The sequence below is a fragment of the Physeter macrocephalus genome, chromosome 14, assembly GCF_002837175.3.
Source record: "Physeter macrocephalus isolate SW-GA chromosome 14, ASM283717v5, whole genome shotgun sequence".
NCBI lineage: Eukaryota > Metazoa > Chordata > Mammalia > Artiodactyla > Physeteridae > Physeter > Physeter macrocephalus.
In genome coordinates this window covers 1114840-1173914 of record NC_041227.1, presented here as the reverse complement: position 1 = coordinate 1173914, position 59075 = coordinate 1114840, and the positions used below count along the sequence as shown (strand labels likewise).

Below are 59075 nucleotides of genomic sequence, written 5' to 3'. Positions count from 1 at the left end.
CAATGGCCGGGCGGGCCGGGGGGGGGGGGGGGGGGGCGGCGGTCGCGAGAGGGACAAGGATGTGAGAACCGAGGCCGGTGCCCAGGCTGGAAGGACATCCACGCCCCACCCCCCGCCCCACCGCCCACTAACACTTACACACGTGTTGCTCTATTTTTAAAATCCTCCTTGGAATGCTGTGCATTCTGACATGTGCCGTCCCATGCCGTGGGTGGGAAATCAACAGCTAAACTCTACAAATTACACATATTACATATCCTTAGTGTCTCTAAATAAACGTACACTACTCTCCACCCACCTGTAGCCTCATAGGAAATCTAGCAATGATATTAATAACAATAAAATGTTTGTATTGCCACTAAGTCACTGAGTCTGGGCTCCTTTGTTATGCAGCAGGAGGTAAACAGATAACTGATACAGGTATTGCTGTGAACTTATTTTTTTTTAATTTAGGAAGAAGCCTTCTTGTTAACAAGAGTTGCCCAGCGGTGGAGTGGGGACCAGAGGAAAGAGAGGGACAGTGCCTCAAGGACACACTTCTGAGGGGGAGGGGCCCCTTGACACTGGGACTCCAAGGACTAAATTCTTGTAGCCAGGAAAGCAAAGCCCTCATCTCGCTGTCCACTGTCTCATCCCTTACACTAGTTCAGCAAAAGCCCATTGAGCACCCACTGTATACAGTAGCCTCACAGGGGCTTGGGAGAAGTTAGCAAACCAAACAAGCCAGGACCCCCGCCACGGCAGCGGCCATCCAGGCATCTTTCCTCCGGTGTCCCAGACTTGATCTTCGCTCCAGGGCCCAGGTGATCACCCAGCTCAGCAGCCAGGACCCCACCCTGCCTACATCATGGCGGGAACCCAGGAATCTGGAGCCACTCAGGTGCCTGCTGCCCCCTCAGGCGACACGCCTACTTCTCCAAGAAGCACAGACCCCTCATTTACGGATCTTAGCCCTTGCCGGCACGGCCAGGCCAGCTCCTCTTCGACACGCAGCGTTTGGAGTGGCGGGGGTAGGGCAGCAGGGCCCCAGGCTCCCCCACGCAGGGCTCAGGGGGTCAAGGGTGTGATCCGGTCACTGAAGGACACAGCAGACTAGCCCCGCCCTCCCCAAGCACCCCACCGAAGATTTCTCTAAAGGGTCTCAGCTGTTCAAGAAGCCCTCGTGCCTGGGGAAACCACGGGAGAAAGGGAAAACAGCTTGGAGTAGAAGGTTCGGGCTGCCGGGCCGTCCGGGCTCCCCGGTTCACAGAAGAAGGATTCAAAGTGGCCGGGGACCCCAGACAAGGGCCTGCCACCCACACGGTACAGCAAAGCCTTCCAGGTGACATTTCCTGTGTGGTTTCAAGCAAATGCCTTGTCATAATATTTGTGCTACGTTGCCTTTTATGATTTTTTAAGCTCCTAGGCTGGCTGGAAAAGAAATCTTTGAAAAGAAGGTCAGCTTAGCGGAAAGGTCAGGGGTGTGAAAACCAAACAGTGAGCTTAAGCGGCCCAGCCAGAGCGCGTTTCTACTGGGGGCGTCCTGAGCGGCGACAGCTACTGCCTGGCAAAGGGACAGGTCCCAGTGGCCACGGGCTGCTGCCTTCCCCTTGGGGGGCTCCCGAGAGAGGCAACGGATGGCACCACCCATGGTGAGACCCTGGCGTTCCCCTGGGTGCGGGGATGGGCCTCCACGGGCCCAACACAGTCTGGCACGTCTCACTCCCGTGACAAGGACACTCAGCTCCCAATCCCAGGACCTGCTCGCTGAACCGGTGGCCTGTCTTCCAGAGAGCAAACCCGGGCTAATTTGGTGGCTCGAAAGCAACTTTTGTTGCCCTGGGCACGTCACTCTCACCCTCTGAAGTCTCCACACGATCCGCACGAGAGCATTCACTCCACAGGTGTCCACTGAGTGCCTGCTGTTTGCAGGGCTGACGGCATCCAGAACAGCTGGGCCCCCAGGAGCACCCATTCACCTGTATGCCCATTTCACAGACGACTAAATCGAGGCACAGAGAAGCTAAAACACTTGCCCAAATATTGAGTAGCAGGTTGAAACCACTTCTGCCGCCTCAGAACTCACTGTGCTGGCCTCCAGCAAAGGGACGTTTGTGTTTCCTGTGAAGGCTACATTTTTAAGCACGAATTTTATGTGCTAAGACTCCATGGTGAGAACATCAGGGTTCAGTGGAGCAGGCAAGCCCAGAGTCAGTTGGGAAGAGAAAAGTAAGTACTGAGCCTGAACTTCTCCCTTGGCTGTGCCTGGGGTCTGGGCAGGGCTCCTTGGCCTCGCCCCCTTTCCTCAGCACCTCTCTCCCCTCCACCCACTGCAGCTTCTGATTCCCAGCCCACCAGGTGCAGCCAGCCAGGTCCACGGCTGGGCCCTGAGCGTGGCATCTGATGACCACGTCTAGGTGGTGATGACAGCCCTGGTCCGTACCACCTGCACCCACAGTGGCACAAGGCCACCCACAGGGTGCCAGGCGCAGGAACCCAGCCTGCTCGGGGGCCAGTGCTGCTTTGTTCTCTGCTTTCTGCCCCCCTCACTCGGCTCCCCCCGCCACTTAGCTGTGCCTGAGCTCCCCTGGGCACCCAGCTTCTGGCACCCCGTGGGCACCCCAGGAAGGAGGGGCAGCCCAGCCATCCCAGCAGGCAGCCTCCTCCTTGGGACCCCCACCCCCTCACCTCCTCTCCCCCACCGAGCGAGCTGGAGGCGACCGGGCGGGGTGGGTGGGGGTGCAGTTCCCTTGGGGAGGCGGGGCATAAGAAGCTGGGAAGACCTGGGGCAGGAGGGCGAGCTGCCCGAGGAGGGTGCCTGGAGAGAGCCAATCCTCGCTGCGAACCCCGCTGGAATCCCAGTTCCCCGGAGCGCTCCCCGCAGCCCGGATGGCCCCTGCGAGGGCGCGGGGGCGACCAGCCAGCCCTGCCCCCTTGCGGGGCGGAGACAGTGGCTGGGGCCGCCTCCTCTCCCCTCCAGCGCCCCCCACGGCTGGGCGCGCCAGTCGCCGGCGGCTCAGGGGAGGCGCGGACCCCGGCAGGGTGCCGGCGCGGCTGGAGGTGCGCGGAGCGGGTGCGCGGAGAGCGCGAGCGAGGAGAGAGCGCTCCGGACAGCCGGGCGTGCGCTCCGCTCGGCGCCACAGGCTCGCCCCGCGCAGCCCGAGCCCCAGCCAGCCAGGCGCTCTCCGCTGGAGCCGGCGCTGCCGCCCCGGGGCCCGAGGAACCGCGGGGTCTCGTATTCGGAGGAAGCCGGGAAAGCGCGCAGCCGCCGGTGAGTGCAAGCCCCGAGCGCTCTGGGCTGGCACGGACCGGGTCGGCTTCCCGGCTGGACGGCGCGCCCCTCTGCCTTTCACGCCCACCCCTCGGGCCCCCTCTGCTCTGTCCCTGCCTGAGACGCGCCCACTCTCGCCCCGGCTTCCAGCCGCGGACCCCGGGGAGCGCGGCACCCCGCCCCGCGCGCGGGACATGCTCCTCAACAGCTCGGCGCCCGGCCCCCGGGTCTCCCAGGCTGGCGACCCCTCCTTGCTACCGCCGTCGGGGCTGGAGGCGGCGCTCCCGGCCCCGGACTTCGGCAACGGCTCGGGCAACGTGTCCGAGCCCGTCCCGGCGGTGCCCGGCAGCGAGCTGGACGTGAACACGGACATTTACTCCAAGGTGCTGGTGACCATCGTGTACCTGGCGCTCTTTGTGGTGGGCACGGTGGGCAACTCTGTGACGGCGTTCACGCTGGCGCGCAAGAAGTCCCTGCAGAGCCTGCAGAGCACCGTGCACTACCACCTGGGCAGCCTGGCGCTGTCCGACCTGCTCATCCTCCTGCTGGCCATGCCCGTGGAGCTGTACAACTTCATCTGGGTGCACCACCCCTGGGCCTTCGGTGACGCCGTGTGCCGCGGCTACTACTTCCTGCGCGACGCCTGCACCTATGCCACGGCCCTCAACGTGGCCAGCCTGAGTGTGGAACGCTACCTGGCCATCTGCCACCCCTTCAGGGCCAAGACCCTCATGTCCCGCAGCCGCACCAAGAAGTTCATCGGCGCCATCTGGCTGGCCTCTGGCCTGCTGGCCGCGCCTATGCTCTTCACCATGGGCCAGCAGAACCGCAGCGCCGACGGCCGGCACCCCGGTGGCCTGGTGTGCACGCCCGTCGTGGGCACCGCCAAGGTCAAGGTCGTCATCCAGGTGAGCAGCCTCTTCAGGGGAGCGGGAGTCGGAGGGCACCAGGCCAGGGTCTCCCCTGGGGGCAAGGGTCCAAGGCACACCCTCAGGGAAGCCTCAGTGCGTCTCTTTCCCTCCCCCCAACAGTAATTTCTGGTCCGTGTACCCTCTGGGTACAGGAAGTTGGAGAAATGTCCCAAAGGAAGTTGAGTCCTGGGAAGCTGGGAAGGGGGGGCAGGAGGTGGGGGGGGCTTGAGAGCAGCCTGACCCCCACTTCTTCCCACCTTTCGCTCCAGGGCTGCCAGGTCTCAGCCCCCCTTATCTCATCCCCTCCTTCCATCAGAGGGGGCTGGAACCCTAGATCAGTGACCTCTCTAGGGGAGGGGCGTCCGTGGATGGGCCTCAGCCGTCTCCAGATTCCCTGAGATGTAAGGTGAACTTGTGTGTGCCGGTGCCGGCCTCTTTCGGGAGAGAGTCCCTCCGTCAGCTTCTCAAAAGGGCCTGTGGTCCGTCTCCTCTGTGGCAGAACCGCCCCCGCCCGGACTGCTCCCCCTGGGCCTCCTGGCCTGATGCTGTCTTGGGCCAGTTCCTTAATTTAGCCTCAGTTTTCCCGTCTGTGAAATGGGGCCGTCACAGCCCCCACCTCCGAAGGTGGAGGTGAGAAGGGAGAAGGCGTGGGAAGTGCTTGTTTGGCTCCTGGCACCTAGAAGCTCTCGGAAGCACTCTTACTGGTGGTGGTGGTGTCGACGCCGTTTCTACTGGAAAATCCTAAGGTACTAGGCGTGGTGGCAGGCGGGGGGGCCCCACGTAAGGTGGATAACACTGGAGCCGGGTGACCAATGGTCCTCTGAGGGTCTGGGCGAAGGGTGTCCCTGCGTGGAGTGGCCCCGGCAGCCGCGTGTGGCGGGGAGATGAGTCAGAGGCGCCTGCCTCTCTACTGATGCCTCTCTTGTGCCAGAAACAGTGGCAAGCAGGGCGTATGCGGTGAACCTGGGCAGAGTGGGAACGACCTTCCGGCTTCCTTTGAGGTCTCGATGGGCTGTGCCCAGGGTTGGGGGGTTGGGGGACAGCAGCCATGACACCTGCCTATGAAGGTTGGACGTGTCGGGCTCCAGGGGTCAGCAGCTCGCGGGTCTGCGGTGCCCACTGCCCTCCAAGGGGTTGCTCCCCTCAGACCCCTGCCCGCTCTGGCCCCTGTGGCTCAGCCAGGAGCAGCCGGGGTTTGGGTCATCCAGAAAAGACGACAACAGCAGAGAGAGCACGGCCTCCCCCTTACAGCGTCCTCTCTCTCTCTCTCTCTCTCTCTCTCTCTCTCTCTCTCTCTCTCTCTGTCTCTCTCCCGGTCATGGAACCAGACACCCCAGTGACATGGCATCGCCTCCCAAAGGGCCACTCCCGGGAATCCGTTTGGTCAGAGGCTGTGATGCTGATGTGGCCCGGGGTGCTCTCTCTCTCTCTCTCTCTCTCTCTCTCTCTCTCTCTCTCTCTCTCCCGGTCATGGAACCAGACACCTCAGTGACATGGCATCGCCTCCCAAAGGGCCACTCCCGGGAATCCGTTTGGTCAGAGGCTGTGATGCTGATGTGGCCCGGGGTGTGTCCGGCTCATTCGTCCGCTAGGCAGGTGTCTGTGGAGCGCGCGCTGCGGAAAGACCCGCTCTCGCGCCCTCAGCTGTAGCGCTGCCGAGAGTTTACTCAATACTTGCTGGCTTCCGGGCGCGCTCGGAGATCAGAGTTTCCATGTTTTTTTAAAGGCCTTGGCCGTGTGCTTGGGAGAGACTGACGGGCCGCTTGTAAAAGGTGCCCTTCCCTCTCATGCTCACTGCTCCCGCGAGGCTCCTTGGGCTCCTGCACGCGGGCTGCCTCCTGTGCCTGAAAGAACATTCCTCACGGGGGAGCTCAGCCCTGGCCTCGCTCCCCACCGCGTCTCTTCTGCAGCGCCATGCGCCGTCCCAGGAGAGGTTTCCCCGGGGGATTTTACGTTCCCCACACGGGCTCCTGGGCCACCTGGCAGATCTGGGCCAACATGCACAGTTTTTAAACCGTGACATCTGTCCAAAGGGGGGCTGGGTGCCTGCGTCCGCGCGTCTGCCTCTCACGGACCACGTTTGGACGTGTGGCGCTGTTGGCCAATCATATGACCCTTCTTTCCAAAACGGGGGCCCCTCCCGGCCCAGGTGTCTCCCACAAGGCCTGTCAGCCCTCCACACCTGTGAGATTCCGTCCTGGACACTTGCAGACGGCCTGTGAGATTCCGTCCTGGACACGTGCAGACGGAAGTCGTGTTTAGAAACGAGGTGGTTCAGCGATTCGATTTCTGAGCCACTTGCAGTTGTCATCTCTGGCCACAGCTGGGCATTTTCTGGGCGTGTAGCTGGGCGCTGGGGGTGGACGGGGGCGAGAGGAGCTTACAGTGAGGGCGGGGCCTTGCAGGCCAGCAGAGGCCCCAGACCCTGGGCCCCAGGTCAAAGGGGGAGTCTGGGAGGAGGAGGCCGCAGGGCCTGCCACGTTGCCCTCGGACGGTCCGGCCCCTCCCTGGAGCCCAGAGGGAACTGGGTTCGATCCTCCTAAACAGACTGCCGGTCCCAGGGCGGACTTCTGCAGGGGAAGGCAGCACGTGCCAGGGGCTGGGGGTCTCCCCGCCGGGAAGCACTGCCTCGGCTCATTCACTCACTCGGGCGTCTCCCAGTGCAGGCCGTGGCCCCCGCGCAGGTGGCCTGACCCTGGTCGTGTCGGGCCCACTGCGTTTCAGGCCTGGCCTCGTGCTCTGACCTCAGCGTGATGAGGTCCTGCCGTCACAGGCTCTGTGTCGCGGCTGCGGGTCCGGTGGGGCCCGTGTCCATCCGTCCTGTGAGCGTGTCCCGGGCGCCGACCGGGCAGCTGGCCGGGAGGGCAGCGAGCCGGGGAGGCCTTGGTGGCAGAGGCCTGGGGGCTGAGCGTGTGCTTGACGGTGGCCGCTTATGCCCCCCGGTCCCCGTCACTGGCTGTCTCCGGAGCTCGGTTACTAGAAGGGGGTCCTTTCCCTGCAAAGTACAGAGTCATCTGTGCCTCTGGGGGGGCAGGATCTGGGGGGCCCCACCTGCAGTGGGTGGGCAAGTGAGCTCAGAGTCCAGACCTCGGGCTACAGCCAGAGGCGCCCCAGGAAGAGGATCACCTCCAGCCCTCGATGCTGACGGGGGCCTGCAGGCACAGTGTCCGGCGCCCTGGTCCAGGACTTAGGCTTAATACCGCCCAGTGGCGGTGAGTGCCCCGTGGCGGCCTGTGCAGCCACCAGCAAGTGTCCTGGGGGCAGCGTTATCCCCCCCGCCGCGTAAATCCAGTCCTCGTGATGCTCAGCCGGGGGGAGATGTCCTCCTCCTGGGAGCACACGATGCTGTGCCGGGGCGGGCCGACAGAGGGCCTCTCGGAGGCTCCCAGGTCAGAGCAGCCCCTTTGCACGTGGCCGTGCCCCGGGAAGGGTGAATTAGCGACCAGAGGGCGTCTGCGCCCTTGTTAGAGAGGCCCCCAGCCCCGGCCAGCGAGGCCGCCCTAAGGCAGCCTGTCCCGGCCTCACAGGAGGAGCCCGTCAGGCCTGCGTCGGCACGGCTGCGAGCTCTCGGTCGTCACTCGTTATTGCCGTGTTCCAGCCTCCGCGGCCCTGGCAGCGGCTGCACAGCTGGGGGCCGCCCCGGGAGCGCCCGGCCTCCCCACCTGCCTTCACATTCAGTGCCGCCAGCGACAGCACTCCTCGCGCGGGGCTTGGGCCCGGCTGCAGAAGGGGGGCTGGCCCTGGCGGGGCTCGTGCAGGGGGAGCTCGTGTCCGTGCGCACATCGCCCCCGGCGGTGTCCCGAGTACCAAGGCCGTTAAAGCCTGACGTGGTTCCGCGGAGGCAGAGGCAGCCGAGACCCGTCTCCACAAAGTGGAAGAAAGTTGGTTCCAGTAAAATCAGGGCATTGCTCAGTTTCTCTGTTTCTGTCCTGTGCCACCAGCTGCGCCCGGTGACCCCCTCCCCCATCCATCCACCTGTTCGCGCCCCACTCATTGACCCTCCGTTGCTTCCCCTGTAGCCGACTCGGCCTCAGTGATGCTGAGGCTGAAGTTTGGCGAGTCACAGGGCCCCCCGAGAGTAACGTTACACTGGGGAGACGGGCAGACGCCAGAGTGAGCGCCCCCAAGACTGGGGCCGTCGTGGGTCTCCTGCTGTATGTGCACCGAGGACACGGCAGCCCTGCCCAGAAAGCGGACCCTCCACGCATCCCTCTGTCCCCAGAATTGAGGGATGTTCTAAAAGCAGCTGCCCTGTGCTCACAATGTGCCGGGTCATGAGAATCCAAGACAGGCCGGGGGGCTGTGCTGCATTACAGGGGATTGAAGACACAGCCCCTGAGCGCGTGGCTTCCCATCAGACCCTGGCCCAGAAGGGGCGTTGTTGAGACAGTGGCTGAACGAGGTCCCTGGTTCGCTCGTGATGTTGTACCGGCGTGCGGCGAGACTTCTCGATTTGGCACTCCTGCTGTGCTTCTGCACGAGGACGGAGTCTGTCCTGAGGCTCCGCGGGCAGTGAGTAGGGCAGGGACCCCCGTGAGAGCCGTCCCGGGGGACGCCCTCACGCTTAGGGCGGGCAGCCCGTCCTCCGCGTCTGCAGTCTCAGCTGCAGGAGGACCGGGGCTCTGGCCGTGAGCTTTGGTGCCAGCAGCACAGGATGCTCTCCTACAGGCACCAGCCAGACAGTGAGGCCGGGCCGGGCGGCGCTGGAGGCCTCCGTTCCCTCCAGCAGAGGAGAGCCAAACTTCCCGTCTGGGTATCCAGTGTCTGTGTTTTGAGGGGAGAGGAATCGCAAGCCTCTTGTTCTTTTTTTTCTGTTACAGTGAAATATACCTAACATAAAGTTTTACCACCCATCTGCAGAAGTCTCCCATTGTTCCCCAGGGAGACTGTGTCCCCACTGGACCCCAGCTGCCCCTCCCCTCCCAGCCCTGACTGTCCGTCTAGGGTTTGGCTGCTCCAGGCCCTTGTCAGACAGGATTTCAAGCCTTTCTTTGGTCTCCAAGACGCAGTGGTCAGGAGTGCATGCACCGTGCCGGGGGACGGAAGCCAGCCCCAGAAGGCCCCCGACTGTACGCCTCCAGTCTGGTGACCTGGGCACAGGCGGGGTGGGTGGGGTCGGCAGTGGGTGGTGAGTGTTCTGCGTCTCGCCCGTGCTGCCGGCGCGTGTATCAAAACTCATGGAACTTAGATAAAGGAGTGATTTTGGTGAATGTACACCGCGTCTCCACGAGTCAGTCCGAGATGAAAGATCAGAGTCCAAGGCCTCGTCCTGCGAAGGCTGTTTGGGTGCCGGGTCCTCCCTCGGGGGTGGGCTGCCTTTGGGCAGGAAAGAACCAAAGGGTCCTAGGGACGTACCTGGGGAGCTCGAAGGCCCCGGGCAGCCGCTCGCCCTGCACCCGCTCCATCACCGCCGGGAACCGGGCAGGTGCTCGGCACCTGGGGGTGGGGGGAGCGGTGGTGCCGAGCTGTGGCGGCTGCCTGGTCCCCAAGAGCCCCGCTCCAACCCGGCAACGCCCTGGCGTCAGACCTGGCCCCTGCCGTCCCCGGTGAAAGCCTGGCCCCGAGAGGAAGGGGAAACTGAGGCCCAGAGAGGGTGGCGGTATCCAAGCCAGGCCCAGCACCGGCCCCGTCCTGCTGCTCCCGCAAGGGACCCAGGAGGAGCCACCCACCTGCTGCGATCCCTGCCCCCTTTGGGGACTTCACACACGTGCACCTGTGGGGGCAGCTTCATCCCCCGGGGCTGGTGCAGGAGGGGGAGGGGGGCCAGGGAGCTGGATGGAGCCAGGCCAGTGCGCCCAAGCAGCTGGGAAAGGGGCCCTTTGGGGTTTCTCGCCTATGGCAGCCCGAGACCCGAGGTCAAATCCCAGCTTTTCCACGGGCCAGCTGCAGGGCCTGGGCAAGCGATGTGACCTTCTGTGGCTCAGCTTCCTTAACCTGCCAGCTGGTCCAGGAGCCGAGGAAGGGCTCAGGGGCCCACACACAACAAAACGCGGCATCAGGAGAGACGGGCCCTCTGATTTGTCGTTTTAGGGTAGCAAGAGCCGTCTCCTCCCTAGAAAGCTCTGCCTGCCGGAGCTGGGAGCTGATCCTGTGGTCCACGTTCAGCCCCGCTCTGGGGGTCTGCGTGCATGCGTCAGGTCCCGCAGGAAACCCCTGGGTCTGGCGTTGTTCCCATACCTGTAGGGGCAGGGGCCACCCTCAGCATCCGTCCAGCTCCTCTGACAAGCACTCGCTGCCTGAGGGCCTGAGCCAGGTCTCTGCAGCACCACCGTATGCATGAAGAATCCCCTTCTGTCACCTGTGATGACACCGCCTCCCTCACCCCCTTCCATTCCTACTCAGTGAGCGTCGTGTGTGAGGCACCATGGGTCCCACAGGGAACAAAACTGGCAAAGATTTCCGCCCCATGAAGTACACATCCCGGCGGAGAAGACAGACAATTAGCAAAATGAATAAGTACAACCTACAAATGGTAGATAGTAAGGAGGGCAGCAGAGAAAAGGTGGACAGGAGGGGCCTCACAGAGGCGGGTAAGGGCAGGTGTGACAGCATCGGGGGAAGAAGGTTCCAGGAGAGACTGCAGCAGGTACAAGGACTGTGGCCTCCGGCACCTGCTGCGGCGACGTGGCCAAGCAGGTGAGCCCAGGGCAGGACAAGACGTAACAGGTGATGATGTAGAGCACGCAGTGTCCCTTATCCGGGAAAAATGGGCCCCACGGGAGACTCTGAGCAAGGAGCCATGTGACATACATTTCAGGGGACCATTCTGTCTGCCTTGTTGAGAGCTCAGCGGGGGTCAGGGAGGACGGTTAGGAAGCTGCTGTGGAGTTCTGGGTGCGTGATCACCCAGACCCGGCTGGTTACGGAGAAGGTGGAAAAATGATAAGGTACCAGATCCAGGTTTTTCTGTTTTCTTAGGTTTAAGTTTACATCCAGTAACAATCATTTTCCTTTTGTTTACATCTATGCGTTTTGACAAATACATAGAGCCCTGTAACCACCACCTGCAAAGATAGAGCCCGGTCCTGTCGCCCATGGAGTCTCTGCACACCCCCATCCCCTCACCCACCCCGCCCCACCCCTCTGACGGCCTTGGGCCTGACTCCGACGCCAGGTACGTGGAACCTCTGAGTCTGGCTTCCTTTGATTACGTAATGCTTTAAGATTCATTCAAGTTGTCACCTGTGTCAATAGCCTGTTCCTTTTGTGCGTGGAGTAGGATTCCATCCTACAGATGTTCCACCGTTTGTTCACCCATTCACTGGTCGAAGGACATTTGGGTCGTTTCCAGTTTTGAGCAATTATGAGTAAAGCTGCTGCAAATATTAATGTACAGGACAGTGTGTGAACACGTGCTTTCATTTCTCTCGAGTTAACACTTAGGAGTCAGATTTCTGGGTCATACAGGAAGTGTATCTAACTTTACAGGAAATTGCCAGACCTTTCCAAAAGTGGATTTGCCATTTCGAATGTCCACCAGCAACGTGGAAAGACAGTTCTCTACATCCCAGCCAGCACCTGGTATCGTCAGTGTCTGGTTTGGTTTTTTTGTTTTTATTTATCCATTCCACTAGGAGTGTAGTGGTATCTTGTTGAGGTTTTAATTTGCATTTCCTTAACGACTCATGACATTAAGCATCTTTTCAGGTGCTTCCTTGAAATCCGTATGTCTTCTTTGGCAAAGTGTCTGTTCCCGTAGTTTGCCTATTTTAAAAATTGGGTTGTTTTCTTATTGTTGACTTTTGAGAGTTTTTAAAATATATTCTGCATCTAAGTCCTTTGCCAGATATGTGACTTGCAAATATTTTCTCCCCTTCTGTGGCTTATCTTTGTATTTGCTAACATTGCATGTCACAGAGCAAAAAGTAGGAATTTTGACAAAACCCAACTTATCAAAAAATTTAATGGATCCTGCTTTTGGTATTGTACCTCATCCAAGGTCACTAAGTTGTTTTCTCTCTTCTCTTCTGGAATCTTTATAGTTTTATGTTTTATACTTAAGCTTATGATCCATTCTGAGTTAATTTTTCTATAGGGTGTGAGATGTAGGTACTTTATTTGCATATACATATCCATGACCAATACCGCTTGTGAAAAGATGATCTTTTCTCCTTTGGAGTTTTTTTGCACCTTAATTAAAAAATCACCTGACCTCATGTGTGGGGTTCTATCCAGACCGTCATCTGTTCCTTTAATCTATGTGTCTGTACTCTCCCCAGCCCCACAGTCTTGACCACTGTAGCTTTATGGGAAGTCTTTCAAGTAGCACGAGTCCTCCAACTTTGTTCTTTTCCAAAATTGTTTTGCTACTGTAGTTCCTTTGCTCTCTACATAAATTTTAGAATCAGATTTTCAGTATCTACAAAAAAGCCTGCAGGGATTTTGATTGGGATTGTGTTAATCTATAGATCAATGTGGGGAGACTTGGCATCCTAACATTGACCCTTCCAATGCATGATTACACTACATCTCTCCATTTATTTAGGTCTTCTTTGATTTTTTTCAACAGTAGTAGTTTTCAGCACACAGATCCTACACATATTTTGTTACATTTATATCGAAATATTCATGTTTGGGGAATTATTATATGTGTACTTAAAATTTTTTTCTATTTCCAATTTTTCATGGCCAGTGTATATAAATGTGAATGTTTTTTAGTTATTGACGTTGTATCTTACAACCGTGATAGATACACTTATTAATTCTAGAAATTCCTTTGTAGGTTCCCTGGGATTTTCTATGTAGACAGTGATGTTGTCTGTGAATAGAGAAAGTTTTATTTCATCCCTTCCAAATCTTTAATTTCCTTTTCTTGCCTTACTGGCCTAGCTACAACTTCTAGTACGATATTTAATAGGGATGGAAGAGAAAACTTCCTTGCCTTGTCCCTGATCTTAGAGAGAAAGTCTTTAGTCTTTACAATTAAGTATGAGGTTTTTAGTTGAAGTTTTTAGTAGATTTTTTTGTCAGGTGAAGAAAGTTCCCTTCTGTGCCTTGTTTGCTAAGAGTTTTTATCATGAATGGATGCTGAATTTTGTCCAATGCTTTTTCTGCATCTATTGGTATGATCATGTGGTTTTTCTTCATTAGTCAGCTAATATGGTGAATGATATTAATTTTTTATTGTAGTAAAATATACATAACATAAAATTTACCATTTTACCATTTTCAAATGCACAGTTCAGTGACATTAAGTACATTTACATTGCTGTGCAATCATCACCCTTATCCATCTCCAGAATTTTCTTCATCTTCCCAAACAGAAACCCTTTAAACAACTGCTCCCCGTTCACCCATCCTCCAGCCCCTGGAAACTACCACTTTACTTTCCATCTCGGTGAATTTGAGTATACTAGGTACCTCATTTCGGTGGAAAACATTGACTAATTTAATGTTGAACCAGTCTCACGGTCCTAGGACAAACTCCACTTGGTCGTGTATTATCCTTTTTATATGTTGCAGGATTTGATTTGCTAATATTTTATGGAGAATTTTGGGTCTGTGTTCATGAGAGATATTGGTCTATAATTTTCTTTTCTTGTAATGTCTTTATCTGGTTTTGGTATCAAGATAATTCTGGCCTCATGAAATGAGTTGGAAAGTGTTTGCACCTCTTCTGTTTTCTGAAAGAGAGTGAGTGGAATTGGTCTTATTTCTTCTTTAAAGGTTTGGTAGGCTACTCCAGTGAAACCATCTGGGCCTGAAGTTTTGTGGGAAGGTTTCTAATTCAGTTCCTTTAATAGGGATATTCAGGTTACACATTTATTCTTGAGTAAGTTTTGGCAACTTGTATCTTTCAAGGAGTTGGTCCATTTTAACTAAGTTGGCATAAGGTTGTTTGTAGTATTCATTTATCATCCTTATAATGTCTGTGGGGTCTGTAATGATATCTCCTTTTTCATTCCACTGGTGATATTGTCCTTTGCTTTTAGGCTCAGTTAGGGTGGGTCTAGACTTGGCCTTCCTCTAGGGCATGGTCCTGACTACTAAGGTGTGGACTTGCTGGCATCTCAGCAGGATACTCGGTGTGTTAGGGAGGACACTCCTCTCCCCTCCAGCTCTGCCAGAATGCCAGCCGCCCTCCCATAAGCCCTTCAAGGTTTCAGTCTGTGCACACACCCCAGCCAGCCCAGACCCATAGGAAGGCCCCCCACAGGCTTCCGAAGACCCTACCATGGGCACGCATGTCCCCCTCTTCAGTGCCTTAATCTGCAGATTGAAGCCCCTCCTGCAGCCCCAAGCTCCCGTTTCCATCTCCTCAGCTGGAGTAGCCATGCTCCGCCCAGACCCCAGCTCCTAAAGCCACAACCAGAAAAGTGTCCCCAGGAAGAGAACTGGGTGACAGTGGGGCCCACCTTGTGATCTCCCTGCTCTCAGGGGCCACAGCCGTGCACTGTGGCTTGTCCCATGTCTGAAAACAATCTCCTGATAAATTGCGTACAATTGGATAGTTTATGACAGGAGAGCTTGTGCAGTACCCCACGGGGAAGATTTTAAACACTGCCTCTGCTCTCAGAAATATCTGAGGCAGCTTACGATAAAAGACCTGGTTCAAAGGGATTATTAAAACGATGTTGCAAAAGAATACATAAAAAGAAACACAGTTATCCTAGAAACATAAAGTTGAAGACAGCCACTGCATTTGAGTAAATCTTATACTGAGGCTTGTGAAAAAGTGCAACATTATTTGGACTTAAACATTTTTAGCTCTCTGTCTGTTAAAAGGTGGATTTATTGTAAATTTCAATAACTCTCTCTGGACATATTTAAAGGTTAAGAGCATTCTTCAGTGAGTAATTCAAAAAGGTTTCCTCTGTTTAAAAAAACACGCCACTTCCAACCTCCTGAAGTTCACAGAATCCTGGGGTTGTTTTTAGGAATCATTAAGTTGTGACTCCTCACGACGGGCCGTGGGACACTGTTGTCCAGAGCATAATTTCCCAGTTGTCTGGCAGGACCCCAAACCTCCAGCTCCCGGGGGTCAGGAGGGAGTGAAAGCACATCTGGGTCGTGTCACTTGGGAGCCCCGTCTGTCGAGCCATCCAGGACATGCTGGTCCGGAGCCAAAATCAAAGACTCACTCATTTGTGAGCCGGTCCCTTTTGGGCTCTGTGCCCGACAGGATGTGCATGGTCACAGGCACTGTCCAGGGTCGCTGTTTATTGCCCGGGGGTGGGGGAGAAGCAGTTACAGCTGTGCTGACCTGTCTCCCGGGCGCTCCTGATCTGGGCTTACCGGCCACTCCCATTGCCGCCAGCCCCTCCGGGGGACCCTTCAGAAGGAGGTGCACCGGGCGGGGGCACGGATCTCTCCATCCCAGGGACCCTGCTGGACCCGTAGTCTGGAGACCCCCCTCTGGACCGCCCTCAGCGTGGGGAGCCCCGTGACATCACCCCTTTGTTCTCCCCACCCCAGGGATGGGCCTGGGGGAGGCAGGGCCAAGCTGCGGCAAAGCACCCTCCGGTGGTCTCCCAGTGGTCTGCCCGTCTCCCCGGGACAGCCAGTCAGGGGCACGGGCACCAGCGTCCGGGGCAGGAGGCAGGACGGAGAACCCCGCGAGCAAGGGGTCGGGCAGCTGAGTCGTGGCGGGTCCTGTGCTGACGCCTGCGGCGATGCCCACGTGGCTTCTGCAGGAGGCAGGAGGGAGAGCGGCCGGCCCGAAGGCCCCTCTGTCCCCCCAGGCTGGCACGACACCTGAGCACCAGATCCCGCCCGGCGCCAAGGCTCATTCTGCGGAGGTGGACCTGAGCCCCAGCCGGGGACGCCTGCTCTGCCCGGGGCTGCACGGGGTTTGAGGAGGAGGGGGCACGTGAGGGCAGCTGCCGCACGCGGGCCTGGGGCTTGGGGGGCGCCGATCTCACGGGGGCCCTGAGGACAGTGGGCTCTTTGCGCGCTCAGAGGCCCCGAAGATGGGAAGAGACACCAGCCGGCCACGGCGAGCTGGCAGCGAACAGACAGCGTATCCCAGCCAAGGGAGGCTGTTCTGGAACAGCAAGGCGCCTCTGAGGCCCCCACCCTGTCAAACTCGCCTGCAGACTCTCGAGGTGGATAATTGCAAGGCACTAAGACAGAGTTAACACCAGTTAAACTTCCTGCAATTCATTTTCCTGACAGCTTGTTTTAAGAGATGCCCGTCTCATGTATTAAAAATACCTACTTTTGTGTTGGATCTGGAGAGCAGCTAGGAGACGCTCAGAAAGCTTCCAGTTAAAACCACCAGGGGCGGATCTTCATGTTTTGAAAAAGCTCTAACCCCAAACACCTTTTGTGCTTCTGTCTGTCACGGAGACCATGGGAAACTCCTTGGTCTCGAGAGCTGATCGTCCTGGGGCCACAGCAGCAAAGGACAACAGACCAGGCCTCTCAGAACACTAGAAATCTATTCTCGAACAGATCTGGAGGCCAGATTCCAAAATCAGGGTGTGGGCAGGGCCAGACTCCCTCCGGGGGCTCCAGGGGAGGGTCCCTCCTGCCTCTTCCAGCTTCTGGTGGCCCAGGCGTCCCTGGGCTTGTGACCGCGTCCCTCCCGTCTCTGCCTCCGTCTTCACGTGGCTTCTCCCCTGTATCTGTGTCTCTCCTCTCTGGCTCTTCCTAAGGACACTTGTCATTGGATTTAGGGCCCCTCCCACTCCAGGATGACCTCATCTTGATATCTTTAATTGCATCCACAGAGACCCTTTTTCTTTTTTTTTCTTTTTAAAAAAATTTTATTTATTTATTTATTTATTTTTGGCTGTGTTGGGTCTCCGTTTCTGTGCGAGGCCTTTCTCTCGTTGCAGCAAGCGAGGGCCACTCTTCATCGCGGTGCGCGGGCCTCTCACTGTCGCGGCCTCTCTTGTTGCGGAGCACAGGCTCCAGACGCGCAGGCTCAGTAGTGTGGCTCACGGGCCTAGTTGCTTCGCGGCATGTGGGACCTTCCCAGACCAGGGCTCGAACCCGTGTCCCCTGCATTAGCAGGCAGATTCTCAACCACTGTGCCACCAGGGAAGCCTGACCCTTTTTCCAAACAAGGTCACGTTCACAGGTTCGGGGGGTTAGGACTGGACGTATCTTTTGGGGGCCACCAATAGCTCCACTAGACCACACTCCAAGGGCAGAGACAGAATGCGGGACAGGGACAGCTCTCGCGGACAGAGGGCTGGCCCCTGTGGGCTGCCTGCCCGGGTCATCCCAGCCCCAGGCCAGCGGGGGCCCCTTGGGAAATGCAGGAGCAGGAGGGGCTGCACGCAGACCGCACGGGCCTCCGTTGAGAGTGCCCGGGACAGCCGAGCTGGGGCCTCGGGTGTCTTCAGCAGAGGAGATGTCCGCTGGCCTCCCTGCGAGGACACAGCCCTGGTAGGGGTGGGGTCTGGGGGAGGAAGAGGGACACAGGTCAGGCAGGCCGAGAATCGCCTTTCATACATATTCTCATTTGACCCCCGTGGTGACCCTGTGAGTCTGGGACTGTGAACCCATCTTACCACCCAGACGAAGAGGTGCCGCAGGCAGCATGCCAGCAGCGTCCTCCTGTCACCTCTCCCAGCTGCCTCCACCTTCTCTGTCCCGCCAGGGCCTGGACACACAGAGCCCAGCAGTCCGGATCGCTGGCCCTGCCCCAGCCAGGCAAGGCCCGTGGGAGGTGCAGGAGAAGAGGGAGACGGCAGATGAGCTTGGGGCCTGTTGTCCCATCTCCTCCCTGCTGTGCAGTGGGCGCCGTCTCCCACCGCAGCCGTGGGTTCCGTCACTGGCCCTTGTGCCTGGGTTGGAAAGGGCTTCCCGGGGGGGAGCCTCAGGATCCTGCACCAGGCCTGGCCAGTTGTCCTACCTGCCCAACCTTGTCAGGTAGACCCACCTGTTCACACCTTGTCAGGAGTCCCACCTGTTCACTCCTTTTCAGGTAGACCCAACTGTTTTCTCCTTGTCAGGTAGACCCACCTGTTCACACCTTGTCAGGAGTCCTACCTGTTCACACCTTGTCAGGTAGACCCACCTGTTCACACCTTGTCAGGCAGACCCACCTGTTCACACCTTGTCAGGAGTCCTACCTGTTCACACCTTGTCAGGTAGACCCACCTGTTCACACCTTGTCAGGCAGACCCACCTGTTCACACCTTGTCAGGAGTCCCACCTGTTCACACCTTGTCAGGAGTCCCACCTGTTCACACCTTGTCAGGTACCCCTTGGCTGAAGCTCTTCACGTTGCCTACTGGAGTGTGCTGGCTGCTCCCTGCCGGGTCCTGTCCGACACTGTGATGAACCAAACTTGAGCTCAGGTGGACTCGATGACCACCTGCGAGTCTGCTGTGGTGGGACAGGTGCCTGTGACAGCTGAGGCGATCACATGAGGGGAACCAGCCATGGCAAGAAGGGTGTGGTGAGGTCTGGGGCTCCAGGGTCCATCCTTCCTGCTCCGAGCTTGAACCCTTTAGCGACCCTGTGGGGTCCCTGAGCCTGGGTCAGGGTCTGCGAAGGCACCTCTGAGCGGCCATGTGAAGGCCGAGGGGACGTGTGTGCAGAACAGGCCTGGGCTTCCACCTGGGCCCCAGCACGTGAGATGGCTCTGCTGTTTGGGGCAGCCTGGGCGCAGGCATGGACACGGGGACCCCGTCAGGAGGCTGCGCTGGCCCCAGGGGGAGCTGGAAAGGGGGCGGCGGCAGTGAGGCCAGGCTGCGGGCAGCTTCCCGGCGCCCTCCAGCCCAGCGCAGGGGCGCCCTCCCAACCCACTGGGCTCCCTGGCCTGGGCACAGGGGGGCTCCTGGTGGCTCTGCCTCAAGCCCCCAAATCCCTGCTCTGTCCCCTGGGGCCCCGGTGGTTCTCAAGAGAGCCCAAAGCTCCCCTCTCTGTCCTGCCCCTGACAGGGACTGAAAGGAGCTGCCAGGCAGCGACCCAGGGGCTGGGGTCACCGGCAGCCCAATGAGGAGTGTCTGGTTGACATTTATAGCATTTAGAGCTAATTCCAGCCCTTTCTGGGGGGCCTCCTGCTGAGTTTTAACGGACTCCTTCCCTGACCTTTTTAACTAACTCGCAAAAGAGATGGGACACCCCCGGGTCGACTCCCCCCGACCCTCCCAGAAACTGTGAGCTGGGGTCACGGTGCAGGAACTACAGTCGAACCCCAAGTACCAACGTGCCAGCACTCAGACAGAAACGGATCTCCAGGGAGGCTCTGGTCTCCAGGAGCCGACAGCTCAGGCCACAGCTGCCTGGGAACTTCCACTTCTATTGCCAAGAAATTAAATTTGTTTTTGTTTCTCCTGCCCTGGAGAAACGACTGCTGTCAGAGCGTGGAGCCCAGGAGGGAGGGCTCTTGATGAAGGACCCCCCAGAGGGGCTGGGGCTGCACAGGCCCCTTCTGACCCCTTTCTCTGCACTCTGTGCCCCCCCGGGAGACGGAGCCGGCATCCCTGGCCACCCGCATGCGGGTCCCGGGAGACTCTGACTCTCCCATGCGGTGTGGCCCCTGGAACACGGAAACACTTCACGAACGTCAGGGGCTTTGTCAGTTTACAGACTTGGGGGTCAAGTAGTTCCATCTCCACAAATACTGGGGGCGCCCACAGTGCCAAGCCGGGATGTCTGCTTGTCCCTTGCTACCAAAGGAGGTGACAGATGCCGAACGATGCTCGTGACCCTCGTGCATCTCTGCCAGCGTTGGGTGTCACGCCGTCACCTTCGGGGTTGCTTTGGAGACCGGCTGCCGTGCGTGCATCCGACCCTCTGAGTCCAGTCGGGAAACCGGCTCCATTAACGGGGCTGGAGGTTCGGGCGCTGGTATTTGTCAGGAGGGCCTGGCAGGATGGAGAGGGTTTTGGCGTCACTTGTGTTCATTGGTCCCAAAGGCTCCAGTGCTCCTGGAGTTGCCGGAGAGACCATCTAGCGCGTCGGGAAGCGTTATCTCGTGAAGCCAGGTCAGGTCACATCGAGCCCCCCACGGGAGCTCGTGCGGGCCCCCTCGGCCCAGGGTCAGACGCGGGGCCTCTGTGCACACATGGCCCCACAGCCTTGTCACCGTGGGCTCCTCTCTCTGCAGCTGCCTCTGCCCCCTGCCCTCCCAGCACGGCTCCTGAGCCCACGGGCACAGTCCCTGACTCTCCGTGTGTCCGGGAGCAGCAAGGACTGGGGGGCAGTGGGGCTCACAGGGGGGTCCCAGCCCGGAGTTTACCATGAACGGGTGGGTCCAAGCGCCGGAGCGCGGCAAGGCGTGAGCAGCTTGCCTCTGCCCCTGACAATAAACAAAGCTGTCACCGCCCTAGCACCGTGGCTTCCTTCCCTGTGACAGGGCCCGTCGAGCAGGCGGGTCTGGAGCCAACTTCTGCTCTCCACAAGGCTGCTGGCATTCAGCAGAAGTGGCTCTGGGTGTCCCTGCGGGTGGCCGCTGGGCAGCGGCTCTGAGCCCCTGGCTGGCGACAGAGCGACCACAGCAGGCAGCACAGACGCGGCAGCTGGACATGGATTTCCGCAAGGACGTGTGTCCAGGGGGGCTGGAGGAGGCACCTCCAGCCGGAAGAGATGGACCCCGGGCCAGTCGTAATCCCTAGCTGAAAGCTTTTACGGCAGATGGCCCCTGGACCCCGGGAACCCGGGCACACAGCCAGGGCGGGCCTCGGTCTGCAGGAGCTTCCGGGGCAGCAGGCACCTGAGGCCCTGCCCAGGGCGGGGGGCACGGCTGCCCAAGAAGCCGCCCCGAGTTTCCTCTCAGTGCCGCCCGGCCTTCCCGGGAGTCTGAGGGGAGATGTTGTCTCAGACTGGCCGGTCTGGTTCCTGGGCGAGGGCCGGCAAAGCAGGCCAGGGGACAGAGCATCTGTATCCTGTGCCCTGGGCCCCCCGGTGCTGTGACCGTTGCAGGGCCAGCCCAGCTGCCAGCTTCTGGTGCTGCTCATCCCTTGTCGCAGCAGACAGTGCCAGGCCCGGCACGACCGCAGGAGTGCCCAAAGCCCATGGCCTGGCCAAAACAGGGCCAGTCGGCTCTTTGCACCCGCCCCCCCCCAGGGCTCCCTGTGAGGACAAGGAAGAGTGAGATTGATCTGCGAGCAGTCAGGCTTCCTAAAGCAAGGAGGGCTTCCTGGAGGAGGGGCCGAGGGGCTTTCAAGTCTGGGGAAGGGGGTGGTTTGCTGTCCCCAGGTTCCCTGAGCATCTGAGCTTTGGCCCGGTAGGACGGAGCCTTGGGCTCCTTGGCCCTGATGTTCTCGCCTCCCCCCACCTGCTCAGCTGGGCCCCGGGTTGCCCCCTCCAGGAAGCCCTCCATCCCTCCACCCCACAACTCCCGTAGCCATCCTCGGGCTTGAGGAACGTGGGCAGAGCAAGCAAGGCAGCTCTGACTCCCCGGCATCTGGCTTGGTCGGCAAGCTGCCAAGTTTCGAGGGGGGGGCAGATGGACAGCTCAACGCAAGAGTGAGCAAAGCTTCCATTCGACCGAAGCTTTGTTCCTGCAGGTTTTTATGTTTGGTTCTAAGAATTGCAGAGGGCTCGTTTCTCAACATCCCCTCTGCAGAGCTGTTCCTATTTCAATGAAAATTGAAGGCGTTTGTGGTTTTCATTGCCGACCAGTCCCTGGACCCGTTTCCGCTCTGGCTGGACCAGGGCTCTGCAGAAGATAGCGTGTGCACAGTGGAAGTTGATTTCTATGTGCACGTCTTGCTCAAAAAGAGAAAGAAAAAAAGGAACATCCGTGAAGGGCGGGCAGGCTGACCGGGAGGCTGGGCTTCTCTGCCAAGCAGATTGCAAGGCAGTCTCTCTGGGGACAAACACCTGCTCCTCGTTCAAAATAGAGGGGCGTCCACCAGGCCCACCTGGACGGGCCAGCAGATGCTCGGGCCGGGCTCTGGCAGCTGCACCATGACACCCCTCAGCAGGGCCCTGGGCTCAGGACGGAGACGCCTCTCAGCAGAGAAGGGTCTTGGGCGGATTTTATCCCGAGGGAACCTGGGGTGCCGAGTTGGAGAGGGGCCCCCGAGGCACCTGCTGACCCCGCCCCTCCCGACAAGAGTCGGAGACATACTGTCCTACTGTCTGGCCCTCGTCCATCCACGCCTGGGGGCTCTTGGCTGGCAGGCAGTCGCTGCTGAGAGTCGACGGTGCCTAGACGCACACTCGGCCGCCTTTCCCAGCCTGCAGCCCGCGGATTCGCCCAGGTCAGCTTCTCTGCTCTGCCTGCAGCCCCGGGAGGGCCCGGGGCGGGTGGGGAGAGCAGCTGTCTGGAGCGGCAGGGGTGGCAGGCGAGGGGCTCAGGAGAAGTGCAGCCCCAGCCCCTCCCACTGGCGCCCTGGAGCGGGAGCTGCCCGGAGGTTGTCCTGCCCGGAGGTGGGGCTGGGCTGTCACCCTCACATAGGGCATCTCTGGGCCAGGAGTGACTCAGGTCACACAGGCCTGCAGCAGGGCCAGCACCTGCAGCCAATCACGGCGCAGGGGGCCTGCGGGACCCCGGAAGACCTCCCCGGCCCAGCGGAGGACACGTGCTCTCCACCGGGGCTCGGGCCTCTGTCCAAGGTCCCCGCCCAGGCACAGCCACAAGCAGCAGAGTTCAGCGGGTCTGTGACACGTGCCAGCGGCCAGGGTGGAGGTCAGGTGATGAGTCAGGAGACGGGCGGCCATGTTCCGGCGCAGGTGGGGCAGGCGTGCCGATGGCAGCGAGTCGGGGGTGGGGGCAGCCGTGGTCATGTCCTCGGGGGGACCACGCAGGCAGAGCCGTGGGCCCCAGAGGACCAGGCACCCCAGCTTGCCCATCGTGGACCTCGAGCATCCAGCCCTCCGTGCCCCGGTCCCACGGGTGCGAGGACGAGCATGGCACCTGCGTCCCGGGCTGCCGTGAAGATTCCAGGAGCCTCGGCCCCGGCCCCGGCCCCGGCGAGCACCCGCGAGGCCTCAGCCGTCAGCCCTGGGCCTCAGCCAGGCGGCCGAGCTCTCACGCCTCGGGTTCCTCGTGTGCGGGGTGGAGACAGAGCCCACCCCGCCCGGGCCTCCGGCCCCTGGTGCAAGGCGGCGGTACCCACGGCGGCGGAGTTTGTGGGGGAGGAGAGGTCTTCTGAATGACAGGGAAGCGCGCCGGAGCCCGAGGGCTCACCCGGGGCGTCACCCCCGCTGTGGCCGGGGGTGAGGGCAGCTGACTCCACGCAGGGACAGCCCACGACCCCTCTGTGGGACCAGGTTCAGCCCAGTTTGGCCGTGCATGGGGGAAGGGCGGCCGCAGGAGCTTAGCCCCTGTGGCCCTGAGAAGGGTGACCCGTCCCCGTGTGCTCGGGACTGAGGGCTTCCTGGGCTGCGGGACTTCCGTGCTAAAGCCAGGGGTCGGGAGCAGCCAAAGCAGGACTGGGCCTCCGCCAAGTGCCGGAGGGAAGTGGCCCCTGGTGCCCGCCTGAGAGCTTGCTGAGCAGGGCAGAGGCATGGCCAGGAAGGTTAGGGTTTAGGTCTAGCTGGTGGAGGAACACTGTCCTGGACGGGCTTGAGGCTTGGGTGGAAAATGCTGAAACCCCTTGGACCGGCCCAACATCAGGCCCCCGCCCTGGGCCTGCAGACAAGGGCTCCCGGCGACGCTGTGCCCAGGTGGGAGGGCACTGCCTGCCCAGGCCCCACTGCTCCCCACCCCCGGTGGCCTCTGCCGGGTGCTGTGGCTCCGTCAAAGCGCTGCCCTCCTCGCGGGGGCTCAGGGGCCTCTGCTCCCCCAACAGCGGGTGTCTTTCTAGGAGGTCCGGGTCCTAAGCTTGGCTGGCCCAGGCAGGCTCCAGGCGGGCACAGGGGGTCAGTCAGTGGGGCAGCAGCAGGCAGGATGCAGCTGGTGAGGGTGAGGCTCAGGGGATGGGGGACAGAACAGCAGGGCCCTCTTGCTCCCTGGCACCCAGCTGGAGGACTTGGGGGCCGCCACCTACAAGGGCAGGAGGGGCTGACCTCTCCCATGGCTCTGTCAGAGGCCGCTGGTCCCCTCAGGGGCCCCTGGAGCCACCGGCCCAGACACATGTGGCCTTGCACCATCTGCCTCGGGGCTAGGGCCTGGAGTCAGGGAGGGAGCCCCCTCAGCCAGGGGGACGTCACAGACGGAGGGTCATCAGAGGGACGAAGTGCGGGGGGGACGGCCGCGAAGGCAGGGTCACCTGTTCACACAGAGGCACTTGGCGGCCCCTTGCTGAGGGCTTAATCCTCTAATTTTGTGCCCGTTTTATTTGTTTATTTTTAAATTTTATTTATTTATTTTTATAAATTAATTTTTTAAAAAAATAAATATTCTTTAATTTTTGGCTGCGTTGGGTCTTCGTGGCTGCACGCAGGCTTTCTTTAGTGGCAGCGAGCAGGGGCTGCTCTTCGTGGCGGTGCGCGGGCTTCTCACTGCGGGGGCTTCTCTTGTTGCGGAGCACGGGCTCTAGGCGCGCGGGCTTCAGTAGTTGCAGCACACGGGCTTAGTTGCTCCGCGGCATGTGGCATCTTCCCAGATCAGGGCTCGAACCCGTGTCCCCTGCATTGGCAGGCGGATTCTTAACCACTGCGCCACCAGGGAAGCCCCTAGCTTGTTTTTTCAAATCTGCTCATGCTTTACTCATGTTCAACCCGCTCTTTTATTTATTTTTTTAGAAATTCTTCCACCTTGTTTTTTTTTTTTTTTAATGAGCAGAGATTTTATTTTATTTTATTTTATTTTGGCAGCACTTGGTCTTTGTTGCTGCGCGCGGGCTTTCTCTCGTTGCGGCGAGCGAGGGCTACTCTTCGTTGTGGTGCGCAGGCTTCTCATTGTGGTGGCTTCTCTTGTGGCGGAGCACGGGCTCTAGGCGTGGTGTGGGCTTCAGTATGGCTCGCGGGCTCTAGAGCGCAGGCTCAGTAATTTGCGGCACACAGAGGCTTAGTTGCTCCGCGGCATGTGGGATCTTCCTGGACCAGAGCTCGAACCCGTGTCCTCTGCATTGGCAGGCGGATTCTTAACCACTGTGCCACCCAGGGAAGTCCCTTGTGCCCATTTTAAATGAAATTGGTTGTGTCCTGAGGAAGATGACCACATGCGTGGGTTCACCCAAGGAAGGCCGTGGGAACCAGAGACCAAGGGGACACAGTCACTGTTACCAAACATCTGAAGCGTGTCCAGAATTCTACCCAGAAGCCAGTTTGTATTTTTCACCATCTCCATAGTCCTGCCCTTTCCAGAATGTCGTACAAAGAGTTGAAACCACACAGTCTGTAGCCTTTTCAGGTTGGCTTCTTTCACTTAGTAAAATGCTTTTAAGTGTCTTCCATGTCTTTTCATGGTTCAATAGTGCCTTTCTTTTTAGTACTGAATAATATTTCACTCTCTGGATGCAACATGGTTTATTTATTCACCTGCTGAAGGACATCTTGTTTGCTTCCAAGTTTTGGCAACTACAAATACAGCTGCTACAAACATCCCTGTTCAGGTTTTCGTGTGGATATTAGTTATCAGCTCCTTTGGGTAAATACCAAGGAGCACAATTGCTGGATAGTATCGTAACAGTGTGTTTAGTTTTATAAGAAACTGCCAAACCATCTTCCAAAGTGGCTGCACCATGTTGCATTCCCCCCAGCAATGAATGAAAGTTTCATGTTGCTCCACATCCTCATCAGCATTTGGTGTTGTCAGGTTTTATTTTAGCCATTCAGATTGTATCTCATTGTTGTTTTGATTTGCATTTCCCCAATGACTTAGGATGTTAAGCATCTTGATTTCATATGCTCATTTTGTCATCTGTGTATCTTCTTTGATGAGGTATCTGTTCAGATCTTTTGCCCATTTTTAAATTGGGATGTTTGTTTTCTTATTGTTAAGAGAGTTCTTTGTATATTTTGGAGGGTTTTTTCCTTTTTATATATATATATTTTAAAAATTGTTTTAAAAAACATTTATTTATTTATGTATTTTTGGCTACATTGGGTCCTCGTTGCTGCGTGCGGGCTTTCTCTAGTTGTGGCCAGCAGGGGCTGCTCTTTGTTGCAGTGCACGGGCTTCTCATTGCGGTGGCTTCTCTTGTTGCAGAGCACGGGCTCTAGGGGCAAGGGCTTCAGTTGGTGTGGTGCACAGGCTTAGTTGCTCCGCGGCATGTGTGGATATTAGTTATCAGCTCCTTTGGGTAAATACCAAGGAGCACAATTGCTGGATAGTATCGTAACAGTGTGTTTAGTTTTATAAGAAACTGCCAAACCATCTTCCAAAGTGGCTGCACCATGTTGCATTCCCCCCAGCAATGAATGAAAGTTTCATGTTGCTCCACATCCTCATCAGCATTTGGTGTTGTCAGGTTTTATTTTAGCCATTCAGATTGTATCTCATTGTTGTTTTGATTTGCATTTCCCCAATGACTTAGGATGTTAAGCATCTTGATTTCATATGCTCATTTTGTCATCTGTGTATCTTCTTTGATGAGGTATCTGTTCAGATCTTTTGCCCATTTTTAAATTGGGATGTTTGTTTTCTTATTGTTAAGAGAGTTCTTTGTATATTTTGGAGGGTTTTTTCCTTTTTATATATATATATTTTAAAAATTGTTTTAAAAAACATTTATTTATTTATGTATTTTTGGCTACATTGGGTCCTCGTTGCTGCGTGCGGGCTTTCTCTAGTTGTGGCCAGCAGGGGCTGCTCTTTGTTGCAGTGCACGGGCTTCTCATTGCGGTGGCTTCTCTTGTTGCAGAGCACGGGCTCTAGGGGCAAGGGCTTCAGTTGGTGTGGTGCACAGGCTTAGTTGCTCCGCGGCATGTGGGATCTTCTCGGACCAGGGCTCGAACCCATGTCCCCTGCATTGGCAGGTGGATTCTTAACCACTGTGCCACCAGGGAAGTCCATTCCTATTTTTTTTTTTCATTCCTATTTTTTTATTGTGGTAAAATTCACATAAAATTTACCACCTTAATCATTTTTAAGAGTTCCGTTCAATGGTACTACGTGTATTCACGTTGTGCAACTGTCACCACCATCCATCTCCAGAGCTCTTCATCTTGCAAAACTGAAACTATACCCATTAAACACTCACTCCCCATCCCCCCCCACCAGCACCTGGCAACCACTGTTGTGCTTTTTGTCTCTGAATTTGACTACACTATGGACCTCAAACAAGTAGAATCAGAGTATCTGTCCTTTTGTGACTGGCTTATTTTACTGGCTTATTTCACTGAGCATAATGTCTTTGAGGTTCATTCATGTTGTAGCAGGTGACAGAATATCCTTCCTTTTTAAGGCTAAATACTATTCCATTGTATGGATATGCCACAATTTGTTTATCCGTTCATTTGTGGATGGATACTTGGTTGCTTCCACCTCTCAGCTGTTGTGGATAATGCTGCTGTGCCACATGGGTGTGCAAATATCTCTTTGAGGCCCTGCTTTCAATTCCTTGGGGGATACACCCAGAAGTGGAATTGCTGGGTCCATTTTTAAATTTTTTTTTGAGGAACTGCTAAACTCATTTCCACAGCGGCTGTACCATTTTACTTTCCCATCAACAGTGCATGAGGGTTCCAATTTCTCCACATCCTCACCAACACTTGTTATTTTCTGTTTTTCTTTTTTTAATAGTAGCCATCCCAGTCAGTGTAAGATGATATCTCTTTGTGGTTTTGATTTGCCCCTTTCCTGATTAGTCATGGTGAGCATCTTTTCGAGGGTGCATTGGCCATTTGTATACCTTCTTTGGAAGGTCTATTCAAATCCTTTGCCCATTTTTAAATTGGGTTCTTTATTTTTTGGTTGTTGAGTTTTAGGAATTCTCTATGTATTCTGGATATTATTCCCTTACCAGACATGAAATAACAAATCCTTTATCAGATATGTGTTTTGAAAATATTTCCTCCCAATCTGTAGCTTGTCATATTCTCTTAACGGTGTCTTTGCAGAGCAGAAGTTTTAATTGTAATAAATACAATTTAGTTTTTTTCTTTCATGGATCATGCCTTTGTTGTTACATCCAAAACCACGATGCCAAACTCAAGCTCACCTAGATTTTTCTCCTGTGTTACTATCTAGAAATTTTATTGTTTTACATTTTACATTTAGGCCTGTGATCCATTTTGAGTTAATTTTTACGGTTTAAGGCCCATTTTTTAACATACGGTTGTCCAATTGTTCCAGGACCATTTGTTGAAAACACTGTCCTTTCTCCATTGAATTGATTTGCTCCTTTGTGAAAGTCAGTTGACTATATTTGTGAGGATGTAGTTCTGGGCTCTCTATTCTGTTCCGCTGATCTCTTTGTCTGTTCTTTCCCCAGTGCCATGCTGAACTGATGACTTCATAGTAAGTCCTGAAGCTGGGTAGTCAGTCCTCCGACTTTGTTTTTCTCCTTCAATGTTGTGTTGGCTGTCCTGGGTCTTTTGCCTCCTCTCCATGTGAACTTCAGAATCACTTCATCAATATCCACAAAATAACTTGTTGAGATTTTGATTGGGGTTGAGTTGAATCTATAGATGAAGTTGAAGACAATTGAAATCTTAACAGTATTGAGTCTTCCTATCCATGAACATGGACTCTCTCTCCATTGATTTAGATATTCTTTGATTCTTTCGTTAAAGTTTTGTGATTTTTCTGCTATAGATCCTGTACATACTTTGTTAGATTTATACCTACTGTATTTCATTTATTTTGGTGCTAGCAGCAAGCGGGAGCCAGGCAGGTGGCCTAGATGCACGTCTCCACCCTGCACTTGCTCTCGGGGTGACGGGAACCTCCCCTTGCCTCAGTTTCCCCATCTGGACTGCGGTGAGGACGCAGTGAGCTTTCATCTGTAGGTCACTGAGAGCTGCACCTGGTGGGGAGCCCCTGTGTCAGGATTTGGAAATAAAGGCCACTGGCCTTCTGTTCTTCACGCAGGACATTTCCAAACTTCCTTCAACGACTGGCTTTAGCAGTTTAAACAGGAAGTCTGCCTTGGGCCCAACCCAAACCTACTTTGCTTTGGTTCAAGAGGAATATCTTTGATGTCCGAGTTCCTGGGCCTTTGACCCACTGGGCGCACATGCGTGTTTTTACCCAACAAGCAGGAGGGGGCTCTGGGCCCATCACCGGCCGGGCCATGCAGCTGCCACAGAAGGCCAGGTGTCTCCCCCGGGGGTGGACCCCAGGCTCCCTCCAACTGTCCAGCTCACAGACCGGCTGCTGCAGCTTTCCTTGGGTGCCCGTGGCCACGGGGAACAGAACCCCGGAGCTCCCCGCCCCGTGTCGGGTGATGGACGGGGAGCCAGGTGTGCGCTTGTCCCTGGGGGCCCGCAGCTTTGTCCCATTCCCACCACCCGGCCAAGGTCAGGGGAGCCCTGGGTCTAGGCCAGAGCCCCACGCGGCCACCTTTGGTTTAGGAGAAGTAGGTCAATCAACAGGGTGAGAGTGGCCCTGCTCCTCCCCGTTCCCCAGCGAGCATCTCTCCTCCTGCGGGTCAGGATCACCGTGGGGCGGTCACGGCCTGCGGACCCTGCGGACATCTGGGTGAAAGGGGCCTCTGGCAGCCTTGTCACGTCCCTGTAAGATGCCTGGGATCCCGGCGGTCTGTGTCCTGAGAGCCACAGAAAGCAGACCCGCATGGGTATCATGCATCCATGAATATTCATGAAAGCAATTGACTTGCAAATCCCAAGTAATTTGCATGTCATAAACAGTGTGTGGGTGTCTTTTCGGGATAAGAGCTGTCAGAGAAAATGAATCTTGATTACCAGTCGTAACAGAGAAACAGCCTCTGTGTCTGCATCCAAGTCTCTGTCTGCAGCCTCGCAAGGCCACCTGGAGACACCTTTGTGCGACCATCCTTCAAAGTCTCAGCTCCAGGGGATGAACATGAGCGAGAATAAGGAGAGAAAGAAGCGGTGGGTTCCAGCGTGAGCTGCGGGCTGACGTGCTCGCCCACACGCCTCTCTGCGGGCTGTGAGCACCGTCCCGGGGACGGTGGTGTCCCTTGGTCAGGGACACTCAGGGCTCCATGTGGAGTCAGTCTGTGTTTCCGGACTGGGAGAAGGTCTAGAAATCGTGGCTGCAATTGAGTGGCCTGGGGCCTCTCACCCAGTGATGCGCTGGGTCAGCTCGGGGAGGGCACGGCGCAGTGGTCCGGCCTTTGAGAGGGAGGGCCCCCCCCCCTCTGGTGGCTGCTATTGACTTGGGTCTCAGGTGATAAGGAAGGTTCTGAGCTGGGTGAGCAGACCTCACATGAGGGGTCCGTGACGAAGGTGTGATTCATGTTTGGTCCCCGTCCAGCCCTGTGACAGCCCTGACGTGGTGGCTCCCAGCATCACTAATGATAGTTTTGAGAGCCAGCTCTGATCCGCCTGGCCCCCCTTGGGGCTCGGGGCTCTCCCGACTGTCCCCGTTTATAGCTGAGGAGACTGACGCTCAGGTGGGGAAACCGCTTGCTCTGCCTCTTATCCTGGGACTCGCCGCCCCTCCCAGCGTCCTGTCCTCAGGGCTTAGTTCCTTGACAAAACTCTGGTTCATTTCTGAGGCTTGGTGGGTGACAGGACAAATGAAGAGGCTGCCTCCCCGGGAGCGCACCCTGTGGCCCCTGCCCCCTGGGAAATCTTGGTGCATCTGGATTCTTCCTGGGGTACAGAGAAGGCCATGATTTGTTTCTGGAAGCTATGGCCCCAAACGCAGGCTGCCCTGGGGTCCGTGCTGCTCCTATAGTGTCTTCCAGAGGGACTGCTTGCCCACTGTTCCTATAGGGGGGCTTCATTTTTTAGCGCAACTTTGCTCCTGGCTCCTTTTAAATGAATGACTCATCCTTGACCTTGTGCTGATGCATCCTGTTCTGGGGATGACGGGGGGGGGCTTGACAAAACTCTGGTTCATTTCTGAGGCTTGGTGGGTGACAGGACAAATGAAGAGGCTGCCTCCCCGGGAGCGCACCCTGTGGCCCCTGCCCCCTGGGAAATCTTGGTGCATCTGGATTCTTCCTGGGGTACAGAGAAGGCCATGATTTGTTTCTGGAAGCTATGGCCCCAAACGCAGGCTGCCCTGGGGTCCGTGCTGCTCCTATAGTGTCTTCCAGAGGGACTGCTTGCCCACTGTTCCTATAGGGGGGCTTCATTTTTTAGCGCAACTTTGCTCCTGGCTCCTTTTAAATGAATGACTCATCCTTGACCTTGTGCTGATGCATCCTGTTCTGGGGATGACGGGGGGGGGGGGGTCCGGGGGCTGCACCTCTGTCTCCCCCGCTGACCAGAGATGGGACCAGGGGAGTGCAGGCGCCACGGGCTGTGGGGTGGATGCCACCTGGAAACCGTTCTGCGTGGCTTCTCATAAGAACTCCAAGCTGCCCTGTGTGCGGTGCGGTGTCCAGTCTGAATCCCGGGGAGCTTTCGGTGTAAAATACACACCCGTGATTCCAGAGAGCTTGTATGAAGGGAAAACGTACAGGATCTCACTAACGCTTTTTATACTGGTTGCATGTTGAAATAATATTTTGAATGTATTGAGTTAAATAAAATCTATTAATGAAATTATTTTCACCTGTTTCTACTTTTTTTAACGTAGCCCCTAGAAAACTGTAAATCATTTACGGCTGGCACAAACTGCACTATTCTGTCGGGATGTGCAGCCGCAGACACTGCCTCCCGGGAAAGGAAGCTGCCTGTCCGTGCCCACAAAGCTCCCGTGTGTGCCTGGGGCCGTTTGCCAGAACCTTCCCCAGGTTAGGGGCCCCCCATGTGGAGACAGCTCATCCCTTCCTTTGCCAGCTGTTCTGGACTGAATGTTTGTGTCCCCCCAAATTCATGTTTTGAAGCACTACCCCCAAAGTCATGGTATTAAGGGATGGGGCGTTTGTGGGGTGATGAGGTCATGAGGGTGCAGCCCCCATGATGAATTAGCGCCCTTATAAGAGGAGGCCAGAGAGCCCCTCGCCCTCTTTCTGCTACATGAGGACACGGAAGGCAGCCTCACCTGAGACCGTCCACTCCGGCACCTGGTCTCAGCCCTCCAGCCTCCAGAGCTGTGAGAAATAGATTCTGCCATTTATGAGCTGCTCAGTTGAGGGTACTGTGCTAGGGCAGCCTGGGCGGGCGGTCATTCATTTGTTCGTTCACACGGTCAGTGTGTGGGTGACTGGAGGGCACCAGGCTCTGTCCCCAGGGTGGCAGCAACTAAGAGACACACACATCCTCACAAGTGCCCAGGGGAACGGCTCTCCCTCGGCCTCTCCACCGTCCCCGGGCTCTGCCACTGCCCACCTGGCCCGCTGGGGGCGTGAGGACGGCCTGCCCCCGCCTGGCGCTCCGAACAGCCCTGGGCCCAGGCCAGCCCCATTCACACTCATGCAAATCACCGTAATTGCACGTGGGAGGTGGGGCCACAGGAGAGGCCGAAAGCCTGTCTGCTCCGGGCACAGGCGCCCGGTTCAGCTGGATCTCGCTTCTGCATCAAAAACCTAATGTCAGTGTCTTGACACACGCCCAGTCTAACAAATGAACCGATTGTGCCTTTGGGACAAACACTGCATTAGGAGGGAGACTGAGTTCCTTGCGTGGGTGGGAGAGGATGCAGAGGAAGTGGCCCCTGATGAGATGCCCACTGCAGGAGGCAGCCCCTACGGGGTGGGCAGCCCCCAGCCTCCTCCACGCGGTTAAGGAAAGGTTGGTGGCCACGCCCCAGGTGCCACCCTGCCCATCCCGGGAGCCGTCTCCGTCCACTCAGGCTGCTCTGACGGCCCAGGCTGGGGGCTTCTAACAACACGTGTGTTTCTCACAGCCCTGGGGCCGGACAACCAGAATCCAGTTGCCGGTACTGACCGTGTCCTCTCCCTGCCCTCACGTTGGGGGGCGAGCAGGGGCCTCCCTGGGCCTCTGACCCCATTACGGGGCTCCACCCTCACGACCTCATCACCTCCGGGAGGCCCCCCCTCCTAACACATCACCTTGGGGGGTAGGATTTGACAGGTGAATTTTGTAGGACACACTTTCTGTCCACAGCGGTGTCGCCCGCTCTGTGTAATGTGAGGTTGGAGCGAGGGTGAGAAACGTGACACACAAAATAAATACACAGGTGAGGAGGGCACCAGGGACATAGTCTGTGAGGCTGGGACGCTGGGCCTGCAGACCCCACTCGGGGGGGCGGGTGGCAAATGGCAGAGCAGTGGCCAGAGAGGCGGGTCTCCGGCCGACCCCTGTTTCTGGCTGAGAGCTTTCTTCAAAGGCATCTAGTCTGAACATCAAATTTGGATTCCGGATTCAAGCACCCTCTTCATTAGTCTAATTTTCAGAGCCAGGTAATTTTCGTCTAAATCTGCTAATTTTCATCCCTCAACAGAAACCAGTGTGCCTTGATTATAATAAGCCTGGGTGTTGGCCGAGGGGAAGTTTGTTCAGAAACACGTCCCCTTGGTGGTGGCATGGACTGGGGGGCCGCAGGGTCTGCTCAGAATCAGGGGTGCAGCAGCTGGACAGCATGGAACCTGATGGCCTTCTCGGCGGCGACTTGGAGGGAGGCCAAGGCCTCGAGCTGTCATGAGGCATCTCCCTCGTTGAAGTGACCACCCGGGCTCTGCGTGAGCCAGTGTCACCCAACCATACTCAGGTCCGCTGGCCCACGCGCAGTAAAGCCAATCTGCTGACACCTGGTTGTGGTGAAGGAAAATGCAGCGTTTATTGTTGGCCCCAAACATGGAGTCCAGGGCAGCTAGCGCTGAAAAAGCCCAAACTCCCCAATGGGTTTCAGGGGAGCATTTTTTTTTTTTTTTTTTTTGCGGTACGCGGGCCTCTCACTGCTGTGGCCTCTCCCTTCGCGGAGCGCAGGCTCCGGAAGCGCCGGCTCCGGAAGCGCCGGCTCAGCGGCCATGGCTCACGGGCCCAGCCGCTCCGCGGCACGTGGGATCCTCCCGGACCGGGACACGAACCCGTGTCCCCTGCATCGGCAGGCGGACCCTCAACCACTGCGCCACCAGGGAAGCCCAGGGGAGCATTTTTAAAGGCCCAGTTGGGTCAGGAGGCAGTGGGGGGGGGTTGCAAGGTATGTGATCAGCTCGTGCACAATGAATTCTCTGATTGGCTGACGGTGAGGTAACAGGGTGGGGTCACAGGGGTTCACATCATCAGTCCTCAGACTCCTGGAGGCCTGGGGGCTACATGACCATGGTCATCAAGTACTTAACATCTCCCATTTGGTGGGGGTTTTAGCATCTGAAACAACTCAGGAAGCATGCATCAGATACTGTTATCTGAGTACTTCAGAGAGGATCTACAGCAGAGGACGAGGGGGAGGAGTCTGTCCCGGGAAGGACCCAGAGGCCCTGCTCGGTTACACCAAGAGCAAAACAGGACCAGACACAGGAGACAGGTGTGCACACACGCAGCTCACACACACGTGCACACATAGACACAAACACACATGCACAGTAAGCGGGACCGAGGTTTGGGGGCTTGAGGGAGGACCACTTAGACACCGTCAAAGCACAGACCCCTTAAAGGATGCCGGTCACTCGTCTCAAGCTGGGCTCAGCTGCCCAGGGCCCTCTCATGTTTGATTTCACACTCACTTGAGTTTGATTCAGCAGCCGGCTCTTCTCTTTCAAGCTTTAATTACACGCTGCTGGTTTTTCAAGAAGTCAGACCCACAGGTCAGATTCGCTGATGAGCCTCTCTTCACAGGAAATAAAAGTAAAAGACACCGCCCCCACCCCCACCATGCTCCTTACCCCACTCTGCAGTGTGGCGGGAGGGGTGGGACACCACAGGTGGTGCCCAGTTAACTTTATAAAACCAGTCCCCACCTGGCCAGCTGGCTGCTGGCAACCTGTCCCTAGAACCGGAGTCTATAAAGAGATAAGGAAAAAAAGTACCCAAATTCTGGTGTCAGATAGCCCAGTCAGCCGCACAAATGACCCCTGCCCACCGCTCCCACCGCATCCCCCAGCCTTCACAGGACTTGTTGTCAGTGCTTGGGGCAGGGGGTCGGCGGGGGGGATTGTATTTTATTTAAGCAAGGTTTCCCTCCAAGGAGAAAATGCAGTGGTGGGACAGATAAATTTAAAACACAGCACTTTGTAAGGCAGCGTCTCAGCTAACCTCTGCTGCGTAACAAAAGAGCCCCAAACTTATTGGCTTAAAACACTAGCTATTTATTTGCTTGTGATCCGTTGGATGGCAAGTTGAGCTGGCTCAGCCGGTCTCAGCTGGGGTCACTCATGTGGCTTCGGTCATCTTGTGGCTGCACTGGGCCTGGATGGGTCTGAGACAGCCTCATTCATCTGTCTGGAGGCTGGTGCTGGCTCTCACCTGGGCCTCTGTCCCAGGGTGAGAGGCAAATCAGGGTTTCTTCACATGGTGGCCGCCACATTCTGAGAGAGCCAGCCAGAGAGTGTGAGGCCTGGCTGGGAAGGCACAGGCCAACACGGCCGCTGCATTTCGCTGGTCAGAGCCAGCCCAGTGGAGAGGTGGGCCACAGACCCTATGTCTCTATGTGAGGAGCGGCCAAGTCACATTGCAAGAGGTGGGCATCCAGGCTGGGAGCCACTCTCGGCCGTCCTAAGGGCCATCTGCCACGGGCCACAGGGTGGCAAGTTCATGGCACAGTCTGGTCCAGGAGAGCTTGTGAGGAGCTGCCTCACCATCTGGGATGACTAGGGGAGCCTAGGTGCCACCGCACGGCCCCCGGGGGGTCCTGGTGATTGTGAGGATGCGGGCAGGCACAGCACTGCCCCTAGGCAAGCATGCCACTTGGTGGTGTGGGGGCCTGTGGCGGCCAGTCCAGAGACACCTGGACATACGGGGCTAGAGCCGTGCCTGGGCCTCAGGGGAAAGCAGCCACAGCGATCGGCTGTCTCCCCGCCCAAGGGGTGACCTTGAAGTTGTTTCTCCAATCAGAGGAGTGCTCAGGCCCCCGCGTCGCTGTGGGTTTTACCCCGTAGCTCTGCGTTGGTGAGAATTTGCAGTTAGTCCACGGGGACAACGACAGACCAGAAGAGGCAGAGACCTCACCGCGCTGACCGTTACGCAGCCGACCGCATCAGTGCCCTCAAGTGGCGGGCTTGCCTACCAGCTCATCCCAGGCCCAGCCCAGTACAGGGACCAGGCCGTCTCGTCTCGAGTGGCCTCCCTGGCCGGGGAGGGGCCGGTGTTAATTGAAGGGGGGAGGGGCACAAGGTTGCCCTGAATGAGCCCCAGTAAGTGCACCTGGAACAGTTTCCAGAGGCTGCAGTTAGCGCCCAGGTCGATGGCGGGAGACATGGGCCAGCAACCCCAGGAGCAGAGGACGGGGGACTCCAGCCTGTGGGGCTCGTGCACCCACCTCAAGGGCAAACCGATACCCCGAGTTCCTGCCCCTCCCCCATGTCTCCCCACGGGTCTGCAGGTTGCAGGTACCCAGGCTTGGCTGGGAAGGGGTCTCCAAGATGCCCCCACGCTGCAGTTCACCCTGCGATTCTACCGAGGGGAAAAAAACCCCAATTCACGAACTCAGTGAGTCATTCTGGGGGAGGAGGGCCCCTGGCAGCTCAGGGTGCCTCCCGGAAGATGGACTTGGTGGAAGACTCGGGAAAGCGTCTCTGCTCAGGGCACTTCCATGGGAAAGAGACTCAAATTGTTGGAGGAAAAACATAAGAAGGAACCTCTGACCTGGGAGGTCAGCAGCAAAGACACCTGCGCAGGAGACAAGTGCACGGCTCCAGGGGCCCCGAGAGGCTGAGGGTGTAAGGGGACCTCCTCTCGGCATCACCCCGCTGCCCCCACGTCCCCCCACCCCGGGGCCAGCCTCAGCCCCCCAGTCCCTCCCAAACTTCCATGTGTCATCCCCACCGGCACCGCCCTAACACAGATGCATCACCTCCCTCCTGGGTCCGGACCCCTCCCTGGGCCCTCTGCCCCCAGGCCCTACCCGCCCTGCCCCCACAGAACTCTCCCGAAATGCAAACGCAGCCGTGCTGCAGTCCCCTGCTTCACCCCCGCCCCCTTCACCCCGCCCCCTCTTCCATGACCAGGAGGAAATGGCCCACTGTCTGGGATCTGACGCCGCCCGGCCACCCGGGCTCCCGAGATCTCACGTGCTCCCCTCCTTCTCAGGCCCGTGGGTGTCCCTCATCCCTCAGGTCTCTGTATGGAGGTCCCTCCTGCAGAAAACGGCCCCTCTCCCCAGGCCAGGCTGGGCCTCGTGCTCACCTCCATGCCATGTTTGTCCACCCGTCTTCCACACTCACCTCAGTCTATGTGCAGGGTGCCTCGCATACAGCAGGTGCTCAATAAGTGCTTGTGACGTTTAGGCAAGCTGGGCTCGGGCGCACGGTGCATCCAGAGGATGGAGGACGGAGCGTGGAGCACAGGCTGGTGGGCCTGCGCTGGGGAGGGGAGGGGGTGGGGAGGCTGCGGGTAAACAGAAGGGAGGGTGCTGGAACATTCCAGAAGAGACGCAGAGCCTGTCCCTGTTCAAGTCCGCGGCTCCCGGGCTGGGAGGAAGCCGGCTGCCCTGGGCCCGTCTCCAGGTAACCTCCCGAGTCACAGGAAGCCTGAGCTGCACAGCCTCGTTTCCTGAAATTGCATCCGAGGAAAAGAAGGGCTGATGAGCCTTGAGTGGAACATCAGAAAGGCCTCTTGGCGGTCCCTGCAAGCCGCTGGCCTGGCTCTCAAGAGAGGGAGGCTTCCCTGGGTGCCGATCAGCGCCCCCGCGGCCCCTCACCCCCCAGCCCTCGAGCTCAGACCGCCGGCAGTGCTCCAGGCACCCAGGGCCTGGGTCAGGCGGGGGTCCTTCTGCAGGCGTGCGGGCAGGGCAGGAACCGGGCTGGGGGCCAGCCCGGGCTGTCCTCAATCCCCTGGCCTTCAAGGCGGACCAGACACCCTCACCTTCATAGGCAGGAGACAGTCCCAGCGTGAGAAGGGGACGTGCCCAGGGGGCGCGGCAAAACCCCAGCCTGGGCTGCTCTGCTCTTCACTCCAGTTCTAGAAACAGAAGTGACCCCACGGGCCCACCTCTCACACGCGTGCGGAGAGCAGTGAGTCTCGTGTGCCCCGGGCCGTTCACACGACGCAAAGGCCAAGGCTGTTCGCTGTTGCAGAGGGGCCCTGGGCAGCCGTGAAGGAGGACAGCGTAGTGGAACGCCGTGTGGTCACGCAGCCGCGTGGAGGCCTGTGGGCTCTCGGGGACGGAGGAAGAACGGTCTTTAACAGATACGGTCGTCGGGGCAACGAGCTGTGGAACGGCGCTGGGCAGCGGGCCGGCACCCACCGGCGTTCCCTCTTCCTTTACTGATCGACTTTTGTCCTGGAGAGGAGCACAGCCGGGCCCGCCGGCACTGGTCGGGACCAAGTGGGGGTGGGCGCAGGACCCCACCATCATTTCTAAGGCGCCCCACTCCTAATCACAGCCATTTGGGGTGGAAGCCCCAGGAGGCCTGGCTGAAGGAGCAAAAGTGTCACCTCCCGGGTCTAAGCCCAGAGCACAAGGTCCCCTCCACGCCCAGGGGCTGGTCAGCTTGGGAAAAAAACTAGATCCAAACGCTGGTCCAGTGGGGCCCGGGGGGATGTGGGTGGCCACATCCCTCCCTCACACCGGCCGCTCGGCTCCCGGACCACCGTAATCAGATTCCCTGCAAGCGGGGACGGAGCGCTAATTCTATTGCAAGGAGCCGAGACACCGGGTACAGGGCCAGATGTCCACGGGGCGCACAGTGAGCTCTCTGCCAGTGGATGGTGATGCAAAACTGGGAAGGAACAGGATACTTGCGGAGCCGCCCACGCGATGCCACGGCAAGAAAACACTGAAAACCGTGGGATCGGAGATTCAATCCCACAACTGAATCACGGAATTGGAGATTCAGCTGCCAGTGAACACGCAGTAGGGCCGCTTCCCCGCCCACCCCTAGAGGTGGAGGACAGGCCCCGGGGCTGGAGCACGACTCCTTCCTAAGCGCTTTCTGAAATGCACGTGACACCAGCTCGGACCTGGTCCCGGCAGCGCGGCGGTGCCCGGTCCTGCAGGACTCGCTCCCAGGCGCGGCTGGGGGATTCGCACAGTTTCCCGGAAATCCACTCCCAACGTCCACCAGCCCCCAGGGGCTCTCGATTAAGACCAGGGCCCCAAGTTTTCCTGGCATGGAGCAGAGAACGTTCTTCGATGGCTTGACTTCCTTCAAGGGTGCGTGCAGAACACTCTGTGTGGGACCGGCACCGCTTTTACTCCTGCGTCAAGGTGGCCCTACACGGCAGAAAGGCACGCACGGAAGGCTTGGCCACCGACCATGGGGTCTCACGTTTGGACCGGGAGCCACCCTGCAAGACAGAATTTGTCACAAGCAAGAAGATGGTCATCGTCGTGGTGTGAGGTGCCGGTGGGGGTGAGAGCTGGGGTGCACCTGCTGTGGGCCGTGGTTTCATGGTTGGTGACCAGGTGACCACTAAGGTGCCTCCCTGCCCACATTCCATGAGACACAGAGGCGGGGGCCGGGCCCGGGGTCAGACTTCCACCCCCTGCCCTGTGCCTGTCCTTGTCAAGGATTTTTACAGCCCCGTTGGTTGCTAATTAGTAGATGTCCCACTGATTTGAATGTTCTCACGGGCTTTTTAGCCAACAGATATCTGAAAACACGGCAAACAGGACTTCAGTCTACAGATGGTCTCGATGCAGTTTTGAGATGGGATGGCACGACCGGAACGCGAATCACCACCCCGGCTTCCACACCCAGGGTGACTGACGAGCCCCCCACCAACTCACAGCCAAGGCCAGGCCCCCAGCACCTGCCCTGTGTGCCGCTGAGGGCCGGGTCCCATCCTGTCTCTCCTCGAGGACGGCGACCCTGGTACAGGTGGAGGGACAGGCGCTGGGAAGACCTTTTCCCTAATCCGATTGAGGGTCCCCTGGCAGCCCGGCTGGTGCCAGCGCGGCAGCCCGGCCGGGACCAGGCGGGATGTGGCTGCAGGGAGGAGGGGTCCTCTGTGTCTCCAGCACTCCAGGAGGGTAAAGACTCCCACGTACAGGGCTGCTGGCTGCACGGGCAGCGGGGACTTGGTGGGGGCCTCTTGCAGAGGTTACAGGCTGCTCACCTGCCCTTCATCAGTGGACAGGAGGGGTCTGGGGACAGGGTGGAGCGTCCCTGTTGATCCCTGCCCCCAGCTGGCTCGGGGGTCCCACTCCCCAGTCCCTCCCCACCCACAGTTCCTCCCAGCCCGGTGCCCCTCCCCACCAGGGCAGCCCCTCCACAGCGATGGGCACTGTCCATGGTGCTGAACCCTAAGGCTCCCTGAGGCACGACCGTTCTCCCCTCTCTAAGTCGCCGGTGACTCTGGTCAGTCCTCTCGCAGAAACCCCAAACCTGAAGAGGAGCGCGGCACCAGGGTGGAGCGGAAGGGAGCTCAAAGAAAGGAGAGAGTAATGGACAGATGTTCAGTCCTGAGAGCTCACCACGGAGCCGCGGCCTTTGGACTAGAAATTGTTCTCAAAATTTTGCAGTTCCCCGAAGTGTGCCCTCTGGGAAGCTGGGGGTGGGGCACGCATCCACCGAAGTGAGGTCCCCCGACACTTGCCCACGACCGGGGGGTTCTCCGTTCGTCTGCTCTCTGCTCTCTGCGTGTCACAGGCCCCGGGACACGGAAGCGTGCACTGGGCTGTGGGTCACACTGTGTCTGGGCTTTTTCTTCTATAAAGTTGAGAGCAGCAATAGCTTCTAGGTGCATATTCCACAAGGTGACGCATGCAAGCCACTGAACGTGGGTCTGGCTCGTGGAAAGCACTCTGTTAAGAGTCAGCTAAAGGGGGGCTTCCTAAAAAAAAAAAAAGAGTTAGCTAAAGAGTGTGTATCAACCAGAAAGTGGAAGTCCTTTATACTGAGCCAAAATCCGGCACTAGAGCCGCCTACTGGTGGGTGGCACGGCATTGTGGAGCTGGGGCTGGTGGCCGGAGCCCCTCCCCTCCCCGAGGTGGCCTTTCAGGCCCTAAGATGACTCACTTGGTGCCTCAGCAATGCAGGCAGTTCCTGGGGAGGTTCGGGGTCCCTCCCCTGCAGGCACACGCTGGGCTTCTCCTCAGACACTCAGGCCTGCGGTCAGCGCTCTGACCCACAGAGCAGCGGGCCCTCGACGCTGGTCTGTCTGCTTTCCCAGACGCTCGTCTGCCGTGGACCGCGTGTGCCCTCCTGGGTGGGATCCCAGCAGCGTCCGGAGGGTCTGGGTGCTCATGAGATGAGGGATGTTGGAGGGCAGAGTTACTCAGACAATGTCAGCCCGGGAGATTCTGGGCTGTGTCACACCGAAGGACAGTTTCTGCCCTCCCAGCCCTGTGTCCCGCCTATGAAGCGAGGGTGGATGCACTGAGATCTGGTCCCCTCCACCTCCAACACCCCCGTCCCGGGGCGGCAAGGTGGGGTGTGTTGTTCTCGTGTCACTGTGGGAGCAGGGGCCCGGGCACCTGTCACAGGACACACGTTCATTCCACTCAGGTGCTTTAAGGTCAAGAGGGCGTGCCCGGAGCCCCCCAGCTCCCCGCCCTTTCCCTGAGTCGGCCTGGGTCGGCCTCTGTTAGGCTTCTCTCCAGGGAGCCATCCTGGGCGTAGAGACGGCTCCTTACTTTACGGAGGCACCAGCTGCTCTGTGCTTTTGCTCTTCTCACTAAACCGTGACCTTGGCCCTCCCTGTCGGTCATTCTCAGTGTCGACGGCACCCCGTGGTGTGGATGTCATAACTTATCAACCAGCCCGAGTGGGTGGGCACTGAACTCGTTCTGGGTTTTTGCTTTGCGAGCAAGGCTGTGCTGAGTGACAGTGACAAACAGCGACTCTGGAGTGACTTGCGCCATTGTTCTGCCCTTGGTGGTGGCCGAGGGGGAGGGGACTTTCCGCATTTGCTGGGTGAGGAGGTGCTCCCTAAAGACTGGTCACCTGCTGGCAGTGGCCCCTGCCAGGCCAGCGAGGCCATCTACATTGGAGGGTTTGACAGGAAGCCCCTTCTCCCCGCCTCTCCCCTCAGAAGCTGTTGTACAAGCTGCTGAGTTTTGCAAACACCCTGAGAGATATTTCTATTTATTTATTTATTTATTTATTTTTGGCTGCGTTGGGTCTTTGTTGCCGCGCGCGGGCTTTCTCTAGCTGCAGCGAGCGGGGGTTACTCTTTGTTGCGGTGCGCGGGCTTCTCAGTGCGGTGGCTTCTCTTGTTGCAGAGCACGGGCTCTAGGCACGCGGGCTTCAGTAGCTGTGGCACGTGGGCTCAGTAGTTGTGGCTCATGGGCTCTAGAGCACAGGCTCAGTATGGCATGCAGGCTTCAGTACTTGTGGCACGGGCTTAGTTGCTCCGCGGCACGTGGGATCCTCCCGGACCGGGGCACGAACCCGTGTCCCCTGCATCGACAGGCGGACTCTCAACCACTGCGCCACCAGGGAAGCCCCCACTTGCTTTTTATTGCTTAACCATTTCACTCTCTGTCCCTCACAAAATTACAAATGCTGGAGAGCAGAGACCAGGCCCTGCAGTCTGCTCTCCTTTCACCTGTGAGGGCCCATTCTTAGGCAGGTCTCCCACACAAGGTGGGAGAACAGAAACAATGGGCACAAAAGCAGTTTCCTGCTCAGCAGGCCCCCCACAAAGGTGGGGTCTCTCTTCTGAACAGCAGGCCTGGTTCTCACAGGACAAACGTGATTGGTGGAGAGGTGAACATGCGGCCTGTGTGTGTCCAATGAGGACTCACCCGGGCCTTTTGGAATGTGCCCACTGGCCAGGAATGGAGCCGGGTGGGTGTTTCCAGGGAAGCGGACGGAGGTCCTGGGAAGGGACAGTGGAAGCAGCTGGCCCTGAGCGTCCAGCCCCCAGCTCTGCAGCCCGTCACCCACCTCCTCCGGCTGGCTCAGGCGCTGCCTTTACCACATGCCACGTTTGCCTCATGGGGAACTGCTCCTGGCCTCTCTCCTGCTCCCCTGATTTACTCGCGCCAAACTATTCTCATACAATCTCTTTTTAGCGCCCTCCCATAGTGGGTGAGGCCTCCCATCCCCTACTGACCTGTCACCTTCCTTTCCAGAACTTTCCTGGCTACTCTTAGATTATCTTTTTTTCCATTTGAATTTTAGAGTCGGGCTGTCTATTCCCAGGTGGTCTCACATTTTATTGGGACAAATGCATAGACGAGGCACATGCCTCCACGTCCGCCTGTCTCTGTCTGGAAGGGCCCTGGTTGCCCCCCCTTCCCCTCTGTCCTTTCTGTGGCTACACTTGCAGCTCTTGCACAGGGCTTAGCAGACTCCCTTCTCTTTGCTTGTTGCCGGCAGTGGGCTGCTCCCCTGTTCCCGGAAGTTGGGGCTGGAGTGCAGGAAAGGGGTACAGGCTGAGCTCCCATCCGTGCTCTGAGCCTCGGCAAGAGAAGGCAGACCCCGAGAGCCAGGCGTTGCCCTGGTACCCCACAATCCAGGGTCAGTCTCAGTCTCCAGGCTGGAGGGGCGGGGGAGGCCGAGAGAAGACACACCCCTCCGGAAGCCCACGCCGGCCCGAGCCTCGTCCCCAGGCCTCTGTTGGGGGGGCCTGCAGTGCCAGGGCCCCTCTCCCCACTCCAGAGCCTCAGGATCAGGGCCTGGACTTCTCCCAACTGGGGGATCCGCTGGGGGCCTGGGCCCTGGTCCACCGCTCGCGTCCCCCAGAGGTGGCGGTTTTTGGTCTCTGTGCTCATCGAAGTATGGTATTTCAAATGTTTTGACATTTAAAATCTGCGTTGAATACATTTGTTTTGTTTCCATTATGCCCGGCTGTGGTGACTCACAGGAATTGGTTTGTCTCCTGGGCCCAGGCCCGGCCTCCCCCTGCACCCCAGCCCAGCCCCCGGCCCAGAGCTGCCCCTCAGCCGCACCAGCCCCTCATCGTCCCGCGGGAGGACCTCCAGACCGCCACTTGAGCTCAGCGGATGCAGGAGAGAAGGATGCCCGGGGGAGTCCACTCCCAAGCACCCAGCGGGTGACTAGTGACGGGCGCAGGGCTGGCAAGTGTGGAAGGGCCGCCTGCCGAGGGCCCACGCGGCCCCCGTCCGACGTGTTTGTCCTCTAGTTTCGGGGAGTCTTTTTCAAAAGGAGCCAGAGGTGACCTCAGCCACCGTCTCCTGGACGCCTAGAGTCCTCCCAAGCAGGACCCGGAGCACCGTGGGGCGGGCAGGACGTGCGGAGGCATCGGCCAATGCCCCGAAGAGAGGGCCGTGTGAGCTGCCCTGCCCGGGACGGAGCCTGACATCCGGGAGGCCCGGGAGGCCCGGGAGGCGAACCCATCGACGTTCTGGAGCCTCCAGCACCTCTTGGCTTCCTGCTGGCCGCTGCCGCATTGGCAGGACAGAGCTGGAAGGTCCTCACCCCGCTGAGACAGTCCTTGTCTACCATCATCGAGGAGACCTCCATGCGGGACCCTCGGCTCTGCTCTCGGGGCTGTGGGCAAACCCGAGCGAGGAGATGGAGGGGGCAGCCTGGAGCCCGGGACACCCCCGTGCAGACCCCGGGACCCAGGTGGGGCCAGTGCAGGTGTCTCTCCAGGTGCAGCCGTTTGCTCTTTGACTCTGAAGTTCATGTGAGCATTAAGGGCAGCGGCGGTTGGGTGGGGGGGATGGAGAAGAGGCACCACCCCCTCCCAAGGGCTCGCGAGCTCACACTTAGAAGCTCGGGCGTTGGAACATGACGGGAGGACCCGCATACTCGAAAGACAGCGCCAAACGCGGTTTTACACCAGAGGCTGTTACCCCGGGGCCCTGGGAGGCGATGCGGATTCAGGACCAGCGCGGTGGGAGGCCTGCTCCCCCTCGCTGGTCGGGGCCACACGCGTCCACTGGCGGGTGTGCGTCCTTGTCAGGAACGGCCGTGGCGGCTCAGGGAGGCCGCAGCTGCTCGGGCTGAGCAGGTGCCGGTCAAGGCGGGTCTCAGCCTGGTGTCGCCGAGGGGCTGGGCTCCAGCTCAAGTCCAGGTCCAGCCACTTCCGGGCTGGTGACTTTGGCAAGCCCCTCGGCACCCGGACGCTCGGTTTCCCCGGAGGCAGAGAGACGTGGAAGGGGGAGGTGCCAACGAGGAGCGCTTTTCATCGCGCCGAGAGGCGGAGGGGCGGGGGCGGGTCTCCCCCCCCACCCCGTGTGCTACCGTGGACTGTCCGCGTGCAGGACGAGGGACGCTGGCTGGGCCGTCCCGGAGAGAAGTCAGGAGGGACCGCCTCCTTGTCCAGACCTGGGGACGCAGAGCCCCGGCCCCTCACCGCAGCCGGGATGCCCCAGGGTTTTACTCCACACTGTGTACAGGCTGGGGGCTCCCCAAGCTGACGGGGAGTCTGCGGACGCCCCCCGAGCCAGGGGGGTGGGAGCAGGCGGAGCGTCAGTCTGGGAATGGACAGACCGCGCACCGCGCGCGCTCCAACGCCTCAGCCTGGGCCAGCGGGCGGGCGGCTCCAGGGCGCGTCCCGGCCCCGCTCTCACGGGCCGCCCGCCTCGTCTCTCGCAGATCAGCACCTTCACGTCCTTCGTGCTCCCCCTGGCGGTCATCGCCGTCCTGAACACCGTCATTGCCAACAAGCTGAGCGTGATGGTCCGCCAGGCAGCCGAGCAGGGCCGCGTGTGCACAGCCGGCGACCAGCAGAGCTCGTTCAGCATGTCCGTCGAGCCCGGCCGGGTCCAGGCCCTGCGCCACGGCGTCCGGGTCTTACGTACGTAACCGCTGGGCCCTGCGAGGGGCGGGCGGTGGGCGGCCACCAGGGGCCGGCCAAGCAGCGAGCCCGGTACCACAGACAGAAGGTTTAGAGACCCGGGAACGGAGCGCGTCGGGCCGAGGCTCGGAGCGCCGGCTCCCCCTGGGCTCGGGGCTTCTCTTCCCCCCCTCACTCGTCCATCCATCCATCCACCGATTCAGCAAGCCTCCCGGCACCGGCTCTGAGTCCGACAGTTTGCTCACAAAGCCAGGGCCGCAGAGTTGGGGTCCCCGTGCGCGCCGGGCAGTCGGGTGCCAGCCGGAGAGGCCGGAGGTGCGGCCCCTCTGCACAGATTCTAGTAGGGGATCCTGGAGGCCTGAAGGGTCGTGTGGGGTGGACCCTACTTTTCTGTGGGCTGTGAGGGTCCCTCCTCCCTCTGCGTGTCCCCGGGCCTGGCCTGGGCCTGCAGGTGCATCAGGAGGAGGGGTCCTCAAAACAACCTGCCCCCTCCCTGCTCTCCTGAGGTAGCCCCGGCCCCCCCGGTCCCCCAGAGCACCTACCCTGTGCTTCCCACCACCCCAGGATCCACGCCCCATCTCCCCCCTGCCCCGGGCTGCCTGCCCCTCACCTTCTGCAGCCACTGGTCTTGGAAGGAAGAGGTCCCTGCAGCTCTGTCCAAAAGGAACGTGATGCAGGCCCCACGTGGGATGTTAAATGGTCCAGTAACCACTTTTTTAAACAGTCAAAAGAAACAGGTAAAATTCGTTTGGATCATTTATTACTCCAGTATTTCCAAAATAGCATCATGTCTGCATCCGTCCACATCATGTGATTGACGGGAGAGTGACTCGGGTGTGCTTCGCAAATGGACCGGCTCAGCTCCCCACAGCCGCGGGTCAAGTGACCAACAGGCAGTGTCCGGTGGGCGGGGCCGCAGCGTTTGCTTCTGCTGTGTGCGGGCAGGCTTTCTGGAACAGCCCGGTGCCACCAACCCCTGCTGCCAGCAGGCAGTGCCTTCGCTGGGACCTCCCCGGCCCAGGGTCTCCGCAAGCCCCCCAGGGTGGATCTCCTGGGCCCGTGGGGTCAGGGCAGCAGCCCTGGAGCGGGGACCCCAAACCCAGGACCTCCCACAGATCCCCCCATGTCCCCAAGCAGATGAGCACATCTCGGGGAGCACCCTTCTCTCTGCCCCGGGACAGCACATTTGGCCTGAAGTTTCCCCAAGTGGTTGGGTGCTTTCTTTTTCATTGTGGTAAAGCATACAGAGCACAGAATTTACCATCTTGACCATTTCTAAGCGCACAGTTGAGCAGCGGTGTAGATGCCTGCGCGGCATCACCACCAACCCTCCCTCCTTGTAAGACTGAAACTCTTCCCATTAAGCACCAAGTCCCCACTCCCTCCCCCAGCCCCTGATCACCACCTTCTGCTTTCTGTCCCTGTGAATTTGACCCTCCAGGGACCTCCTTTAGGTGGAATCGTACAGTATTTGGTTTTTTTGTGACTGGTTTATTCATATGGTGTAATGTCTTCAAGGTTCATCTATGTTGTAGCCTGTGTCAGAATGTCCTTCCTTTTTAGGGCTGAATAATATTCTGTTGTACGGATGAACCACATTTTGTTTATCTGTCATCCATTGATTTCAGCTACTCTGAACAGTAGTGCTGCTGTGAGCTACTGGTATCTGTTTGAGCTCCTGTTTCCAGTTCTTTGGGGGCATATACCCAGGAGTAGAATTTTAATTTATTGAATTAAAAAATATTTTTGAACAGCCAAACTGTTTTCTAAAGTGGCTGCACCATTTTACATTCCCACCGACAGTGTACAAATGTTCCAGTTTCTCCATATCCTCCCCCAAATTACTCTTATCTGTGTTTTTCTTTTATAGTAGCTATCCTATTGGGTATGAGGTGGTATCCTATTGTAGTTTTTTTTCTTTAATAGATTTATTTTATTTATTTATTTTTGGCTGTGTTGGGTCTTTGTTGCTGCGCGCGGGCTTTCTCTAGTTGCGCTGAGAGGGGGTTACTCATCGTTGCGGTGCGCGGGCTTCTCGTTGCGGTGGCTTCTCTTGCTGCGGAGCACGGGCTCTAGGCGCGCGGGCTTCAGTAGTTGTGGCTCGCGGGCTCTAGAGCGCAGGCTCAGTAGTTGTGGCGCACGGGCTTAGTTGCTCCGCAGCATGTGGGATCTTCCCGGACCAGGGCTCGAACCCGTGTCCCCTGCATTGGCAGGCGGATTCTCAACCACTGTGCCACTGGGGAAGCCCCTCTATTGTAGTTTTGATTTGCATTCCCCTAGTGATCAGTGGTGTTAAGCATCTTTTCATGTGCTTATTGGCCATTTGTATCTCTTCTTCAGAGAAATGTCTATTCAAGTCCTCTGCCTGCTTTTTTTTTTTTTTTTTTGCGGTACGCGGGCCTCTCACCGTTGTGGCCTCTCCCGTTGCGGAGCACAGGCCCCGGACGCACAGGCTCAGCGGCCACGGCCCACAGGCCCAGCCGCTTCACGGCATGTGGGATCCTCCTGGACCGGGGCACGAACCTGCGTCCCCTGCATCGGCAGGTGGACTCTCAACCACTGCGCCACCAGGGAAGCCCCCTCTGCCTGCTTTTGTATTGGGATGTTTGACTTTTGTTGTTGAGTTTTCTATATACCCAAGATATTAATCCCTTATCAGATATGTGATGCAAATATTTTCTCCCATTCTGTAGGTTGCCTTTTCACTCTGTCAATTGTGACCTTTAATGCACAGTTATTTATTTTTATATAGTCCAAATTATTTATTTTTTCCCTTGTTGTCTTTTCAAATTCAATGTTGTGAAATTTTTGTCCTATATTTTCTTCTAAGAATTTTATACCTTAGCTTTTATGTTTAGATCTTTGATCCATTTTGAGTTAGTTTCTGCAGATGGTGTGAGGTAAGGGGACAGCTTCATTCTTTTGCATGTGGGGATCCAGTTTTCCCAGAACATTGGTTGAAAAACTGCCTTTTTTCCCTTTGATCTTGGCGCCCTGTAGACAGTCATTTGACCATATATGGGAGGGCTTATTTCTGGGTCCTCTGTTCTAGTCCATGGGTCTATACATCTGTCCTCATGCCGTTACCACTCTGTTTGGACGACTGTAGCTTTGTGCTAGGTTTTGAAGTCAGGAAGGGTGAGTCCTCCAGCTTTGTTTTTCTTTCTCGAGATTGTCTTGGCTGTCCAGCATCCCTTGAGATTCCCAATGAATTCTTCTATTTCTGCAAAAAATGTCATCAGGATTTCCATAGAAATTCCACTGAATCTCTAGATCACTTTGGGCAGCATTGTCATCTTAACACTACTAGCTGTTTCAGTCCACTAACACGGGACATCTCCCCCCACCTCCCTGAGGCCCCGTATCCCTCCATGTCTCAGGTGCCGTGGTCATCGCCTTCGTGGTCTGCTGGCTGCCCTACCATGTGCGACGCCTCATGTTCTGCTACATTTCGGATGAGCAGTGGACCCCGTGAGTACGGGAGGCTGGGGCCGAGGGGGTGAGGCTTGCGCTGGGGGTGTGCTCCCCAAAACAGTTGGGTGTAGGGGTTGAGGGCGCTGAGAGGGGCAGCTCAGGGTGGGCGGGGGGTGTCAGCATCCCCCAACAGGCCCTCAGGTGTGGCTGTGATAGGGCAGGGACGGCAGAGGCCGTAGAGGGACAGACACCCTGGAAGCTGCTTCATAAAAGGAAAGCAAGTCCTAAGACTGTCATTACAAGACAGGTTTGAGGGCATCTGGAGAGCGACAGGAAGGGCTGGCGCTGCTGGCTGTGGGAGGAGCGATGGCAACTGTCGGGGCCCCCAGACCACCCCCAGCCTGGAGGAGTTGCCAGGAGGACCCCTGGGACTCCGAGAGCGTCATCCCCGCACTGCGACGTATGGACGCCGGCCTCGCCAGCTGGCCTCCCCGCAATGGTAACCTCAGCCACGCTGCGTGAGCTCCTCTGCATAGTGGGGCTGCCAGGTCCCAGGGTTGTGGGCCCTTCCAAGTGACGGGGAGCCACTAGGGAGGGAAAATCTAGAAAGAATGAGGAGAAGGTACAGGGTGTGGAACACAACCCAAAGTAAAGGGTTTCTGAAACTCAGGGCTGCCTGGTGGTGAAGTGAGCTGCCAGATGAGGGAGTGAGATCCCTGTGCACGGAGGCAAACAAGTCGAGGTGAGGTGCACAGCTGTCTGGGAGGTGCGGAGGGGGTTCCTGGCCTGGCTGTTCCGTTGAGGCCAGGACCCGGCCACGACCTGCAGCCCTGGGGCGGGGCTGGGATTCTGCACAAGGAAGGGCAGGCCAGCTGGGCTGCAGGGAGAGGTGGAGACTGCGGCCAAGGGGGACTGCACAGCTGGCCTCGGGTGGGCGGCCGCAGCTCAGCTCGGCAGTTCAGCTGACCGGTGCCAGGCGGGAGTGTGCTCAGAACTTCCAACCTCTCAAGAGAAACCAGAGCCCTGGAATTTATTATGAAATATCCCCACTTCAAAAGATGTCCAAGTAGTCTGCAATGACTGTCCCAGGCCCCCGCGTCAGCCACGGGCTGCCCCGTGCGGCCTGTGTCTGGCCCGCCAGCCTGAGCGTCCTCTCCCACCCCAGGTTCCTGTATGACTTCTACCACTACTTCTACATGCTGACCAACGCCCTCTTCTACGTCAGCTCCACCATCAACCCCGTCCTGTACAACCTCGTCTCTGCCAACTTCCGCCAGATCTTCCTGTCCACGCTGGCCTGCCTCTGTCCCCTGTGCGGACACAGGAGGAGGAGGCCGGCCTTCTCGAGGAAGGCCAGCAGCGTGTCCGGCAGCCACACCTTCTCCAGCAATGTCACCCGGGAGACGCTGTACTAGGCCCGGGCGGGGTCAGGCGGGGGCCCGGGAGGGGTCACGGAGGGGCTGCCACTCGGCCTCCACGCCTGTCCACCCAGCGCCTGGGAGCTGGACGGGGGTCAGCCCTGGGCCCGCTCCACGGCATCCGAGGCCCAGGACCCAGCACCCACACCCAGAGGCTCCATTTCTTTTCGGCTTCTCCTCTCTCACCCTCCCCACGGCACCCCTCCTCTTTGAAAGCCAGATAGAGAGACTGGTCCTCTCCCAGATCCAAACAGGGCCTTTAATGAGGAGAAGTTAGTGTTGGGTGAAAGGCGGTCTTTTTTGTTCTCGGACTAATGGACGTTGAGGGAGAAAGACATGAAGGGAGTAGGTTGGGGCCGGAGGGTGGTGACCCCGAGAGCTGGCTCTGGGAGGAGCCCGGCTGGAAGGACCACTGCTGTCCTGGCACCGCCGAGAGGGCCTCCGGGCAGCTCAGGACCGGGTCAGCCCCTTGTGCAGCAAGCATGCGACCCACCACCTTTCCAAGGGTGAATCCCAGGAAGCTTTGATGTCACAAGAGGTCAATGAAGGGATCAGCCTGACATCGCCCAGCCCTGGCAGCCCCCGCCCCCCGCCTGTCCTCCCCAGGCCAAGGTGGCAAAGCCCTGCAGGGACACCACAGGGCAGCTCAGCCTCTCAGTTCTCCATCCTGGCTCTGCGGACACAAGGCCAGGTCAGTGGGGTCCCAGGATAGAGACGTCCTCACACGCTCTCCCGCCCGCTGTCCAGCTGAGCTCCTGCTGCTTCAGCTCCCAGCTGCTTCAGGGTGGACGCCCCAAGGAAGAGGGGAGTCGGCCAGGTCTCCGAAAGAGGCCAGCCCTGGGGTCTGGGCCACAGGTGAGGAGGAGGAGCCCCGGGTACAGGCAGCCCCCTGGCCGGCAGCCAGGCGGAGGCCCAGACTTGTTTGTCACGGCCAGCAGGCAGGCCTGGCCCCAGCTCAGGCGCCCAGAAAGGCAGGCGCCTCCTTGGACTCTGGGATCCGGCCTCCAGACAGGATGGCCCGGCCCCCGGAAGGCGCCCGGAGCCAGGGGAAGGCGGGTCCCGGGGGAGCTGCCCTGGACCAGCCGGGACCACGAGTGGCCAGGGGCCCAGAAGTGAAGCGCAGGCCTTTTAAAGCAGGTCCTCCCTGGGCCTGGGAGCACATCTGCCCAGAAGGGAGACAGTCAGACAGACAGACAGGCAGGCAGGCCGCCTGCCTGGGCGGCACCGACTCAGGATCAGGAGACCTGCTCCTGGTCTGGAGTTAGCCGGGGCTCGGTCTCCCCGTCGTCAGAAACGACGAGTCGGATACTACGATATCCACGGCCACTTCAGGTCTGGGCTCTGCTATGAATCGGGGTCTTATATACTCGAGCCCCACAAAATCCTCCCGCAAGCTGTTCACCAAGAACGGGCCTGGGGGCAGGCCCACAGCTAGTCCCTCGGCCAGGCAGCCCTCCCGTGACCCAGTGGCCACCGGTGCAGGGGACGAGGCCGGCCCGGAGCTCCCACACGGGCATCTGCTCTGGGCAGGGGGCACGGGAGTCCAGCAGGTGGGCCCGAGGTCAGCGCAGCCCCCAGCCCTCCTCAGCGAGTAGGCATCAGAGTTCAGCAAAGACTGAGTCTGGGCTCGGGCGTCGGCTTCAGAAGGAGGACCTGGGTTCTTGTGACAGGCCCTCAGACCCTCCCTGGCCCCCCTGGGCCCCAGACACACCACGATCCCCCCGAGCCGCGGGTTCCCCATCTGAGAAGTGGGCGTGGTCATGCACCCTCTCGGCCAGGGCTGGATGCGATGGCCCTGGAGGACCCAGCCCAGAGCGGACCGCCGGGACGGTCCCCTGAGGTGGGGGCAGGGTGGACGCGGGATGCGATGGCCACCGCCCAGGCGCTGCTGGGGGCAGACGGGCAGGGTCTGCCGCTGAGCCCGAGTCCACTTTACTGTCTGCCCACTTCACGTTGCCCTGCCCGACACCCCTCCTGACCGCCCCAGCTCCTGGCCCGTCACCGTGGAGCCCCAGAGGCCAGCTCTGTGTGCCGCGTGTGTCTGCTCTCAGAGCCAGGTGCCCGCATGGCTGGGCCCGGTGATGGTGAAACCCTGTGGTGTGCTGACCCCCACCACCCCACACGTCCTGCAGTGACAGCGACACCCCCCGACTCCCTCAATAAAGGAATAAGGGAGGCTGTGGACCCGTGACGCACTCCCACGCGGAGGGGCCGGTGCAGCCGCTGGCTCACTCGCTCGTTCCTGAGAAGGCCACTGACACTGCAGACGGCCCCCGCCTGGGCCCTTCTACTGAAAACACATGCACTTGGTCTCTGAGAGCCCGGAGTCGGGAGACCTGGGTCCTCGGTGGCTGTGTGGCGACGCCCTGCCCCTCAGTGTCCTGATCTGTGGCCTGGGCACAGGTGAGGCCCAACGAAGCGCGGTGTGGGGTCCTGTGACTGTTTGCCCCCGGTCTCCACGGCCCTGCCGACCAGCTCAGGGGACCGAGGGAACAAAGCAGCTCCTCCCTGGGGGCCGGCAGGTGGGGAGCCAGGACGGGGAGGGGCACTCAGCCCGTCTTCAGACACAGCCGCCCTGTCTGGAGCCTCCCGGCAGCAGGGGGACCTTCTGCAGCGGGGTGTCCCCCTCTTCCCCTTTTCTCTTCCCCTGTTCTGCCTTCATCTCAGCGCAGCAGGATCCCCGGAGGCCCCCAGCCTGGGGGACGAGAAGGAAAGCATCTTTCCAGATTGCAGGCCCTCTGTCCTCCCCCTCGAGTCTCCTCGGCAGTCTTCCCCTTGCTCCCCTTCGTTCATTCATTCACCTGCCACGCGCCCATTCTGATCGGCACAGAGCTGCTCGGCCTCTGTGCTTTTGACTCACCCGCTCTATCGGCAGGGAAGTCGCAGAACTCCCACTGACTCTGAGGTGTAAAGGATTCACTGGCAAGCTCCAGTAGGTGCACTGACATTTTACAAGAATAGCCAAAGGAATGAATCTCCAACGGTGAATTTCAGGCCAGTCATGGAGAGAGACATTTGGGGACGATGGCAGGCAGTCCCAAACCCTAGCTGCACCTCAGTGCCACTGTCCCATGGGGCCAGAGCTCTGGACGAGCCCCTCCCCACCTCCTGCAGGTTTGCTGAGCTCCGGTCCCTGTTCCAGCACAGGGACAAGAGAGGGATCCACTCTCTTCCAGGAAGGCACCTCTGGCCCCATCGCTGTCGCTAGGCAACAGGAGGAGGGGTTGGGAGAGAATTCCATACATTTTAAAATACATTTGAAGAAAGAAAAAAACAGCCAGTGGCTGGCTGCAGGGGCCTGAGTACCGGGATAGCTTCCCGCCCCCCGGCCAACTCCTCCCCCGCAACCTCCCTCCCCACCCCCTCCTGCCTCCCACTTGCCCCCCACTGCTTCCCACAATTATGATTTGAATTCCAATTTTTATCAGAACACCATGGAAACCCCACCCAGGCTGAACTGAGGAAGGAGAGAATGGGACAAGGGGAAGGCCGGGAGCCAGCTGGGGAAGGAGGAGAGGCAGAACCAGGGGCCGTGAGCGGCTGCCGCCCCACCCGGGAGGGTGCCCCCGGCACACACGCGTGCTCGCACGCACGCCCAGTCGGCACTGGCCTCCCGCCCCCGGGCCTCATTCCTCGCTCTGAGGTTGGCAGTTCTCAGCCCGCGGTCCAGCCTGGAGGTGGGGGTGGCTAATGTGGACGCTGCCCTCCTGACCATCTGGGCCCCCAATCCCACCCTCCCCCCCCCGCTCTCGGAACCCCCGGGGACCCCCAGCGAAGCTATAAGGAGACTTCGAGGGATTCGCCTGCCACAGCCAAGGACGCCCCCGGAGGAAGCGGGAGTGCGCGCCCAGCCAGCTCCCGGCACCCTCACGGGGCTCCAGTGCGGCCACAGCTCCAGAACTCCCGGCTCGCCTACATGGCTACCTACCCACCTCTTCACTCCTCAAGGAACGTGAGCTCAGCCTCCAGGGAGAGAATTGGACCCGGATGGAGCGGGAGTGAGGCCCGAGAGGTGGGCTGGGCTGGACCCAGTCCCCCCACCCGGAGCCCCCGCCCGTCTAGCTTGCTGTGCGCACATAAACTTTCAAGATGCAAAACCTTTATCTTTTATGGTAAAAGCAATTCATTCTCTCGTGAAAAACTGAAATAACATGAAAGAGGACAAAGTACAGAGTGAAGTCTCTGCTTAGTGCCACCTGGAGGTAATCAGGCTGGCAGATGGGCGAGCACAACACCCGGGGCTGTGGGCACTGCCAGCCGCTGCCGACAAAAGTGCCAGTCCTTGAATGGAGCGCACGCTGCCACGTGCACGCACACACATGCGCACACGCACACACACACATGTACACACACATGCACAGCACATACATGCACACACCCATGCACATGCAGACACATACATATACACACATGCGCACATACACACATATGTACACACATATGCACAGCACATGCACTCACATATGCACATACGCACACGTATGCACATGCAGACACATACATATATACACATATGTGCACATGCACTCGCATGTACACACATGCACGTGCACAGACACACATGCGGCTGCAGCCATGTCAGTGCACACAGCGCTCCCCCCTTCCTTTGTGTGCGCCCAAAAAGCCATTTTTTAGACACAAAGTTAAAATAAATTTCTGACATTCAGATGTTTCCAAAAGCAAATTTTCCTGTGCAGGTGACAGGTCCCCAAGTGTCCAAGCAGAGGACATGCCACATCCGAACAGGCCTCAGCTGACCCCATGGGAGCCCAGAGGCGGGGATGGCCCTTCAGGGGTGTCTTGGGGGGTTGGGACGGGGAGCCCTTTATACCCCTCCCCCCTTTCCTTATCGGGCTGTCACTGGATGCAGCCCAGGTGAGGCTGAGGGGACAGCAATGAGGGCAGGGACAGGAAGGGGGGGAACGGCAGGGAAGGGACACGAAATACCCGGCCGCCCTCTGGGGTTGTGCGACCTTGCAGGAGTCGCTGGGCCCCTCCGTACCTTGGTTTCCGTGTCTGTTCCACAGGGAGGGGGGTGGTTCCTTTAACTGATGAGGAAACTGAGGCTCAGAGTGGGTCTCTGCCCACGTCACCTGGGTCTGCAGCAGGGCAGAGGACACTCGGGTCTCCCAGCTCCGGCCTGGCCCTCCCTCCACCGGGACCCCCTCTCCCCACCCCGCCTCTGGCCGCAGGTCCACAGCCCCCGGGCAGCTGCTCCGCCCTCATCAGCCCACCTGCCCCACACCAGGGGTCACCTCACTGTCCCCTATTCGTCCTGGACAAGTAATGAGCACACAGATTACCGCCTCTGCCACCCAGGGTCGCCTGGGCAGCCTGACGGAGACGTGAAAACCTCATTTCAAACCCACCTGCGCCACCCTCGGTGCCTCGTCAGGAACGGGGGGGGTGGTGCCCGAGAAACCATCAAATTGCCCTCCCCCACCCTCCCAGCTACTTGGGGCATCCCCGGCCCCCCAGGCCCGTGGTAGCTCTAATCCAGCGAGGCTGCTTGGAGGAGGCAGCAAGGGGGGCAGCCCTGGCCACACTCCCCCAGAGCCCACCGAGTGGCTGGAGATTCCCGTGGACAGATTTACCTGAGCCCCTCCTGAGTGCCAGGCCCGGGCTGTTTGGGGACCCAGTGGTGAGCAGGGCAGGACCCTGGGCCTGGGCAGGGGGCGCACAGATGAGAATGAGGAAAACAGACAAGGAGGTGAGAATCGTGGGGTGAGCTCTCAGGGAGCAGACAGAGACAGTGGCTGGGGGGGGCACGCTCCCTCGGGGGCTGGGATGGCGACACCTGTGTGGCCAGCAGGAGAGCCAAGGGTAAAAGGGGGACAGGTGGGCCGGGCTGGATGGCAGGGCTGGCTTTATTCTGAGCTCCTTGAGGACACGCGGGTAGGGGGTGGCATTACAGACATTACAGGAGTCGGCCTGGCCCAGCGATGGGGCCCTGGTGTCCACAGAGAGCCGGGCCGGCGGGGCAGCCAGCACTGCAGGCTGTCTGTCCACATTAGTCACTTCTCTTGGGCCCAAATTACCCTTAATCACTCAGTCCCTTCTCCTGGCAGTCAGGCCCCTCTGAGCAGCTCATCATTCGTCTGCATTAGAAAGGGACGCTTCCAGAAGGACCTCAGGAGGCAGAGCCCCGCCTCCTGTCTGATGGCGAGGACCCCTACCTGAGATGACCCCAGGGCTCAAGGGGCCTGGAGCTGCCCACACAGTCCCCCAACATCCGACGACGGCCACCTGGAGTTCCCACGGGTCCCCACAGCCCAGCCCACCAGTCTGCACCTGTTTCTATCACTTGACACATTTAATGAGCACCTACTGTATGCACCCAGCCAGGAGGGAGCAGCTCGTCGGGGGTTCAGGGTGGGAGGCCTCCTTGGCCTCAGTTCAGGCCCCTCTCAGTGCAGCACCCCCCCCACACACACCAGGCTGTCTGGTTCTTGGACCCCCTGCACTGGGGCTCCAGTAGGGAGCCCGGGAAGTTGCATTTACCCAGAAGACATGGGGTCCGGCCTGGGATGGACTGGCCCCTTCTGAGCCTCCCAGCAGCTCCAGGAGATGCCCCTGCGTTGTCCCTAGTTTACTGATGGGGGAAGGGCCTGGGGAAAGACCTATGTCCCTGACCAGCTTGTCCCCCAGCCCCTGCCCACTGCTGGTGTGGGAGTCCAGCCTCAGTGGGGATGAGTAGGGAAGGAATTTAAGGCCCACCTTGCACCCTGGGGTCCCTGGGGTGCTGATCCCCCTTCGGTCACCCCAACCCCAGCCAGAGCAGCCCTGGCCTCAGCCCTTGGGGCCCCAAGAAGCCAGAGAGGCAGATTCTTACACGGCGAGGTGGCATCTGTGACCAGGAGGGTGAATGTGATGGGCCCTGCCCACCTCCTGCCCATCCTAGGCCTGTCCCTGCCTGGCCTAGGATGCCCTGTTTCCAAAACCTGCCGTGACCCCCGCCCCCGTCCACTCCCCCTCTGAGTGGCAGCCTGTCTGCAGCCCCCATGTGCCCCACTTGCCCTTAAGTGTGTCCTAGGCCCTGCTCACGACCACAGCACTGAGACCAACGGTTGGGATCTCCAGCAGGCCCTGCAGTTTCATCCTTTTTGCCGCGGCTCCGGAGGAAGGAACTGTCCGCACAGCCATTTCACGGGGCACCAAGGCTCCCGGGCATCGGACGGTCTGGCTGGGGACACCCGGCCAGAAGTGGCAGGCTGGGGCCCGGAGCCAGGACCCCCTGTGCCCTGAGCGCCCCCGTATGCTCAGTGCAGGCCCGTGGGTGCTACAGCAGGGCCGGCTGGACACCTCCCTGCTGGCCCCTATATGGGTAAATAGACAGTGAAAAAGAAAAAAATAATTTTTCCTGGTGCAAAAAGGGAAAGAGTCCCCTCCCATTTTCTTCAAGTGTTTATTTTAGAGAGCTTTTGATAGCACCTCCCTTTGAGAGAAAAATACATCTCCTTAAAAGCTAAATAAGCCTCGTGCCAGCTTCCAGCCCAGGCCTGTGTTTCTCAGGGGGCTGGGAGCCATCTCTCCCTGAAATGCAGTCATGAAGGAGATGGCGCCCCTCTCCCAGCCCCTGCGGGAGCACGAACCTGACCCCAAACTGCCTCCTGTCACAGAGAGGTGAGAGGCTTCCTTTTCCTTTGGATAAAGCCTATTAGCTCACACAGACGGTCACCCCCATTACCAGGTGGATTTAGGACAAACTGTATGTGCCAATGGTGCTGTCAAGCCCTGCGACTTGAGGACCAACAGCTGTTCACCTAGGACATGTGTGGTCAACGGGTGTGACTTCTTGGCTCTAGAAGGGGTGTGATCACATCTCTCAGCAGATGACCTGTGACGCACGTCACATTCTGCTTTATGCTCATTCGGTAATGAGACTCTTTTCTTTCTCTTCTACCTCTGGGGAGAGGTTTCCCGATTGGCAGGTTTCACTCCTAGTTCTATTTCCCCGAAACCCCAACCCCGTGTGACTTGGAGTGATGTCCCCCTCACATTACCTAGCGGTTTTCCGTTTGAAGCTGCTTGACTCTTTCATACGCCCATAGATGTGGCTTCTGGAAAAGGAGCCCACGTGCCCTGAGAGTGGAACATGCCGTACAGAGACGCTGTCGCTCCTGGAAAGAAAAGGCAGCCCCGCCCGGCTCCCACCCACCCAGGAGGCACTCAGCTCGGCTGCCCAGACGCCCTTCCTGCCGCCTCCCAGGCAGAGGGAGGTGCCAGCCGGCTGAGCCGGTATGTAACCGCTTTCGCATCCACCCAGAAAGCCAAGCGCACACGTAGTTCAAGGACAGCCTTGATGCTGGCCCCCGGAAACGCCAGGCTGAGCTCGGGGTTCTGTAAAGGCAAGTGGCTGTCGACCTCGAATGACTTTCCGCTGATTACCTGCCGGGGAGCCCAAAATAGCTCCTCGACGTGCAAGCCTCAGGCTGAGCCCTGACCTGATTCTACATCTCGTCTTTTCATTGCTTTTTATTTTATTTTTTAAAACGGTTTTTATTTCTTTAATGTTGTATCTATTTTATTTATTTTTGGCTGCGTTGGGTCTTCGTGGCTGCACGTGGGCTTTCTCTAGTTGCG

General features: G+C 58.5%; 1 protein-coding gene across 1 annotated transcript; it reads left to right on the top strand.

Annotated features, from left to right (window-relative positions):
• The first annotated feature begins 3444 nt into the window (after positions 1-3444).
• On the top strand, positions 3445-50489 carry NTSR1 (neurotensin receptor 1). Its single transcript, XM_007100845.2, has 4 exons — positions 3445-4158; positions 45459-45660; positions 49041-49131; positions 50240-50489. Exons 1-4 carry the CDS (start codon positions 3445-3447, stop codon positions 50487-50489), a joined length of 1257 nt encoding a protein of 418 aa, XP_007100907.1.
• Positions 50490-59075: the final 8586 nt, after the last annotated feature.

Bases quoted from the DNA above. Each gene is read 5' to 3' on its own strand.
- NTSR1 (XM_007100845.2), top strand. From the start codon at position 3,445: ATGCTCCTCAACAGCTCGGCGCCCGGCCCCCGGGTCTCCCAGGCTGGC. The intron at 4,159-45,458 runs GTGAGCAGCCTC...CGTCTCTCGCAG, and splicing joins AGGTCAAGGTCGTCATCCAG to ATCAGCACCTTCACGTCCTT. The intron at 45,661-49,040 runs GTACGTAACCGC...TCCATGTCTCAG, and splicing joins CCACGGCGTCCGGGTCTTAC to GTGCCGTGGTCATCGCCTTC.